This window comes from Peromyscus maniculatus, chromosome 20 (assembly GCF_049852395.1).
Source record: "Peromyscus maniculatus bairdii isolate BWxNUB_F1_BW_parent chromosome 20, HU_Pman_BW_mat_3.1, whole genome shotgun sequence".
NCBI lineage: Eukaryota > Metazoa > Chordata > Mammalia > Rodentia > Cricetidae > Peromyscus > Peromyscus maniculatus.
The window spans coordinates 36575811-36646897 of NC_134871.1; the positions used below are offsets into that span (position 1 = coordinate 36575811).

At 49.9% G+C, this 71087-nt stretch overlaps 1 protein-coding gene and 1 long non-coding RNA gene across 5 annotated transcripts; one reads left to right on the top strand and one right to left on the bottom strand.

Annotated features, from left to right (window-relative positions):
- Positions 1 to 2583: 2583 nt before the first annotated feature.
- Positions 2584 to 50565, bottom strand: Ndrg1 (N-myc downstream regulated 1). Its single transcript, XM_006980319.4, has 16 exons — positions 50300 to 50565; positions 39132 to 39212; positions 37716 to 37751; positions 24596 to 24701; positions 22604 to 22724; positions 19794 to 19856; positions 19021 to 19081; positions 17669 to 17755; positions 15794 to 15850; positions 13851 to 13954; positions 12448 to 12504; positions 11616 to 11667; positions 10879 to 10926; positions 9846 to 9881; positions 7434 to 7485; positions 2584 to 4400 (listed from the first exon to the last, which is right to left on the bottom strand). The coding sequence occupies exons 2-16, from the start codon at positions 39192 to 39194 to the stop codon at positions 4159 to 4161; spliced, it is 1185 nt and encodes a 394-aa protein (XP_006980381.1). The 5' UTR covers positions 39195 to 39212; positions 50300 to 50565; the 3' UTR covers positions 2584 to 4158.
- Positions 50566 to 55201: 4636 nt separating this feature from the next.
- On the top strand, positions 55202 to 61987 carry LOC121824367 (uncharacterized). Of its 4 annotated transcripts, none has more exons than XR_013046413.1 (4): positions 55202 to 55602; positions 55846 to 60304; positions 61214 to 61419; positions 61683 to 61987. It is a non-coding gene; the product is annotated as an uncharacterized LOC121824367 (long non-coding RNA). The 4 variants fall into 4 exon arrangements; XR_013046414.1 differs by having other exon boundaries at positions 55846 to 55998; positions 59875 to 60304; positions 61214 to 61987; XR_013046412.1 differs by having other exon boundaries at positions 61214 to 61987.
- The last annotated feature ends 9100 nt before the right edge of the window (positions 61988 to 71087 follow it).

Below are 71087 nucleotides of genomic sequence, written 5' to 3' on the forward strand. Positions count from 1 at the left end.
GATTGTCTCTCTGAGTATGGCTGAGCTCTGTAAACTTCTGATTTCCCAATCACTATTGAGATACAAGGTCAGGAATTAAACGGTGACCTCAATCAGCTGTATGGAAAATGGAGTCCTCAGATAGAGAGGCAGCCTCTGGCACACTGACCCTGAATAGCACCAGGCATGCAAATATCTGGTTGGTGCAGCTGTCCTGGCAGGGCTAGGCACCTCTGGGTAAGACGTTCAAGGAAAGTAAAGATGCTCCAATATAAGTAACAGTAGGAAGCCTGTCTGGGGCAAGGGCTGAATACTCAGTGACTTGCTTCCAAGAACATGAAAAGGAAAAGCAGAGGAGCTCCTTGGCAGTGGAGAACCCCAACATACATCACCCTGGCGGGGGACTAAGATATATCTCACCTTGGAGAATCCATGTTGTAGAATGTGCCCTTGATATGATGTGACAAAAGCACTTGAAGGCTTGGAAGATGACCCAGTTTTTAAACACATGCCTTGTAAGCATGAGAACCTGAATTCAGTCCCCCAGAACTCATTTTAAGAGGGAGATGGGGAGGGGGAGGGAGAGGGAGAAAGAGAGGGGAGGAGGGGGAGGGGGGAGGGGGAGGGGGAGAGAGAGCGCAAGCCAGATACCAAGTGATAGCACATTGGTTGAGAACACTGACTGTTCCTCTAGAGGACCCTGTTCCACATGAAGCACCCTCATGGTGGCCCACAACTGTCTGTAACTCCAGCTCCTGGGATCTGATGCCCTCTTCTGGCCTCCACATCCAGGCAAACACCTACACACATAAAACACTATTATAGAAAGCCAGGCATGGTGGTGCATGCTTGTAATCCCAGTGCTGGGGAGGTGGACACAGGAAGATCACCAAGGCACTCTGGCCAGTCAGCCTCGCCTACATGATGAATTCCAGGCCAGAGAGGCACCGTGTCTCAAAAAATAAGTAAAGCATAACAACGACGCAGTGACTGTCCTCTGGACTCCAAGAGCACAACTGTGCACCCGCACAACAAGGGGCATTGATTTCTGTGGCCATCCTCCAGCTGAGCAAAACCCTACACAGACCTCAAGTGAGTGACCTTCATGCAAACACTCAATGCTCAAGTAGGGAAGACCTGCAAAACGATCACAGACAAGAATGAACTAAGGCACGAAGTTCTATCAGGAGGCATAGAACTGAGATACAGAGGGGCATGGAGAGAGAATGAGTGCCAACCTGCTAATGTCAGAACGCAGGGAAACGTGAAGTCCTGGTGATTGCCTCTTAGTGACAGGGCCCCCAAGGGCCTGTGATGGGGAGTCTCTGAAGTGGTTGTGCAATGGCTTAGATATAAATTGACACTCCCCACCTCCCGGGGGGGGGGGGCAAAATTCTTCACATGCTGTAGATTTAGTGCTCAGTGCAACATTCAGAAATACAGCTGCATTATGAGGATACTGATCATGGGTGGGTCTAACCCATTAGTGGATTCAGAATTGACTGGACTATAGAGAGGTGGTCAGCCATAGAAAGCGGGGCCTGATTGGGGAAAGAATGGTTTTCAGGTATGTCCCTTCTGGGTATTTATCATCCCAACTTCTTGCTCTTGGCCTCCTGGCTGTCATTATGTGACAGCATCCTCTCCCACACTCCTGCTACCATGATTTCTGAACCATCAGGCCACTGGGATCGAGCCAGTCAACCAGACTGAACTCTAAAACTGTGGGCTTGAAATACACCCTTTGGATATTTACGTCAATTATTCTGTCAAGGCCACAGGAAACTGACAGATACCGACTATAGTTCTATAGACTTTAAGAAAACTACAAAATGCTTACTAGAATGAGGAGTTATGTTAAACCCCGTTAACAACTTTCTCTTTTAAGAAGCACCACCAGGTCCCCATCCTTACCCAGCAAGCACTTTCTCCAAGCCATCTCCCCAGCCTGATGTTGGCATGTAATGGCGAGGCAAGACAAGTGCCTGGCGGCTCTGTGGCCAATGCAGCTGAGATGGTGAGCTCTAAGGTCAATGAGAGACTCTACCTCAAACACAGTAAGATGGAGAACAACACAGGAAGACACCCAATGTCAACCTCTGGCCATCACAGCTACACATCAGTGCAACATGCATGCAACACATACACACAAAGCAAACATCTCCAGCAGGATGGCAAAACAGGAGTCATTTTTTACCCAAATGCTTCCCTCTTCTTCGAGGCTGGAAAGTGTTCTCATGACTGTGGTGACCTGCTATTGGATGCCTGGTGTGTGGCGAGGCTGAGTGCACAGTGTGTTCCTTAGCACAAAACAGATGTGTCTGGCAATTTGCATAGAAATGGTGATAGTCTAGAGACATTGGGTTAAGGGGATGCAATATTTAAATGACCTTCACCTGATTCCTCTTTCTACAGTGCTGCTACCCGAAAGTTTAGAGACCCATGTGACAGACATTTCTACTGGTCAGTACCAATCTCTGGCAAAGGACTCCAACAGTGAGGGGCACACAGCAGGGGCTCCGAGTGTCAAAGGTAAAGCTCCACCCCTTCCTGCTCCACCATGTCACACACCCCCTCACGGGGAAAGGAAAAGACACAAGCCACTGCAAAGTTACAAATTTATTGGTCTGGAAATAAATACAAACATCTCATTAAGAAACTGCCCTGGAAAGACATGTACAATGGATTCTTGTCTGCATCCAGGCACCCTGGGCTGGATCCCTGATCTTTCTACACAAGGTCGGAGGAAGCCTCCATGGTAGGAGTTGGTGGATCAACTGAGTCTTTTGCCTCTCATGCCACCTATAGGGCGTGACTACCTTCCTCTAGCAACTCCAAGGTCCTGGAACTCCCCAGGCCTTGCTGACTGCCTCCCACTGGTCAGGTGTCTCTGATCTGATCACATTTCCTATAGGAGAGTCCAAGGTTAGCCACAGTGAGAATCAAAAGGCAGTAGTAGTACAGGGCATGGGCATTAGGCTGGCATCGCTTAAAAAGGCCAGTGCTACTAACCCAGTCAGCAGGAAGGGCAGGAAGAGGGGGCAGCAGGAGACGGAAGCGAGTTCCCATGGAATGTACAGATTCCCAAACCACCTTCTCAGCCCATCCCCCACAAGAGCACATGGTTCCCTCTGAAGATCCAGCAATGGTCCAGTTGGCAGACATTTAGCTATCAAGTTTAGAGCCAACCCCAGATGTCAATACTGGGAGACAAGGTTTGACTCAATCACACAAGATTCCAGGTCACAGGCTGGTGTTCACGGGAATCACACCCACCAGATTCTAGCACTTAGACCCTTATATTAGTCGCCCAATCTCATGCCTACTACATCCCCAGCCCTCCCCAGCCTAGAGACTCATCCCAGGCAAGGACCACTGTCACCTGCTAAGTTCTCTGTCTCAAAGAATGCAACTACAAATCACAACTCTCTTCCCCAGGGACAAAGGTATCACCCACTCATTCATACTGGGGGATGGGAGCCAGGGACAGTGGGGCAGAGCTGGAGTCTTGAACCATGGTGACACCCAATATTTGCTGGATCAATTTCTTTATAAAGCTAGGAGTTTGTTACCGGTCTCCCTTGCATGTTAAAAGGGTATCAGAGAAACAGGCTGCAGGGTTTCAGCATCCAGAACTCGAAAGCCAATTCCTTCATGTAAACTGTGTGGACTTGGTTTTCTTCTGTCTGCCCTAGATCCTGCCTCTTTTTCTCCCTATCCTGTTTTTCCTTCTTAAAATAAGGCGCCCAACTTCCCTGCCTTGCTCCCCTTTCAAATTAGAAATAAGTTTGTTTCCAGGAATGAGTTTAGTGGGGAGGAAACAGGAAGCAGAGGACTGGCAAAATGCCTGTGAACCAGGATGCTGGATCAGCCTGGGCTTGGAGCCAGGCAGTGTTACAGCTATGTGTTTCTTAGTTTTGGCAGTTTGGTGTCTGAGGGTAGAGAGAGGGGCCACCAGGCCACTTGTTAGCAGAACAGAACACTGAACTGCTTCTTGCCTTTGTCCACCACCACCCACTCTGATCCCCGGTGGCAGCCTGAACAGCCTGGGTCTGCCACGGCCAGAGTTCATTCTTACAAAAGCAGCTTTAGATTAATACGCATTAGCGCAGGGTGGTAGGCAGGGGTTGGGGGCTAAGGGAGAGACCACCAGTCCAGGATGACTGATGCACAGACTGCCTAGCAGGACACCTCCATGGACTTGGGCCCGGCATTGTTCCCGGTGGCACCCGAGTTGGGGGTGATGTTGAGACGCGCATCTTCGCTGGTATGGGAGCGGCTACGGGACCCCTCGCTGGTGTGAGAGCGGCTGCGGGGGCCCTCACTGGTATGGGAACGGCTGCGGGGGCCCTCCAGGGATGTGACACTGGAGCCAGAGGCTGTGCGGGACCGCATCAGGCGGGTCATGCTGGCAGAGGGCACTGGAAACACAGAAGACAGTGTGGTTAGGATACGGGAAGCCTCTACAGGTATGGAAAAATACACCTGTCTCAGTCATGACGCCGTTCTAAGAACCCAGCTGAGCATCACGTCTCTATTGCCTTCATCCTTGGGGCCATCTACTTTCTATGCCACTCACAAAGGGGACAGGAAGGCCTAGATATGGGAAAGGCATATAATGATCACATGGCAAAAGATCTGAGCCATTATCTAGGTCTGAATTAATATGTGCTTATTAGCTAGGTAGCTGCTGGGGTGTCATTCTCAAAACTTTCCTGTTCCTGTCTGCAAAATGAAGACCTTCATATGATCAGGTAACCTCCTCTGCAATATACTATCAGTAGGCAGGAGAACATGGAGGCCAGCAAGGCTAGTCTCTGCACAGGAAGTCCCAGGAAGGACGCAAGGTCTTACCACATGGTTCCTGTGGAGATGTTAGCAGTCTGCCTGCCTTCTGAAATTCTGCTAGCTCCCAAACCCTAACAAGACCCAAACTGCCCATGCCACAGCAGGTAACTGACAGAATTGGACAGAACATAATGACCCTCACCTTATCTGGGGTTGCAGTGTTTCCCCCAAATTCATGCCCACTTGAAACCTCAGAATACGACCTTGTTTGGAACACTTAATTTAGAGATCTTTAGTTAAGATGAGGTCATTCTGGATTAGGCTGATTCCTAGTCCAAACGCTGTCCCCACAATAAGAAAACAAGAGAGGACCAGGCCCGTATGGATGGAGGAGACTGGCAGGATGCAGCCACAAGCCACAGAAGGCCTCTGGTTGATGCAGCCAGCAGAGTCCAGCAGGCAAGAAAAGGTCTTGCAAAGTGAGCCCAGCCCAGGCCACATCTTGACCTCAGACCTGCAGCCTCCGAATTTGTGGGGAAAATTTAAGTGTCCTATCTGGAGGAATCTCTAGGGGCACTCATTGGGGTGACTAGTGTCACACCCTAATGAAACAGTGCCCTAGAGCAGACACCCAAAATTGGATTAGTCCTCTATCAGTGGAATTCCCTCCTTAAAGAATCAGCGTTGTTATTACTTCTGGTTCTCTCTCTCTCTCTCTGTCTCTCTGTCTCTCTCTGTCTCTCTCTGTCTCTGTCTCTCTCTCTCTCTCTCTGTCTCTGTCTCTCTCTCTCTCTCTCTCTCTCTCTCTCTCTCTCCTTTTTTTGCTTTGTTTTGTTTTTGAGTAAGGTTCTGTTTAGCCCAGGCTGGCCTCCAACTCTCTATGTGGCTGAGTTGACCTTGAACTCACTCGTGATCCTTCTGCATCCCAAATGCTGAGATTACAGGGGTGTGCCACCACATAACAAACAGCCTATTTTTAATTCAGAAAGAATCGGGGTCAGTGCACATCTGTGGCTCATATGTTTTTCACCCCGAGTCTCTATTTCTCCACCCAAATCCGTGAGTCCTGATGACCTCACCAGGAAATGACAACTTCCCAGGACACCAGACACACAATGGACTAGTCCTGTGAGCCCAGCATCACAGGCAGGAACCTCCTCCTTTGACAAAGCCTTTGGGCCTGTGGCTCTTCCCATTGTCTCTCCAAGGGAAGAGATTCCTATTATCTTCCATGGGAAGCTTTGTCAGACTGAACTGGGGGACAGAGGTGAGACAAATTTGGAGAACAACCAAGGCCTAGCTTTCGATTCTTTTCCTCCCAGAATACACAGCAAACAGGCTGTGATCCACACCCTGCAAGGGAAACCAGACTGCCCAGCTCTTCTCCCCCCTTTCTACCAGGGAAAGCATGATGGATGGAGGGGTGTCCACAAGCAAATGTGTTCCATTGGTGAGGGACAGCTAGAGATGCGGACCTTGTCGGAGGCACTCACATCAGAGGCTGCCTCACTCCATCTTGCTGGGAAGCAAGTGTGGGTGAAGGCCCATGGGGAAACTGTAGGGCTTCACCAAATAGGCCCATCCATTTCTAAATGAGTGGGTAGTGCGGGGAAGAAAGCGTGAGCTTCGACTTTTCCAGCTAAGAAGGATGCATGGATGGGTAACTCTGAGCGGTAGGCAGGAAGAGTGGACCGCTTTGACACATAACTAATGTGTCAGTCAACCAATGCCAACCAAGGCTGCTGCCCAGCCGAGCCTGGGAGTCCCGGTCACAGCTTGGCATTTCTGAAGAAAAGAGGCTGCATGAGTGACCAACTCCCTCTAAGCTTGAGGCAGGAAGAAAGAAGTCCCTGAAGCCGGCTGCTCTGCCCTTCAGTTCCCTGATCTAGCAAAGAAGCATTATGCCTTTGGTCTCAGGCACTCTGGTCTCCCTCTTACATGGAGCTGTAGCTTCATCAGCCTTCCACAAAAAACCTCTCGGTGGCCTGCTTACCCCCTCCCTTGTAGTATTATTGTGATGGCGCAAAAGGAGAGAAAAAAGAAAGACTTACTAATCTTTCCTACCCACCTTTGCTACAACTCTGGTCTCTTGAGCAAGCGTGTAATCAAAATTAGGGGCATTCCTTGTTCAGCTCTTGGTCACTATTTCTTTTTTCCGGGGGCGAGGGCGGTGCTTAAAGGGATAGTTCTAGCCTAGTATAGTGGTTCCTGCCCTATAATCCTAGCACTTGGGAAACTGAAGCAGGAAGATTATTACGAATTCAAGACCAGCCTGACCAATACGGATATTCTGTCTTACTCCTGCCCCAAATAATCTTTAAATGTTTCTCACGTAAAGCTAAATAAATGTCAGCTCTTCTGTTCACGCGGACATAATGACATCTCATTTAACAGACTGGATACACGATGAGGTCTCCTGAGACCACACTGCCCAGACGCCATCACCGTCTTAGTTTGTGTCACCAGGCTGTGTGATGTGTGCCGCATGATAACCAAACCGTTACTGGCTCATTCCTCATTTAGCCATGCATGCTTGTGAGGACTCCTTTCTCAGACTTGCCCCGCACTTAAGAACTAAAGGCAACCAAGATGACAGATTCCCCTCCCTCACTGGCTGTGACATTACCACCCCCACACCTGCCTAGTGCCCAAGGTGTCATACTCACTGTAGCCCATGCCCTGCACAAAGTACTTGAAGGCTTCAGCAAGCTTGGCAGGCTGTAGGAGAGAGAGAGAATATGAGGTCAATGGCTGGAGGTCCAGACCACCATGGGCCACCTGTAGCTGAAAGCCAGAGCTCTGCCCAAGAGGAAGCCTCCACACGTAGACAGGAAGAACATAGAAGCCAAGGAAAAACCAAAGGGATGGCTACGAGGACCAGAATCAGGAACAAACATCTCTAATCTGCCTCGTGGCTAAAAAAAAAAAACATCATCGATAAGTTACAGGACTTTCTGCGTCAATATCCTCAGCTGCATATAGAGTCAAATCATTCTCTGTGCTCAAAGCCCAGTGTCATGAACCTGCTAGGGACTCTGCAGAACTCCAGGAAACCCAACATCAGTCTGACAAGGCCAGTGTTCCTAGGTGCACACGACATAGATGAGCAGATTGGGTGGCAACGGCCTACCCAAAGACCAGAGCTAGTAAGTGAGGGTCATATGGATGAACCAGTTCCTCCACGCCAGGAACTCTGTGCTTGAGATGCTTCACAGTGGGTTGATGGTGAGATGGTTGGGTGAGTCGAAAGGACAGTGATGGGGAAATATCAATGGAAAGAAGGAAGGGTAGAAAGAATGGAGGGAGGAGGGAGGATGGAGAAATGAAGGGGAGGATGGAGGGGTAGAGAGACGGAGGGAAGGGCAAAGAGATAGAGATGGAGGGAGGGGGGGAGGGAGGGAGGGAGGGAGGGAGGGAGGGAGGGAAGGGAGTATGAAAGGAGGAAGGGAGGGAGAAATGGAGGGAAGGATGGATGAGGTGATGGAGGAAGGGAGAGGTGGAAGAGAGAGATGAGGAGATGGCAGGAAGGAGGGGAGAGAAGATATGAAGGAAAGAAGGATGCAGAGGCGGAGGAAAGGACAGAGGGAGTCCGGAAGGAACATGGAGAAGGAAGCAGAGAAGAACAGGTTGGAAGAAAGGAAGAGGCACAAAAGGTCAGAAAGTTCATTGATGGATGGATGAAAATGGGATTGATGGGTAGAGAAAGGAAGGGGAGAAAGATGGATGTGAGAAGAAAAGGAAGGAAGGAAGGGAGGAAGGAAGGAAGGATAGAAGAAAGATCAAGGGAATGGATGGCTAGAAAGGTGGATGGCTATTATCACTAGCTGGGTTAACTAGGCTGTCTTTGGATAAATAAACAGGCAGTGCCAGGGCCACCTCCAGAGCCACTGTTTCCTCTGCAGGACCCATTCAACCTAACTGGAGCCAAGGAGATGTCACCAAGGACACATCTGTTGTCATCCCTTGATCTGAGCTCAGGAAACCACTGCCCAGTGGCTCACTCTCCTCCCAGACAGAGACCATGATTCCTCACCCTGCACCTTCGCCAACTCCTGCCACTCCTCAGCAAGGAGGCAAAGAGCCTGGGTGACATTTAGCTATGCAAAAGCTGCCCCCTGGAATCTTGGAAGACTCCAAACAATGGCAAAGCAAGGTCTGACTGTCCTGTAGAGAGAAAGGACTTCCGTTCAGGATGGACCAATTCCAAATGAGAAGAGAGGGCCAACTGAGCACCCCTGGCCACTGTTACCATAGGCAACATTTCCTTTTCTCCAGCCTCGGTTTCCTCTTAGGCTGCTGAGCTGAAATGCCAGCTCCTCCAGCCTCTGAGAACTACAGCAAAGGTGTAATCTCAACAGCCTTGAGAAAGTCTTTTGCAGACACCCTGCCCTGGAAGGGACAGTGGGCGGGGTTACAGGGGAATCAGGCTTGAGGCTCAGTTCCCACCAGTGTTTAAATAGTTTCAGTCTAGACCCAGGCTAGATCTGCCCTGGCTGCAAACAGATAAAGAGAACAGGGAGCAGGCCAAGGACTGGAGGAAGATGAGCAAACAAGGTACACAGATGGAGGGATACAGGTTCCCACACACGTGAACACATGTGCACATAGGCATGTGAATTTACATGTGCACATACAGGCACACATATGCAACTCTCATGTGCAACATGCATGCATACATGCATGCATATATATTATATATATGATGTACACACATACATATGCATGTAAAACACATTTATATGTTTTGGTTGTTCCTCTATTCTGGACTTGAGCTCCCAGTGGGCCCTGGCTAAGGCAGGACAACCAAGATTCTGACCCCATGGCCAAACCAGGTCCATCTGGCAAATCTCTTAAGCCTACTGACCTCAGGGTCACCCAATCCCCAAAAGCTGCTAGATGGGGATCTAGTGAATCCACAATATTTATAAAGCACATTTTTATGAAGAATATATGCAGAAACTGCCACAGGATGCCACACAGAGGGGGGAGGAAAAGGGAGCTCTCGGGCCACGAAGGCACACGTACCCCACCAGTGGGAGATGACAGGTGTTGAGTGAGAAAGCCACAGTTTCACCCACCTGAGAGATCTGTGGGAGGCCGCCACAGTCTGCCATCTAGAAAGGAAGGAGGCTGGTTAGCACCAAACACCTAGGGCATAACTGCAGTGATCTGTGCTCTGTGAGACTGATCCCGGGATCACCCACCCGACACGGCTCTGGGTGGGTTGATTGTGGTTGGGTGATGCTGTTGACTGTAGCCCCTTATCCTCCTTGGCAACTACTCCTTGAAGCTTACACACAGGCCCCATAGACCACTCCATTTAACCCCTGAAAGCATACAGGGCTCAACTGTGCCGTTTTGGAAGCCAGGGTGGCTTATGGAACTTCAAGATCCCAGCCTCCAGAGTACACCCAGTGGGGAGATCCTCAGGATGAGCCTGAGCCTGTGACACAACCCAGACACAGATGCCACACACAGGTGCCTTTGGGTGTGCAAACAGCCCTGACTGCAGGCTGTGGGGTTTCTGCAGACCCCTAACCCAGCACCAGGGAGCAATCACACTGAGCTCAGGAGACGTTGCTGGAGGAGGCTTCTCTGGCCTCCCAGCTTCTCACTGCACAGGGGTGTGGTACAGCCCACTGGTACAGATAGCCTCGCCCCATCCTAGGAAAAGGAGACTCTTGTCCTGTGCTCCCAGTCTATCTTCCCCCAGCTGCATGGACAGAAGTGTGTAGAGCCCTGCAGTCTAGTCCCCAGGATGGACCACTTCGCTTTGCAGCCTCAGATCGGCTCCAAGCTTGCTTGCTTCCTTAACTAACACCCTATCTCCATGTTTCCCTTCCTTCCTCCCTTTCAGAGACAGGGTCTCAAAGTATGGTCTGGGCTAGCCTAGAACAGGCTGTGTAGCCTAAGAGAGCCTCAAACTTGAGATTCTCCTGCCTCTGCCTCTGGAGTGCTGGGATTACAGGGTTATTATGCAGGACACCCAACTCCATATCCTTATTTTTATGACTCTAACATCAGTTCTATGTGTCAACAAGCTTAGCTCAGTTCCAAATACATGTGGGGGCTCTAAGCCATGCCAGCTGCAGCCTCCACTGTTGCTCATACCTTGAGCAGGGTGGTCTTCGTGGGGTCCAACTTGGAGTTGCATTCCACCTGAACAAGGGCAAAGACTAGGTAAGTATTTGACTCACAGCCAAAGTCGAGAGTGTTCTGTTCTCCCCTCTACTCTGCCCCACCATCTTGAAACACCAGCGTTCCTTCAGCCATGAAGAAAGAAGGTGGGCTTTGGGTTGTTAAACACTTGGGGGTTTGCAGCCTGGCCCTGCCATGACTAGCGCTGTGACCTGGAGACAAGTCAGGGTACATCCAGCTCTGTGGCACACTGTAGAGGCAGAGCGAGGCAGTCTGGTCTCTGAGTAACAGTTTCATGTCACACATCTCCCCAGGTGTGGGATTGTCAGAAAGCAGGCATCCTCTCCATGCCTCCCTAGTACTGCAGGTGAGAATTAGAGGGTAAACTGAGGGAGAAAGCTCTGCCTGACCAGGCTGCCAGCCTCGATCTTCTGCTAAGTGGAAAGGCCCAGCTGCTGCTGAGACTGAGGGAGAATGCTTAGCCATGACACCTAGCCTTAAGCCTGCCATGGAGATGAGGCACCCACGGACAGCAGGTGGGCGGGGTAGGCAGATGGCCAGGCAGTCGGGACTGGTGGCCACACTGAGAAGCTGGCCTGAGCTCTGCCCCAAGGCTGGCATGGCATTTAAACAGTGTCCTTGCATTGGGAGGGGAAAGCAGGGGGGACTCATACAGGTGAGCACCTGGGGCCTGCTGAACTGATACATACCACAGCATCCACGGCAGGAGAGTTGTCCCCAACCACCAGCAGAGCAGGGCACCTGCACAGGACAGGGAAAGAAGAGTCATCCCAGGATCCTTTTCCGGGGTCTTACACAGACTCTGGGCTGCAGCAGGAGTCTAAAAGGCTGCTTAGGTTTCCTAGCACCCTTCGCACCTCTATGGCCCTTTGCTAGCTAGCATCCTCTGCTTTGAACTTTGAATAGGATGGGCTAGCGGTTACTTATACCTCCGTATAAAATTTCAGCCCAGTGATTCCTGTATCTTAATGCTTTCATTCCAAAGCACCCTCTGCCTGGGGAAAAAGGAACAGGGATTTTTCAGAAGTTAAGATGGACAAAAAAAAAATGTCTGGCATAAACGACTAAGAAAATGACATATGCCACGTTCACAAGCATCCAATAGCATGGCACACACGGAGGACCACAGCAAGACACCATCACTGCCGGTGGAAGGTGTTAGTCACAACGATTGACTGCTAGATATACAGGACTCTCTCATGTCAGGTCCTGTGTCTTTCATCTCTAGGCTTTGGGAAGCACAGCCTAACTTGGCCATGGGTGTTGAACATGCTTAACAAAGGTGGTGGCCAGCCTCCTGATTCGAAAGTTCCAATTATGACCACACACTCCCTGACCCAGTGGTGACTCCAGCTACACAAGGAGAAGTTCAAGTCAGATCCCTTGGGTAAGACGTAGACAGCCGTCTCTACCAAAGTGTCCGGCCCTAAGGTGGCATTTCTCACACCCAGCAGAAGCCTGCACCAGCAGCCCTGCATGAAGCATGGCAGCCTGGCAACACAGGGGAAGGAAGCTACTCACTGCAGGGTGACGGTGTGGGTTCCAGGCATTGGCCGCTCAATCTCCAGGTCCCGTCGGCTGCAGACAACATGCATATGGTTAGCACTGGCAGACCTGCCCCAGAAGCCACTCCCACCATAGCCCATTCTAGATGAACACCCATAACATAAGTTATCTTTATGAGGTCACATAGCTCTCAAGACCCCATGGCCATGTAGTGTCCATAGAAGTGATTAAGAACCCACAGGTCTCATCTGTTTCTAGCAAAACCTTCCTATCTTGCCTGAAATTTATTATCAGTATTAATATTATTCTACAGGAAAACAAATCAGGTCCTCACTAGAGATCCCTGCGCCCCCCCCCCCCGCTAGAGCCCCCACCTATCATTGCAAAAACTTCAGATTGGCCTCCCAGCACCCCTCCACTCCTAACTTAAAGCTGCCCCCAGCAGCACTGAAGCCTCAACACAAGAGACCATCTCTAAAACTCGAACCTGCTCTCCATGTGTTCCCAAGCCTGCACTGGTGTCCCGCTCTGCTAGCAGAGGTCCAGTGTGGACCCGGTCCCTGCCTCTCTGCCCTCTGAAACTCTGAGACCTTCAGACCAAAGCTAGCACTGCAGGATTCAAATCACACTGTGCCACTTCCTAGCTGTGTGACCTTGGGAAAAGAGACTAAACCTTTCTGTGCTTTTGTCTCAGTAACAGCCCCTTTCCATCGGCTGCTGTGCGGGGACCAGTTCACTCCTGGGATTCCCACTGTCCAGCCAGGAGCCCATCTCCCTCTTCTTGGTACCCAATTGCATCTTCAGACAGCTGTGAGAATGCCACAGGTCCCCTCCAGATGCTGACAGGATTGTGGAAAGGGCACCAAAGTCCATCAGAGATGCTAAGTTCATTACAAATGCAGACTCACTTCCAGGAGGTTAAGTTAAGGCACTGTCCTAGGTTACAAGTATGCAAGGCTCACTCCTGGTCCCTGTGCTGGGAGCGTAGCAGTGGTACCTCTGCAGGATGAGGGAGTGCATGTTCCAGAGCCTTGACTGATGCTAGTGACCCTGTGTAGTCCCCTCCCCAGGAAAACTCCAAACAAGCACCTCATCCATTATCCTCAGCTGGACAGACTCTCTCTTCCCAGCAGCCTCCAGGGTTCTGCATTCCCACAGCGTTTTGCTCCGTTGCCCAGGTCTACTCCACAGCAGCTTTTACTCTGAGTCAGCCTCGGGCACATGCCTCAACTCTCCACCCCGATGGCTCAGCTGCATCCCTCTCAGGCAGATCCTGGCAGAGCTCACTCAGTGCCATTGTCCTCTAACCTACTAAGCTGCACAGCCCTGACCTTCGCTTCCACCGCGGACCTGCTGCAGGAGGCGGATGAGGACCCCAGGCTGACATGGCCGAGCCCATTCCTGCGCAGGGCCCTTACCTGTTGTAGGCACTGATGAATAGGTGCAGGTTGCTGGGGTTCATGTCGTTGAGGATGTGCTGGCGGTAGGTGTGCACCACCTCCACGTTGTTATGCATCTCCTCCTGTGGAGACAGAGGGGAGAGTGAGGAAGGCTTGTTGCCGCTCGCTCGGACCATGGGGATAGGGAGAGAGAACACAACTGAGGCAGAGACACTGTGATTGTGATTGGTGGTGACCAGTGCAGACCGCTGAGTGACGGCCCCTGGCAGCCAGAAGGAGCCCACCAGGGAGGTCTAGCTTTCCTTCTGGAGCCTCAGCTAAACTCAGGGTTCCTGCTCCATGGTAGCCCTCAGAGCCAACTGCCCCTGTCACTTAGGAGGATCAGAAGGTCATTTTGTCAGCAAGCAGGCCAAGCCATGAGAAAAAGACATCCTGGGGGAAAATGAGCTGAGGAATCTGATCAAAATAACAGCTCAACTTGGGGGCATCAGCCAGCCTCAAGGGACCTGAGGACACTCTGAACTACGTGATGATAATCTCGGGCTGGCCTAAGCCATCTCAGTGACAAGCCTAGGGTGACACCAAAGCAAACTAGGGTGTTTCCTGCTACCCTGAATCTCAGGAGGGCATCAAAGTGCCATCACATTCATTAGCTCAGAGCAGAGAATGCTCCGTCAGTAAGCAGAGCACTCCCGAGTCTGGGCAACCAAGGGGTTTTCCAGACATTGAACTTGAATGTGAGCCAAAAGTACAACCTCTCTCAGGGCTGGTGGCTCTGGCTGAGGTCAGATATGTGACAGCAGACAGAGGCAGAGGCCAGGCCTGCCACCAAAACACTACAAGGATGCCTTCTCTGCCTTCAGCCCATGTAAGAACCAGGCAAGGGCAGAGGCTTAGGGGAATGGATGCTGTAGCCAAACTCACAAGTTCAAATCCCAGTCACACTTCTGGGTTGGGAGATCTTACAGGAGTCATTCAGCCTCTGGTCTAAATTATCCCACCTCAAACTGGAATGAATGTCTGGTCACAGAGCTCCTAAGCCAATTCTATGAGCTAATCCCTGGCAAATACTGGGGACAGAGCCCCACATAGACATGGAGCTAATCTCAGAGACATGAACACTACAGACCCCATTCATAATGACCCCAAACGATTACAAATTAAGGCCCAACAAAGGTCAACAGAAAAGCTATGGTATGTTCACTGAGTGAAATATTACCAAGTACCAAATGGATGATGGCGTCCAGAAACATAAGTAGATTCTAAAATAATCATGCGAAGGGGGAGAGGCCCCAGCAAGTAGAGTAGTACGGGATTCACAGACAAATCTAGAGTGACAGAGAGCAGCCCAGAGGGTGCCTGGGAGGAGTGTAAAAAGGTTTGAGGACATGGGTGTGTGTGTGAAGGATGCTTCCACTATCTCAGCTGCTCTGATGGCTGACAGATTTGTGCAAATGCATGCTGCACATTGTGCTTCAACAGGAACAGGTTATCAGGAAGCCCCGCCCCTGGCTGAGGAGCTATTGGCTCTTGATGGCTGCTGGAGGGAAGGAGGAAATCTGTTTTCTTCAGCAATGGTGCCCCAGGTAAGCTGTCCATGCCAGCGGATAACCCTATACTATGGCTCATACCAGCAGCACCAGAAAGATTCAGTGATTTTTAAAACACACATTTAGTCAGGAGGGAAAATCTGGGAGGAGCTGGAGGGGAAGGACTCGGGGTATACATTTGATCAAAAGACATCATACACATGCATGAAATTCTCAGAAGGGGGTGGGTAGAAAAACGGTATGAATGGCTTGCTGGCTGGGCATCAATATTTCATGATCATTCCCAGACCTCAGACTGGGTCACCCCTTGATTGATTGTGTCTTGGATGTACCACCTGCCCATGTCGCCCTGTGCTGAGAGCCATATGGTTAACTGCTCGGCGGGGACATCAGGAAGCCCACAGCACTCACCTTGCCGAAGAGGTGGGACACCACCATGTCTGGCAGGGCTTGGGTCCATCCTGAGATCTGTGGAGGGTAAACAAAGAAAAATTGGCAACTAGGACTCAACAGCAGAGACAGAAAGTCAGCCAGCCTGGGGCCCTGAGGGCAGAGTGACATCTGGCTCCCTGAGCCTGATGCAGGTCTCCATGACATCCTGGCCAGAGCTTGACTCTGGGATGTGTGCCATAGACCCATTTAGTAAAGGCTTGCTCACTAGCTTAGTACTATTGGGGTAAGGGGGACCCTTTAAGATGTTGAGGTCCACAGTAGGCCACCTGGAGTAGTTTTGTTTATTTTTGCCCCCAGCCACTGCGATGGCATACTGTCTCGCCATAGGGACCAAATCCTCCAAACTGGTGAGCCCACACAAGCCCGTTCTCAGCAGAAGTCGGTTACCTCATACATCTTGGATATCACACATCTGTTTGTGTGGCAGTGCGGCTCCTGTCTCTGGTCCCCTCCTGAACTTACCAGGCCAGGCCTGACTTTCCATCCAGTTCCTTCCTCTTACAGCCCACATCAAGGACACACAGCAAGTGGGATGTGACCACAGCCCAGCTAGGCCAAGTTTTCCCTGCTCCCACAGCTCATCAGGTGCTCAGCACAGAGGCCCCACCCCAACACAGTGATCTCCTTATCCACAGCGCAGGGTCCACTCAGCCCCAACTACTCCTTCACCATCTCCTAGTTTCTCCTCTCCATCCCAGTTTCTCGTCTATGAAGTCTTTGAATTCATTAATTACTTCCCACACCACCTCCCAAACGACTGTATACAGCAGGATCTGAAAACATAGCAGTATGCAGATGGTGCTCAATAAATGTTCAGATCATGACATAAAATCCAAACCACTAGTTTACACAACAGGAACTGTATAAATGCTATACGTACACTGTAGGTGCTCTACAGATACGGCAAATACCACAGGTAGCCCTGATTGGGTAGAGATGGTTAAGGAATTTGAGCATTTGACCTGCGGTCCTGGACTGGCCTAATGGCTACCTGCAGCTGCTGAGCACTGGGCTGGCTGAAGGCGTCTCTCATCTATAACTGGAGGTGTTAAAACCCATGTCATCAGGATATAAGAGGACTCCCACAGTAAGGATCCGATAAGGCAGCCAGGTATCCCAGGCTCTGACATTCACGTCTGGCATACCAAAGGATACGCAGGTTGCCCTTCAAGGCCAGAGGGACAGACATGGGGAATTCATTAAAACCAAAGCATATCTCGGCCGGAGGCCAGTGCCCCAGCCCTCCCTGCTGGGCTCAGAACAGCTGAGCAGCATCCAAGTGGACCTAAATGGAATGTCCCTTTCTCAGCTGGAAAATAAAATAAAAACCAGGGAGGATGCTTTGCTCCTGACTGCCTTACAGGCAGGGACAGGCCTATCCATGCTTCAGGAAGAATCCCAGCATCTTGCAGACAGGAAGGGGGTGGGTAAGGGTCGTGCCCTCTTCCCCAGCAGCTGCCCAAACTAACAAAACCACCATTCCAAATGAGAGAGCAATCACTCCAGCCTGAGCAGCTTTGTCCCACCCTGATCAGACATTTCTCCCTATCCTTGGCAGATGCTGGGGACTTTACAGAAAAAAAAGGAAAGCAATCATCACTTAAAAACAAAAATCAACAGGATCAAGCAGCCAGGGCAGAGTGACTTAGACCTTCTGAGCAGCAAATGGTTGCTAGCCTAAACAAAGCTGAGGAAGGTTGCTCTCTGTGCAGTTAAACAGAGCTAAGGAAGGTTGTTCTCTTGGGCAGTAGGGAAATAGAAAAGTGGGGCCCAGAAGGTGCTCTCCTGGTGGGGGAGGCTGTGACCCCATCTGCCTGCCCTGCCCAGTCTCACCTTGGAGGCTGCCCAGTCCATCCAGCCTTCAGCACAGGGGTTCACATTCATGAGCACGAGGCCCTCCACCATCTCAGGGTTGTTGAGCTGTAATTGGAGACACAATGTGAGATACAACCAAGAGATAAAACTATTGAGGCCTTGAAGCCAATCATAGGAGAACCTTGCAGCCGCTGTTAATGGCTCCCTGACACAGTCAGAGCAGAACTGAGGCTTGGTCAAAAGTGGATGAGGTCCTCAGAAGAGCAGGAGGAAGAAGCCATAGAAGAAGAAAGAACACACTCACACTTGGAGGACCTGCTGATCAAGTCCCTTCACCTCACAGAGCCTCCGCTTCCCCAGATGCCCAACGGTGCAATGGCCAAGCCACGCTAAGTGAGAAGGTCCCAGAAATGCCCTGTGACTCTGTTATCTGGAATGCCTATGTATTTAGGACTCCAAGACCATCCCAGCATCTACTTGAAGCTGATGCCCAAGCTGATTTGCACTTTGACGGTATGTCTGAGCATCATCGAGGCACTGCACTTTAGCAGGCATCAAAATACCTTGGGTTGAAGGACATGAGTCACTTTAAGGTAATTGGCAAAGGCATGAAAGGATACCCACAGTGCTGGCAATGGGCACTGCCACATTCTCATGTGGCTGACTCTTATTTAGACTCCATTAGGATCCCAGGGGACCTGGGTCACGAAATTCTGAGATAAAACATTGCAGGATCAGAGGATGCTGTGAGTGCGAAGCCATCCACATTTCCTGCTCAGTGAATAAGACCGGTGACCAAACGCCCTGTCTACTGTGGCATTTCAGCTCCAGAAAAACCAAAGCTGTTAGTATGAATGCATGAGAACACAAGAACAGGTACCCATGTAGCACATGCCACAAGAGGCCCTAGTGCCTCTTGCTGGGGAAATGGAAGTGGGTTTTTTGATGCTTCTCAAATTTCATTTATTTATTTATGTGTGTGTCTGTGTGAGTGCCACATACATGAGTGTGCAAGTATACACACCCAGCATAATCATGCAGAAGCCAGGGCAAGGCACAGGTGTTTATCTCTGTTGCTCTCCACTGTGTTCCTTTGAGACAGGGTCTCTCATCAAATAGGAAGCTCGTCTTTTAGGCTAGGCTTGCTGGCCAGACACCTCTCCAGAGTCTCCACCTATCTCTACCCCATACCCATGCTGAGGTTACAGGCACCTACAGCCACGCCTATCTTTCACATGGGTTCTGGGGATTCGAACTCCAGTCCTCAAGTCTCCATGCCTGCATAGCAACATTCTTTCCTACTAAGCTAGCTCCCTAGCCCCTAAGTAATTTTTTTTAAATGCAATTTTACAAATTGTAGAGGAACTTACTGCAAAGCGGGTCAGGATGTAGGCACCAGCTCCTGTCCCCATGCCAATGACACTCTTGAGCCTAGAAACAAAGGAACATTCAGGTCACCAAAGGGAGATGTGATGGAGCCCCTGCCTACCCCAATAAACTGCCCTCACCTACTCCTAAGAGCTCCGCCCCTTAGATATCTTTGCTGAGAATGCCAACAAGTTCGCCCATGCCATGAGAGGCAGGTTGCACTGATGTGCCCTCCAAGTCCAGAGCTGTGACCTTGGGAGCCTCATCCCTCTTGTTCCTTTTCCCCTTGCTGCAGCTGGCCAAGGCTCTGAGATGCCTAGCGTTTACAGGAAGGTCCATTAAGATGATGGTTACCTCACCCCACTCACAAGCTTTAGTCTGGATGCTAAAACTCGGAATGAGAACAAATTGGGCCAGAACCATGGGGTTTAACCCTAGGCGAGGCTGCAGTGAGAAAAAAAAGGGAGCTTGCCAGGGCAGCAGGAGAGTCTGGAGAGAGAAGCCAAGCTCCCACCATTCCAGAATGTTCCATGGGATCAGAGGGCAAGGACAGAGTGGGCATTGGGGCCACTCAAGAAGCAAGACTACAGTCAAGGGACACAGAGCGGGGGCCAAGCTGGGGGAAACAGTGGGTACAAGCTGCAGCAAGCTCCTTTCTGGACTCATCTGAGAACTCTGACCTGCATTTTAGTGGTCAGTCCAAGGAAGAGAAGGAGGCCGGCAGCTGCCCTGCTGACCAAGCTGACAACCTTAGAAGAGACTCCCTCGCTCTTACCCAAACTGGTGAAGGACTCCAGGAAGCATTTCAGCCAGCTGATCCATTGAGGGGTACATGTACCTGTGGGAGACATGGCAAGGCAGATCTTGAGAACCCAGACCCCTCGAAGAAACAAGTTATCCATACCAGGATATTCTGAAAGCCCAGACACCAGCTGTCCCCTCCACAGAGCAACACAAACATGACATATCACACCTCGGCATCCACTGTCTGAGGACACCGCACCCTAATCCTGCAGCTTCCTCTGTCCTGATCCTACACGACTCTTCTCAGCTACTTGGGAGCTCCTTGGCCATCTAGACTCACAAAGTGGCTAAGCAGAAGATCTATCCTATCTCTGATGAGCTGGGAACCGATATGACACAGATCACATGGCATTTCACAACTGTGACCTCAGGAAGAAGGATCTAGAACAAGTGTGAAGAATCTGAACCCATGAAGTAGTTCATGGGTTGGGTACAGAGGTCAGGTTCTCTGTGAGGAAAGGAGCCTATGGCAGCCTAGCAGATAGACAGTAAGAGACTCATGAGTCAGCAGAAAAGAGTGTCATGGGTGACGTGAGCTAGGAAAGGACACCAGGGAGGACATGGGTGCTGGGAGGACATGCCAGCAAAGGGATCCACTCTGTTCAAGTGGTCAGGAAGTGCTTCCTAGAGGAAATGATGCTGAGACAGTGCCAGAGCCCAATGGGGGATGGATCCTAGACAGGGAACGTATATGGAGGACCCTAAAAGAGCTGGAAGGAGCCTAGATGGTGTGGCTTTACTTAACTGGAAACAGTTTTAGGAGAAGGAGAGGGGGGAGCAAAAATATGGGACTGCTTTTGGAGTGGTCGTACCTCAGCATGGAGCCTGAGTCTCTCAAGTACAAAATGGAAAAGCCACCTAACTATAAAGGATTCTGTTTCCTGTCATCTTCCTGGGGCTAGGTATACTAGAAAAGAGTGGCAGATTCCCAAGCAGGAAGTAGATTCCAAAAAGAAGGAGACAGCCATTGATCCCCAATCTTGTTTTGATGGCCCCAAGAAAAGGAGTATCGCCTAGTCCCAACTCTAGAGAGCGGGAGGAAGCCACATCCTATCCCAACAGTGTTCTACATTGAAGTTGCCTGGTAAACTTGGGGGGCACACACCCCACATCTTACTGCAGGTAAACTTCATATATTACTCTGGGGAAGTCAGGTCTAGAAGCATCATGAGACTTCACTTGGGGAGTAAGAGCCTATGTATGACACCCTCATTTCTCAGACAGTTGTCCAAGCTGACGTAGTGGAGAGAGTCCTGATTTTGTCAGCTGTTTAACAACAGTTAACTGTACCCCATTGTTGAACAAGTACTTTATGCCTGTGCCTGTCCCTGAAGGAAAAAATTATTAATTAGGTTATTAAATAATTGATAATGAAAGTCATTAGTTAAGAACTGGGACCAGTGATAAACAGGATATGTGTCTGTCAATGCTAAGAGGGCACCCTGGGAAGCCTGTAAACTCAGGGAAAAGGCTGCTCCTGCATGTTCCATACAGCATCCATGTTGGAGGAGACCTCTCAGGTGGGCCTCCTGGATGACATATTGTTGAGAATAGGCAAGTCCAACCTCTATATCTGCTTTGGAAAACCAAAAGACTACGAGAGATGCACAGCTGGGTGAGAACCCTGGGCAAGGGACCCTGATTCCCCCTGACAGAGCCTCCCATAGGCAGACCAGAGTGGAAGCCCAGCCCTCCATCCCCATCCTGTGGCCTTTCATAAGCTCTGAAGCGCCCTCTGTGCCTCGGTGTCTTCACGAAGAATAAGCTAATAACTCCAGCCACAGGTAAGGATTAAGTGAAAATTTGTCATTGGGGAAGCGTGGCAGCAGTCAGGTCCCTCCCTCCCTTTTTCTTTTTTCTGTTCTAGGTTTTCTCTGCTGCCTAGTTGGTCGTGGCGGGGCTATTTCCAGCCTTGCCCTGAACAGGTGAAATACACTGTCTCAAGTTAGCCTAGTTGGAATGTGGAGTCAGGGTTTACTGGACACAGTATCTATCAGCTTGAGATAGGAAGAAGTCCTCAGAAAGATGGCAGCCACACACTAACAATGTTGCAATGTACTCTTAAAGACACTGCTATTTAACTATTTAAATAGCTATTTAAGGCTAGGAAGACGGCTCAGCAGTTTAAGCTCTTCCCACCCAAGCATGAGGAGCAGGGTTTGGATTCTGAGAGCCTATGGAAATGCTCAGCAGGTGCGGTGGCCTGACTGTTATTCCAGCTACAGAAGATGGAGATCGGGCATCCCTAAAGCAAAGAAGCTAGTAAGGCTAACCATTATCAGTGAACTCTGGGTTTGATTGAGAGACCCTGCCTCAATGAGTAAAGCAGACAGTGATTCGGGGTGATTCCCCACATCATCTTTGCGTATCTACACATCAATGCAGATTCACCCACACCCATATAAACATGTCTACACACATGAAAGCTCAACACACATACACAATGGAAAAGGAAACAAGTTAAAGGGTAACTGTTATTTTATACACATATGTAGCCATAAAAAAAAAAACACTGAAATAAAATATGTTCTCTTGGGTTTTCTTCTTTCGGTTTTAAAAACTTATTTGGAGATGGTTTTGCAATGAGCCCAAGCTGACCTCAAACTAGCGATCCTCCTGCCTCAGCTTCCCAAGTGCTGGGATTCCCGGTATGCACCACCAGGCCCATCTTAGAAATAGTAGATCTAGTATTACCGTGGCTAATTTTTATTTTATGATGATTGACATCCCCCACCCCACCTGCACCCCACCAGCTCCTGGGGTGAAGGTCTCTGATCTTACCCCACTGGGAAGGAAGGGGCACCATCCTGTTGACCAGGGGCATCCACATGGCAGACAGCAAAATGTTGTGTGATCTCCTGCATGTCCTCTGAGTTGAAGAGGGGGTTATAGCAGGTCTTGTCTGCAGGAAGACATGAGAAAGAGGTTAGGAGGGGGGGCTGGCAGTAAAGTACACTCATTATTCCTTCACCCAGCAGCAGCTGGGAGGAGCTCCCTAGTGGGTGCATCTCTGTGAGTTCGAGGCTAACCTGGTCTACACACAGAGTGTTCTAGACCAGTTACACTAGACAGGTTCACATAGGGAAACCCTATCTCAAAAGAAAGAGTACAAGTCTGCCCACCCCACCCCCAGGACTCCCTCTGGAGACAGAAGCAGGTAGAAGTCGGAGGTAAGATCTGGTACAGGGTAGAACTGATCCCTAAGCTCCTTGATTCCTCCTCTCTGGCAAGATGGCCATGGGGACAGTACAAGGCATATCCATTTCTCTGGGACTTTCAGGCTGTAAAATCTGGGACACCTTTCAAGGCACACATAGTTTTCAAACAAGAAGTGTCCACCTGTGTCTCCTAGAATGAGCTTCTCACTTGCTAGGCGGCTGAGGCAAAACCAGTCACCTGTGTAGTTGAGGCTGTCCTTGAACTCCTGATTTTCTGCCTCCTCTCACAAGTGCTAGGACCAGAGACGGGTGGACCAAATACCACCACACCTGGCTTTTCTTGTTTTCTGTAGCTCAGGCTGACCTGTAATTTACTATGTAGTCTAGGTTGGTCTCCAACTCAGAGCAATTCCCCGGCCTCAGCTTCCCAAATGCTAGGATGACAAGCATAAGTCATCAAGTCTGGTTTACTTCCTGTCATCTTAAAAACCCAATGTGTCAGCATTCACTACAACACTGTGTATAAAACACTTAAGTCCAAAAAGCCCAAGTATCCATCCCCTAGAGTGGTGGTTTGAACAAAAATGACCTCATAGGCTCATGTATTTGAGCGCTTAGTCATCAGAAGCTGGCACTGTTTAAAAAGATTTAGAAGAATTGGGAGTAGCCTTGTTGGAGTTGGGTAGCCTTGTTGGAAGGAGTGTGTCACTGGAGGTGTGGGCTTGGAGGTTTCAGAAGCCCATGCCATGCAGCCATGTAGTCTCCCCCTCTTCCCACTTGCAGATCAGGATGTAGCTCTGAGCTACTTCCCCAGCACCACACCTGCCTGCCTCCATGCTCTCTGCCATGACCATGCACCAAACCTCTAAAACTGTAAGCAAGCCCCTCATTAAATGCTTTCTTTTACAAGCATTGCCTTGGTCGTGGTGTCTCTTCACAGCCATAGAACAATGCCTAGGAAGGAAGTTGGTACTGGGAGTGGGGTATTGCTGTGACAGGCCTGACCACAATGTTTGTTGGAGAAATATGTATGAATAAGTGTGGTTTCCATTCAGTAGGATCCTATTCACCATCAAAGAAGTGAAATAGTGCCAAAGGCTACAACAAATACAAATCTTGAAAACATAGACAAAGCCAGTCATGAGCCAATCAGGAAGGACCACACACGGAAAGGGTGCGCTTATATGACAGGCTAGAGACATACAGAAGGAAAGAGAGTGTCCTCGGCAGGGCTGGGGAGTGTGGAAGATCAGGGCAGCAGAGGAAGGGATCAAGGCTTCTTTTCAGAGTGACTATAATGTCCTAAAGCTGTTGGTGCTGCTGGCTGCTCATCTCTGGAGTGATAGGAAAGGCTGTTGCATGTATTCATGTTTAAGTCCCTCTAACAAGTTGTTAGGCGGCAGAGGCACTTGCTTCCTGTCCCCAGAGCATCTGGTACTAATAGCACTGAACCACACACAGTGTGATTCAGGTTTTTTCCAGGCTGAGGCAGGAGTTCCCTCTGGAATATCTCTAAGATGTCCCCCAAACAGAAAGAGCTGCTGACTTCCTTTAGCCCTCCCTAGCTGGCATTTCCCCTGACCCCCACCCAAGTGACTGGACTCTCCAAACTTACGGTTCATGCCGATGTCGTGATAGGTGAGGATGACTGGACGGTTGCCCTTGGGGGTCCCACACAGTGTGACATGCAGGGAGCCATGTAGGGTCTCAATGTCCTGCTCCTGAGGAGAGATCACAGACAGAAGCCCGTCACATGGGGTTCACAGCAGCAGTGTGACTGATTCACGGACTGTGGACAGCTGCCATGTCCCGAACTGTGCTCTAGGGATGCCTCAAGCCCACACTGCCTTTGGTCCCCAGAGCTCTGCCCTGGCGACAACAGATGTCTGGGGCCAAAGGAGGAAGGGAAGGGAGAGGAAAGCTGTGTCAGGAGGCAGAAGACAGGGCCCTGGCCTGTTGTGCCCTACACTGTCCCTACACTCCAGGGACAGGTGGACGCAGCCACACTCCCTGAAAAATACTTTGTTTTCTGTATCTGGTATGAGCTTCCTCGATTTCCTGCTCCTGTGCCTCACCTATCCTATGGGCAATAAATATTTGCTTATTTGAGGCTTCCTAGAAGTCACTCCCCATTTCAAAGGACAACCTCCATTTCCTGTGGGAACACACAATGCGGTATTTTGAGTAAGAATGCCCCCCTTCCCCCCCCCACCTGCCTCGTAGGCTCTTATATTTGAATGCTTAATCAGCAGGGAATGGAACTCTTCAATAGGATTAGAATTCAAAAATTAGGAGCAAAGGCCTTGTTGGGAAAGTGTGTCACTGGGGGTGGGCTTTGAGGTTTCCAATGCCCACACCTGGCCCAGTGTTCCTCTTTCTTCTCCCCCACTCCCTGTCCTGATTCCTTGGCCTGTGGATAAGGATATAGCTCTCAGCTACTGCTCCAGCACCATATGTGCTGCCATGCTGCTTGCATGATGATAATAGACACACACAGACACACACACAGACACACACACACACACACACACAGAGAGAGAGAGAGAGAGAGAGAGAGAGAGAGAGAGAGAGAGAGAGAGAGAGAGAGAGAGGCTCCCTTGACTCCAGTATCTGTTGACATTCACCTCTCCTGTTTCACAGGCTGAGGTCAATTCCCCCATTGCAATTCTCAAATGTCATGTAATATTAGGTGATACCAACCAATATTAGAGCCAGCCTCCATCACTGCAGAAGTGGACTGGGCTTGACCTAGCAAAGCTTACCTAGCAGCCATCATATTACCACAAGGCAAAGGTCTGCCTGCATCAAACCATCATCCCAGGGCTGATAAAGGCAGAAAGAAGGTAGAAGCCTCAGCATGTCATCCACCTCCTGGGGCTGTCAGTGTGGTGGGCTAACTACTTCCCATTCTGGACTGACCAGGGAACCTGCAATGATCCACCTAAATCCTTTCTCTCTCCTGCTCCACTCTGAGGCCACTTTTTAGTAATCCACAGTCCTCCTCATACACCCTCATAAAAGCAAGGAGCATGTCCATCTTTCTTCTACCCTTAGAAAGACAGGCTCCACCTTAGCTCCGCGTCCTCAGCTCCCTGTGGGCTGATCTTCCCACTGTTTCACAGGCTGAGGTCAATTCCTCCACTGCACTTCTCAAATGTCATGTAATATTAGGTGATACCAACCACAGCCAGACTCCATCACTGTGGGAGTGGATTGGGCTTGACCTAGCAAAGCTTACCTAGCAGCCATCGTATTACCACAAGGCTTATTACTTCCTGGTCATTGTCATCTGAACCTCCCATGTAGATAGTTGTGAGCCTCTATGACCTTCTGTGACCCTGCCTTTGTCCCATGCTGCCTGTCCTCTTTGCTGTCAATCAAGGCTTCTGAGGACCCCAAGACACACATCTCCCAGGAGCCAATTTCCTCATCTGAGAGCAACAGCATCCTCCTCTGATATGGTTGACTCTTGGCTGCCCTCCCCAGGTCAGCTGGAGACACTGAGGCCTTTCTTGTAGCTGGACCATTTCTCTCCAGATCATCTCTGGCAAGAGCCCTGTGCTATGTGGCACCTCCATCCACCACTGGTGGTCAGAGTCAGGCAGGGGACGCAGAGGCAGGTGCACCAATCCACCAGCTGTGCTTTCCTGAACCTGTCACTCCACTCACAGAGGTTGGAAATACCAGAGCCCGCTTGCACCTCAGAAGGCCACTGTGGATCAGCTTGCCACAGACGTGAGATTAAAGTAGGACACTGAAAATTCCAGGTGCCACCAATCTTCTCCCAGAATCTGGGACCCATACAAGTCTCCTGAGGTGGGAGACAAGAGACAAGAGTGGCACCTATGGTCGAATGTGAGAGGATAAGGGATGAGGGAGCCACTCACTCAGGAGCTATGGTCTGGGAAGTCACCCTAAACTGCCTTGGGAGCAGCCTCCTTCCTGTAAGACTTTGACCAGAATAAGGCTGTGAAGCCCATAGGGACAGGGATTCCCTGACTGGGGCACTAATGGAGCACAGATGTTCATGCATGTACAACAGAGAACGTGAGTGTACTGAAATAGCAGCACACATGTTTGTAGCAGGGGGGTAATGCCTCTGGGTGAACTAGCACAACAGTGCACATGGATGTACAAATACAGCAGCAAGCACAGACGTGTGACTAACGTGGTGCACACGGATGTACTGGAATTGCAGTGCTCATAGATTGGTTGGTAAAGCAGCACACATAAATATCATACCATTACAACACTGCACACAGACACGGATGTGCTAGTTTTAAGTAGAGCAGTGCACACAGATGTCTCTGAACAGCAGTGCACATGAATGTACTAAGCGCATCAGCACACATGGGTGTACTAGTAAAGGAGTGTGCAAGGATTCACCAGTACAAAACAGAAAGAACGGGCCCTCATTCCAGGGTCTCACCTCCAGAGTACAGTGTCTGACTGCTGTTTTCTTTTTTTTTTTTTTTTTTTTTTTGCTAGTTGTACACACGGGAGGTGGAACCAAGGACCTCGCACCCCCTGGGCAAGTTCCCCGAGCTACATCCCCAGCGCTGCATCTCACCAAGGCCTCGCCCTAGGTGGCTGTGGTCATGCACATCTGTAACACCAACACTGAAGAGGATAAATCAGGAGGATGGAGAGTTTGAAGACAGCCTGGGCTACACACCGTCTCAAACACCCATGAGTACACAGACACTCAAGAGCTGGCCCTGTCCCCACCAAGGCAGAGAGGGGCAGAGGGTCCTAACCCTGAACACTTTTGCAGCAGGCAAGCCCAGAGCCCTCTCCTCTCCACTCTGCAGAATAAGAATTTTAACCTGTGGCAGTGTCTATGAGGGAATGATGAAACCGCAAGCACAGGCAAGCATTGGCACAGGCTCAGGCAGGCATTGGCGCAGGCACAGGCAGGCACAGCCAGGTACAGGCAGACACAGGCAGGCACCAGAAGATACAACCAGGGATAGGTAGGCACTGGCATGCACAGGCAGGGACACCTAGCTCCTTGAGCCCCCAGCACAGGGGCCTCCTGATCTCTATGCCTTATCGCCCCCAAAACAAGTCCCTCCCCGCCCCCGCATGGAACATCGAGTCCAGCCCTGCCTCCCTCTCCTCTTTCCCTTCAGTCTCAGCACTTCTTTCCTGCCCAGAGCAAGCTCTGGAAAAATCCATAGGACAGGAGCAACAGCGCAGCCCCACGGGACACGGGTCATCTGCTGGCCCCGCAGCCACCATGGAAACAATGGTCCATTGTGGGGCCACATTCTTCATTGTCCTCGGGGCTGACCCACATGGCTCCTTCTAAAAATAGGCCAAACCAGCCTCCCTGCGGATCCTACTCTTCAAACCCTTGTCCCATGTGACGAGCCTTTGGGGCCTCTCCTCTACGAAGGGACAGCATGCTCCCAACCCAGGAGCCTTAGCAACAGTGACGTGAGGGCAAGGGGAGTTGGGACACACCAGGCAGAGGGGACCCTTAGCCCTTAGCTACCACTGAGAGCAGCTAAGGGATGGAGATGCACATCTGGCTTTGGCTCTCCTCTTTAGAAGCCTTACAGACTGTAATTTCAACTCGAAGGGTCGCCCCTCTACCCAAGAAAGAAGTGCTGCCCGGGTGTAGCGTCCTGTTCTACAGGGACGATGTCTGTGCAAAGCAGGGCTCAGGGCTGCAGGGACATCGGAACTGCGTGCTGCTTTCCCTGTCCTGGTGCCCGACAGCAGACAATCCCCTGTGCTGGGAGTCTTCAGGCGACATCTCTGGCTGGGATGCTATGGGAACCTGTCTTTTGCTCCTCCAGCTCTACAGCCTCACACTCAATGCTACAGCAGGTCCAGAGATAAGAGAGCAAAAGACCCATCTCAGAGGTCATACAGTCAGGAAGACGGGAGACAAATCCCATCTCTCACTTGCTCTGAAAAGTCTAGAAACTACCTTTCTTAGGGGCGGGGTGGCTTATGAAGGTGTCAGCAAGGACCGCTGCAATCACTCCATCCTACTGCAGACCCCACCTGGAGCTTCTTCACATGTTCTCATGGGATCCATGGGACTCCACTACCTAACGACTACCATCCCGCATAGATGAGGAAGCCGAGGGAGGCTCAGAGAGGTCAAGTCACGTGCCTGAAGTCACACAGCTAAGATGGTGGCACAGTGTTTGACCTAATCTTGGATTTAGACAGCCCAGGTTCAAAGCCTGGTCTCTGAAGGTCCATTCTCTACTTTGTGCAGATGAAGAAGTTTAGGAAAGCAGTAAGCAACACATCCTGTGACCCCCTGGGGACCACCTGCATACTGGGTCCCTGTTTCTCTTCCCAGCAGCTTGAACCTGTGTATGGTTACACTAGCACGTGGAACTGAGAGTAACTAATACCTGTTCTTGTCATCCTGCTAAAGTGTGCACACCTGTCCTCAACACACCGGTCCTCACTGCAGAACACACACCTGTCCCCAACACACCCGCCCTCACTGCAGGACACACACCTGTTCTCAACACACCCGTCCTCACTGCAGGACACACACCTGCCCTCACTTCAGGACACACACATACACATGTGCCTTTGTGCACAGGGCATCGGACACAGAAAGGTCTCAACATAAGCCCCATCTGCCTAGAGAGGCCTTTCCTACCACACCATGCCCACAACACACACAAACACACACCCTTGTTCTCTCAGCTGTACATGCTACCATCAGGGCTACCCATTCACAGCATAGCTACATAACCAGACCAGCCTGGGACTTCCAGAGAGAAGTCCTGGCCCTGAGACAGAGAGGGTCCAGCCCAGACTGGATACTTAAGAGTTCAATGAATGACCCATATGGCCAATAAGCCAGCAAACAGACATGCTCTTGCCCCTAGTTCATACTTCCTGCAAGTAAGGAATGACACTTGGGGACACCTCCAAAGAAACATACCTCTGTCTGAGAGGTTGAACACTGCAACAGACTCTCTTCTGGACCCTGAGATGGGGAGCGTCTGATTTACGTGGGAATCCCCATTGTGCACCAACGTGACTATGTCTAGCCAATCTCTCCTTTGTCCTGTGTGTCTTCTGTGTCCACGGATGGTCAGGAAAGACTACTCCAGCAAAAGAAATGCCAGTAGAATTCTTTCACATTCCTGGAGACTTTTAAAGCTAACAGGTCAATATTGGGACTTTTTTTGTATATATCTTTCCCTCTTGCCCTTTCACCTGTTTCCTATCTGGACCATGTACGGGATGCTCGGGGATTCCGCAGCTACGTTATTAAACACGAGGACAAAAGCTACACATTTGGAATGATGGAGTGGGAAGATGGAGGAAATCTGGGGCTGAGTGGCATTCATCTCCTGCTAATTATAAACAGGAACCATGCTTGTTTAGGGAACTGTGGTGTGAGGGCTATTCATCTACGTGCACGTCCGTTAGGTGTCGTTGTTACACGTTATCAGCCATAGCTGAGAATCCCTGCCCTTAACCGTAAGCCTGGGTCTGCTCTGGTTTCATTTGCGCTGTGATAAATACCCTGACCAAAAGCAGCTTAGGAAGGAGAGGGTTGACTTCAGTTTACAACTCCACATTACAGTCCGTCATTGAGGGAAGTCAAGACAGAAACTTGAAGGCAGGCCTGTTTGCACTTCCACACACCGCTACTGCCAAGAAACTTAGGCCACAGCCACAGAAGTACGGTGGGAAACACAGAAGATACGACTTGCCAGCTGGCAGGTCGGTTTGCACTTAGCTAGCTTTCTTTTTTTTTTTTTTTTGTTTTTTTGTTTTTTTTTTTTTGTTTTTGTTTTTTTTTTTTCGAGACAGGGTTTCTCTGCATAGCTTTGTGCCTTTCCTGGAGCTCACTTGGTAGCCCAGGCTGGCCTCGAACTCACAGAGATCCACCTGGCTCTGCCTCCCGAGTGCTGGGATTAAAGGCGTGCGCCACCACTGCCCGGCTTAGCTAGCTTTCTTATATAGCTCAGAACTACCTGCCTAGGGAATGGTGCCACCCACTATGCACTGGACTCTTCTACATCAATTAGCAATGGAGACAATCCGCCGCAGACATGCTCATAGAATAGCATGAGATTCTCTTCCCAGATAATTCCAAGATGACAGCTAAAGCTAATCATAACAGGGGTCATGGCAAGCCTGCTTCTCCCCAGGCTGCCACCCACAACTAAGACCCAGAAGTGCTTTTCACATTGCTACCTCTCTCCATGTTGGTTGTTTAACTGCTGGAGAGGTGATTACTGGGGAGACAGATGGCTTAAGTCACTGTCGGGATAATCTAGGACTCTAGACACCAGCAACTGCAACCGCCATAATCTCACTCTTCCCTGAAGGGCCTGGGCAGACACCAGAGGATGGCACTCTCCCAGATTCCAAGGCAGCTAGTGGTATGGACCGCCCCTCCCCCAGGCCAGCAAGCCTGGAGTCAAGCCACACCACAGTGGGGACACTGGGGGATGAGACTATAAGGACCCAAGGCTCCACCACCCTTTGTATCACCATCCTACAGGGACGGAGAAGAGAAGCTATAGGTCACAGTTGTTTGGACATTGGGTCAGCCCAGGTCACAGAAAACACCTAAGGTCACAGTGGAAAGCCAGAGTCCCCAAGGAGGGCAGACAGGGGAAGAATGTTCTTGGGACAGGGAAAAGAAAAAGGAGTGATCAGTGGCTACCCACAAGATGGTAGAGAAGCACAGTGGTCTGAGCATAGGATCAAGATACATGGATGAAAGGCTGGCCATACCCTCTGTGGTAGTGACCCATCCCCTTGTTTCATGATTAGAACTAAGCGTTGGTGAAGAGAAGCAGGGAACCAAAGACAGGGGCCTTCTGTCCATGGCTCTCCAGTCCCCAGAGGAAGGTCTACCTGGGTCAGCCTGACAGATCCTGGCCTGGGGCAGACATGTCCGCACAGCTCTAAGCCTCAGCCTAGACAGCTTGCCTTTACTGTTCCAGGGGGATATTTCTAGGAAACCCCAGAGCAGGCAGGTGGCATGCCACATCCATCCACATGTGTGGGGTTTCTGAATACCAGAAGCTTCTCTGGGAAGTAAGACCAGGAAAAGGAAAAGGACAGGAAATGGGAGATTATGAACTCTCAGCCTTCTGTGGGAGTTCTGCCCCCTCTAGCCATGAGGAATGAAAACAAGAAACAAGGGTGTAGAGAGAAAGAACTTAGCCCAAGATGGCTGCTTGTTGGATGTTCCCATAAGCTAATGGGCTTGCAACAGAAGGGCAGAGACACAGCCTCCAGCCTGACTTGCTCCCTTGAAACAAGGAAGTAGGAACCGGACTCAGGATTCCCCAAGGCCAGCCACCCTGTCTGGCCCTCTACCCTCCAGGACGCCCTGAAGGGAACAGCTGTTCATTTTCCAGAGTGCTCTGTGTGCACTAACATATTCCCATGGCAACCAAACTAGATGAAGCCATTTTCACAAGCGCAGGGCCTAGGTAGAAGACATTAGCCAACTGAGGACTTAACAGCAAAAGCCGGCCAACCAGCCTGGAGCCAGAAGTGACAGGGTAGAGACAGAGTGGACCTGAGCTCCCCCACCCCCCCAACCCCCCAAACTACTTGGAAAGGAGACCCTGGCTCAGGATGCAGGAACTGAGTCAGCTTAAGCACCCATCTCATCATCGCGTGACTTCCCTGGAGTTGTATCTTAGATGTTAACACAAAGTGGGCCGATGCATTGCCCTTAGCAGTGTCGTGAGACTCACATATGGCTGTTTGGGGAAAGCACAGAGCGGTTTCCAGAAGACACTCTGTGTTCAGAAGTCAGCCCTTTCAACTCTACAACCTTCCTGGACTATTGTGTTTTCAGGATTCAGCCTAGACTTAACCTTAGGACTATCCCAATAGCACCCCTGGGCATCTTCACACAGATCTCCCTGCAAAGACAGATAACACTGTGTGTGACCTAGTACGGAAGCCCTGGTACATCCACTGGCCTAGACAGATTCATCTAGAGCAGTAGGGCAGGGCCGGGCCATCTCAAAGGCACCTGCCAATTTTGATCATCTTGAATTCCAGAATTGTAGTCAAAGGAAATAAGTTCAAATCCCACACAGTGCCCCAAGCCCCACTCATCAAACTTATAGACAGAGCCGTCATCCTCTGAGGACAGCTGTCCCAGCAGGACCAGATCCAACTGTATCCTTCCTGAAGCACTGTAGGCTAGCAGCCTCCAGCTGGCACACTAAAGGATCCAGAGAGCATTTAGCAAAGGGACATGCATCAATATGAGCTAGAACAGTGCCCAGCTCAGACAAGCAGATCGCCCTAAGGTGACATTGGCAAGGAGACACAATACCCACACCACTTGGTCAGGCAGTCAAGCCATCTCCAGAGAAGAGCTATCCCTCTTCTTGGTGACAGAGTGTCTTCTGGTTAGCCCTGAGCTAGGGAGCACACATTTCTATTCACTAAAAAGACTTCAACTCTTAAGACCATGGAAAAGGGAGAGTCAGCTAGGTTCACTGAAAATGACAAAATGGGAATTGTTCTCCGTGTGGCAATCCAGACTGCCTTCAGATGGGCATGGCAGGCAGCTGGGTTCCTCAAGCCAACTCCCATGATGTGGGAGGAATAGGTAGTGAATGAAGATGCTGAATGGCTGCCAAGAAGGCACATAAATTCTAAGCTTCACACCGCCTCCCCACAAAGACTTAAGTAATCAGTAGAATAGTACAAGCCATGTGGCTGGCCAGACAGATGGAAGAGGTATGGCAGAGGCAAGACATAGTGTAGTCTTAATGACAAGGGATCCCCAAGTCTGAAACTAGTGGAAAGTTCTGCATGGGAGAGTTCCAGCCAAGCTTGGACTCATGGGACCACCTTCTAGATGCTGTCATAGGATAATGAAATGATAACACAGGTGACTGCATTTTCACCAAGAGCACAGGGCACCTGCCTGGCTTGTCCATGGGCCTCATGGCAGATAAGTGGCATTGTTTTATTACAACATATTGTGCTTTGGGGTTACAAAGATATGTAAAATTAGCGAGTCACCAAAATACAGCTGTTACATGGTCTCACTTACATAAAGTGCTTGGAAACAACAAACTCATTCACAGAAGGTAAAATGGTGGTGGGAGCGTCTAGGAGAGGGAAAGATGGACTTTCAAAATCTACGCATTTACTGCCCCCAAACCACACACTTAAAGTGGTAAACATGTCACCTGCTCTGTGTATTTTACCACGATGAAAATCAGAGGAAACCCACAACATATGATGGGGTGTGTTCTGCTTGACCCAGCACTGATGTTATAGCCCCAACTTTACCCTCTCTATAATACAAAGTCACTTTTAAGAGTCTATAGACTTTTCCATATCACAAAGGAGGAAACTGAGGCTGGAGGGACTGGGTTGATAACCAGAAAAGGGCAACTGATATTCGCATCCCACACTCTCCGAGTCCACACACAGCCTTCACTCTGAGAACAGATAATTACTATATCAATCATGCACTGAGCAGGAAGGCCCACACAGCAAAGGAAGCAAGTCACCAGGCTCTTATCAGGGAGAGGCTTGTGTGGCGCAGCCCTGACTGCACAGGTGGGCCCCCTGGGACCATCAGTTACAGCTCTGCTCAGCCCACACAGCCACTTAAGTAACCACAGTCTCAGGGGACAGTTTCATGGCTCTTACTACCCTGGGACAAGAGGACACAGTGATTAGAAACAGGATTGTGTGTCACAACCTTAGCCACCACTGACAGATAACTTCAGCTCCTACTCTGTCCTTCCATGTCTCCAGTAGGACAGAGCAGGGCTGGACAAGATAAACCAAAGTCCTCAGGATACTCCATTGACCTCCAGCGTACCACGGTACCTGCACATCCCTGAGTCCTAGAAAGGGAGATGGATGGTGCGGAGTTCTGGACATTGTACACAAAGCAAGGAGACCAAACATACCAGCTCAAACGGTGAGCCAAAAATGTACATTTTCCCCAGTGCAGCCAAACCTGGACCTGGGGTGACACCCACTTTGACCTCCATTTCTCCATCTGAGCTACATGGACATGACTGCTGAGGAGTTAAATGACGCACTGGCTGGGAAGGCCTTGGTATGGTACCTGGCATATGGGGAGAGGCAGTGACTTTATCAGTCCCACCCAGACATCCGTGGGTCTGAGACAGGAACGTACAGGCCGTGACACTGCCTCCCACAGCAACCTCAGGGTGGCCTCTGGCAAGCCACTCTCCGGAACTGTCTCTCCCCTTCTTCACAAGAATGTGGGTGGAAATGCAGGCACTGGGAACTCTGCTCTCCTTGGAGACCAAGGAGAGCTCTGGGTGCTCTGGGTGCTGGGCACAGCCAATGAAATGATTTCCCCCGCATCCTCAACCTTCGGGCGGGCAATGGACCAGATCACAAGGAGTCAAACAGAACGTATACAGTCAGGCAGTGATAGGGGTGCAATGAGAAGCAGTCCTCAGCGGGCCTTCAGTACTCCAAACCCCTTCCTGATCCTTCCCACCCAAGGAGCTGCCCCCACCCATGCATAGTCTCTCTCCTGCTTCCACAGACAAGGCTGGCGGACCCATCTACCTGTTCGTCTTCTGTCGCTGATGGGATGCACACTGAATGCATACCGCCTTACTAATTTTGGGGAGAGGGGCTTCTCCTGACTTTCCCACCCATGACTCCTTAGAAGCATGTTTCTGGCCTGACCTCATGTCTTGCCACCCACCAGGAACATGGAGGTAAAGAAGCTGGTGGCGAAAATGTCAAGCTGGATTTTAAAGGCCACTTCTTCCCACTTGCGCCTCTGCCATATTTCCTCGCAGACCACAGCCCTTTCTTTGAGCCACTGCTGGGAATTCTCTTGGTATCTGAGCTGTCACAGGGTGGGAGACACAGCCAGGGTAGAGGGAGAGCTCTACAATCGCCCCAGGTGTGTGTCCCAGCAACACCAGTTACCATCCAAGCAACATGGAGGCTCTGATCAAGAGACAACACGGAGCCCATCACTTCTTGGGTCTTCTTCTGACTGAGATTAAGTGGGAATGAGAAGCTTGTGCGTGGGACTTTTGTGGCGACTGGATGAGTGCTTCTCACAGTGAAAGCATTAAATTAAGACTCAGAGTGCTTGTAACCGTGCCTAGTGCCTAGTTAAGTACTAGAACTGTCTTACGTTGGCTGGACAAAGCTTATTCAGGAAGGTGAAGTGACTTGCCCAGGGCACAGAGTTTGGACATGTAAGCTAAAGCTAACAGCATTGCAGACTCTTAAAAAGGTCAGCTTCTTCAGGATGCTGAGGTTGAGCTGTGATCTAACCTTGGGCAAGTTTCTGTTTGGGTGGCTCCGTTTCCCCATAGAATGCAGAGATGCCAGCCCTACTGGAAATATCAACTGCAGAGAGAAGCCGGGACAGCCAGGGCACTGGGAACTGGAGCTGTGTGTCCAGGAGACTCCTCTGAAGGGGAGAAGGCTAAGCTTCTTCCAAACAGGAACCCTGGGATGGAAACCACAACCTGATCCTCCACGTATCCTCATTGTACCAAGGGTGCAGGCTTATGAGGCCTCATGATGCCAGGGGCATCACCCTAAAATGGAAGAGAGTATCATCTCTGTATAGCCTTCTGATGGTCACTGTCCTTGGCCCAGGGCTCCCTCTCAAGGGCCAAGATGAGTGTATGCTTGTCTGATTAAACACCCACAGGGTTTCCTGCTGGCTGCACAAGCGTGGGCTAGACCATTTACCTCTGATTTGGACACAGACATGTCCCTCGCTTTACAGCATTATCAGGATTTGGAGGAATATCTCTGCACTGTGAAGGTGCTACTTTCTTCGTGGACTCCAAGGCTTGGATACAGCAGTAGCTTAATACCTCATTCCTGTTGCCAGCTGTGTGGGATGGATTGTCCTCAGAGGAGAACAGACAGAAATCATGGTCTCAGAGCCACACTGGGTGTCCCTGGAGCCCCACGGTCCGAGTAGCCTGCAATCAGACTGTCACTGGGCCCTCAGAGGCCTGCCTCATAGCTTTATATAATTTATGAGGACCTGTGATGGAACTGAGCAAGCTTCTGACCCTTGTTCTAATTCTTCCTTTTCCTTCTAGAGTCAAGGCCAGAATCCCCACCTCTATGTGGGAGGTTGGGTGTGCACCAAAGCGGGAGACCCTGGGAGATGTTACCGATGGTTCCTCTGCAGGAATGGGCTAAAGTCAAGAAGCATGGGTGGGAACTGCTGGAGATCTAGGTGAGCATGTCTGCAGACAACCCTGTAGGTGCCTATCACACCCTCCGGGGTCCTCATGCTTGGGGATGATGGCATAGGGCACTGGACAGACCAGGGTTTCTCCACTCTCTACAGACGGCTCTTGACAAAGCTGGAAAGACACCCATGACTGGCCCTCCCGCTGGCTCTGAGTGGGCTAGATACTCCAGTCATGGGCAAAGGACCCCAGTTTCAGATTTCCTAACACAGCCAAGATTGGTACTTCTCCACCTCACAGAGTCCCAAGTTTGCTGGACTTCTGTTAGCTCTCCAGGGCCACATGGCAGTATGTCTGTCTGCCCTCCTGGGGGCTGGTCAGCTCCTGCCTCCCTGGCTGGAACTCAGACTAGCATCTTCCAGGGGAAGCTACAAAGTGTGGGGATAGGCTGAGCCCATTCCCTGCCCTCTGCTGACTCCACATTCAAACAGCAATCCACTTCACGATGAAGGAAGAAAGAAAGGAAGGGGATAGGTGGACCAGTGGATAAAAAAGGAGACCACGCCCTCTACTTACCTGAACATCGAACTCTTGCAGGAGGCCAGTGATGGTCTGTGGAGAGATGATAAAGTCACAGTTAGTTTCCTTGGTTAGAGATAAACCTCGGTACTCAGGGTCCTCTCCATTGCCTGAATCTGAACTCTGCTCAGTGGGCTTCCCTGAGTCCTCACAAAGAGAGCCTGTTTCACCTCAGGACACAGCAGCCCCATAGAAAACCGGCCCATCTGCTAGATTCTTTTCTGAGGACAGTTGGCCCGGAGAGGTCTGAAGGGAGAAGCAGGGCACAAGCCTGAGTGACAGAACACTGTAAGTGGCCACACAGTTCATGCACACACCGGAGTGCTGGTCTCCTGAAATTCAAATGGGACCCTGTCACCTCTGCTCCTGCAGTTCCTGTGTGGCTGTCAATGTCTGCATTCTGTGTTTAAACCCAGTCTTGTGTGGGGAGACGAGGATGATGGGACCCTCGAAGCCTCTTCCTCAGTCTACACATAATGAATTTTAAGCCAAACAGCTTTCATCCTCTAACAGCTTTCCAGGGCAGGAAGGGCCCAGGAGGGTAGGAGAAGGCCTAGACTCTCCTGAAGCCAGGATGGTGTGGTTCAGGGAGGGCCTGGAGCCTCACTGGTCCAGCCAGCATCTGTTAAGGATGGCTACTGGCTTGTTTTCTGCCCGACTTAGAGACTGAATCCAGTTGTGGACCACCAGGCACCACCCGGAGCCACGAGCCTCCAGTACAGAAGACGGCTCAGCAGTGCCAAATGCCCAAGAGGCCAGGGAAACAAAGCAGGGTATGGAGGAACACAGGGGCCGGAGAACTGTAAATCACGGTAACAGATGCCCTGCTGCAGGGGCTGGGACTGGGCGATAGGTAAGAACATCAGGAGTCACTAAATGCAGATAGAAACAGAGGGGACCAATGCCTGTGCTGTGTGTGTGTGTGTGTGTGTGTGTGTGTGTGTGTGTGTGTGTGTGTGTGTGTGTAGTGGGTAGCTGTCCCAGCTTTGACCTGGAAGTACTACCCCTGGTGAGGCTTCTGGTATCTGCCACGCCTACCTGTGACCTACCCCTGGGGCAGGGCTGAGATCCGGATATGCTGGCCTCTTGGTTCCTCGTAATCCTGGATGCTGGATGGCAGACCAAGTCAGAGTTCTCCAGAGAACCCCACTAGACTGCACCTCACCTCTTCCGGATCCTTTACTGGCTGTAAGTTGCCCCAAAATAAAACTCCTTTTGAACTGCACAGAATTGCCTTGTTAAATCCCCACATTATGTGTGTATGTGTGTGTGTTCCATCCATTTGCTTATATGCTATGCTTTTGTTCACATGTGTGCATGTTGTATACAAATGAATGTGTACTCATAACCACGAGTGTGCGTGTGTGCCCACTATGAGCACGTGATGGGGTAGCCTGAGGTAGCTCCACTCACCTCCCCTTTTTCCACCAGAGGCTTCACCTCGGCGAGGTCCACGTCCTGTAGCTCGCGGGACATGTCCCTGCTGTCACAGACCTACCAGGGGACAAAGGGCCAGGAGGTCAGCACTTCTCCGTGAGGTAACTTTCTTGGAAGAAGCTAATACATGAGTGGAACAAACAGGAAGACCAGTCCTCCCCGCTGCTCCCCAGTTCCTCCCACCCACATCCATGCCCGTGCTGTGGGCTACAAGGAAGCCGTCATCCCTCTCAGCCTTTCCCAAGCTTCCTGGCAGAACTGGGTAGTAGATTTCTGAAAGAGGAACCAGGTTCACTGTCAGAACTGCAACAAAGCAGGTGAATGGAGAACCGAAAGCGGGTGCCACATCTAACCCAGACCCACCAAGCACACTCCAATGCTGTTGATACATTCTAGAAGGAGAGCCTTCTACTGATCCCAAAGCCAGACATCTTCAGATTGACCATCGAGGGACCCAAAAGCCCCTGGGTGGCACCATGTACAGGTGCTATATACACCTCTGGACAGGATTTCGGGTCACCTGACCACAGTGGAAGAACAGGACACAAGGACAAGCCCAGGCCAAGGGACTGGCAGGTACTGAGCACTCAGTGGGGTGTGGGAAAAAAGAACCTAACATGAATGGTACTTCCTGAGCCAGACCCCCAAAGGGCAAGCAGGAGTGGCAACAGGAATCTCCTTGGCTGGCACTGGGACACATATTCCCACAGGCCAAGAAATAAGGGCTACAGAAACAGACAGGTGCAGAGCTCAGAGGAGCTGGGAATCCCAGCCTAAATGGGCTCATGGGGAGAGGAGAGGGCACAAGGTGATACCCACAGACCTGGGAGATAAACACACGTACTTCTAGATCCATAGTCAAGTTGGAAAAGTAAATGCCCACAAAGAGCAGGCATGGAGGAGGCTCAAGGGATGCTGAAAAACAACAGAAGTGTCACAGGTGGTGCACAGAGGCCTGAGGTGGAGGAAAAAGCCACGACATAGGCCCAGGAGAGGGCCTTCTATCTACCAATAGATGGAGTATGAGTTAGAATCCCAGCTGTTCAAGGCCCTGTAGATATTGCAGCAAAGGGAACTTAAGTCTCAAAAATTCCTGCGAACCAGCTGCCCGAGCTCACAGGAACCCTGTGACCCTCATCTACAGGTCAGCCTGCAAGAGCAGGCCACTCTAATACATACCCAAGCCAAAACATGGCATGCTGTGGGTGGACGGGGTGTGCTGGTCTGGGGCCCCAATGTGACTTTCCCCCAGTAGATAACCACCTCACAAGAATGTCTTTATGCAGCCTTTGGGGTCTGGGATCCAGAACATTTCAAAAACAAAGTCAGTTTTATATCTGTGAACATTCCTGGGCCTCTGCCAGCTCGGAGGCAGCAGGCATGAAAAGCTATGGTCTGAGAGCCTTGCTAATTCAGCATGTTCAGAGTCCCGAGACCTTAGCCGTGGGACACCTCGCCTACACAGCCTAGAGAGACCTTCCAAAAACCCTGGGCTCTGGCAACACCACCTCTCATGCTGAGAGTGGAGGACTTCAGATTTCACAGGGACCCTGAACATCACTCTGCTCAGCAGAGAGCTCAGGGTGAAGCAGAGGTCTTCTGCTTTCCCACAGGCTGGGTTCCGACAAGACCTCTTTGGCCCTTGACTGTGAGCCCCGCCCATCAGACAGTGCGCCTGTCTTGTGCCTCTCCCTCTAGCAGTTATTTCGATTCTCCTTGGTTGGTCCCTAACCCACAGAGAAAACTGCCCTGCAAACTTCCTCCAAAGACTCATCACACACTGTAGTCTAGCTCAGTTTGGTCATTTCTCCTTAGCTTCTAGAACATAATGCCAGCCTCCACCAGCTCTTTCCTCCTTCAGAAACTAAAGGAGATCAAGGGTAGCCTCTGGTCCCCTCACTGGACTTCCTGATTCACCCACCTTACACCCTTTCTCCTTTCCCTAGACCACAGGATGAGAAGGGATGAAAGATGGAATAGTCTTCTGACACCTCAAGCACTTGCCAATCTGCTCTTTGGAGGCTTAGAGCCTTCTTCTGACAGGCCTTCCATCAACTCAAGGCCTGATGGAAGTCCACAGGTGAAGGACACTGAGCATAATCTCCACTGGGGTTGATTTGTCTCCAAGAGGCCCTCTTGCAGTATTTCAAGACCTTTTTGATGGTCAAGAATGGGGTGCTACTGGGATTCATCTGGATGAACAGGGGCCAGGGACACTGCTAAAGATCCTATAATGGACAGGACAGAACCACAGCAACGACCACCTGCCCCGTGATGCTAACAGTGCAGAGGGTGAGACATCCTCCTCCGGGTGAAGACTCAGAAGCTGGTGGGGACAGACTACATCTCTCAGAAGACCGTGGGGCATGCTCGGGGACAGAACTTTCTGAGTGTGAAACACTTGCTCTATCCAGGTCACTGTTTCTCAGTAACCAAAGCTGTGCAGTAACCAGGACTACAGACGCCTGGGCTACTACAGGCCACCTTTGTCCCATATCTTCATCAGCGGCTGGGGCCCAGGGTATCACCCTTCTACATTCACTCTCTTGACGGGACCAATGGAGAGCCAGTCCCTAACTGGGTTTGGCAGCCCAAGAAAAGTGTCTCCCATATGTTTATTTTTTCCATACGCTTCTGTACAAAGATAGTCCTTTTAGGACATACAGTACAGAAAAATAGATTTAAAACCCAAACAGGAAACTTGGATACAGCCAGGGCTACAGGTATGGCCATTCTGTGGGCTCTTGTCCTCCTCCTCCCCAACCCCACCCATTCTGCTTTGCACCTCCAAAGCTGCTTTTGGCCAGCAGCAGAATGCCATGGGCAGTTTACAAGGTCCATGATAGAGTCTCAGTGTCTTTCTGAAGGACATTATTAAGCACCCCTCACAGGATCAGGAACAAAAGCAACTGCTGTATTGAGGGGAATTTGCCATGTGATAGGTCTGGGGATACAGCCATGACTGCTCCCAGGAACTCAGTGTCAAGGATCGTGTGTGGCCCTCAGGCCCCCTCTGTAGCCAAATGGCACTTCTGTCTGTCCCTACAGGACCTGACTCTCCAGGATCATGAAAAACAATGGATGCACCAATGTGTTTTAGCACTATGACATTCAGACCCTTGAGCATCTTATGATGTCTAGAAATATCCCCCGGCGCTGGCTAACCACCCCCTCAAGCTGTGACAACGACAAATGCCTGCTGACACTACCAAATGTCCCCTGGATGCAAAAAAAAAAAACCTGTCTGGGATTGGTTGAGCTTGGTGATTCCTGGTATGAATCGGGCATCCAGAAAACATCAGCTAGACATGATTCTTTAATCCAGTACACATTCGTAACCACACACTCTTGCCCCCAAGTCTAATGACTTCCGCTCACACAGTCAGATGCAGGGATTAGAGGAGGGACAATCTCCTCCCAGTGAAAGTCTCCTACAGAGGTGGGGCCCCAGCTCCTACGATCAGCTGGCAGCCTGGCTGGCACTGCTTCTTCCTGTCCTATCTGCCTACTCCAGGAATTCAGAAAAATAAAATAAAATAAAAAATAAATTAAATAAATAAATAAATAAGAGAAGCGAAGGCCACCTGGTGCTAAGTAGCAGGCGGTGGAGCAGACTCTAGTATTACCACCAGCCTCCAAACCCAAGTTGTCTGAAGCTCCACCTCTGTGTGCTCACTGATGTGTGTATGATGCCGGGGACATTGTAAGCCCTGCTCCCAGCAAGCAGCAGGGCTTAAATTGAACAACGACACAAAGGATCTGCAAACAGCTGTTTAATGAACCAGTGTCTCTTCCTTCCCGAGTTGCTTGGGAGTCCCTGGGGCCCTGTGAGGACACGGCCTGTGCTTTGCACATTGTTAGTCCCGGGGTGGCCCAGCAGGGAGGAGAACATGTGAAGAATGTTCAGCAAATGCCAAGCAGGTCTCAGCGCAGCACTATGAGGTCCCTCTAATATCAGCGATGTTAGACCATGAGTGACAAGGCCCAAGAAGGCTGGACAAACACATCTTGGTCAGTAGTGAACAAGAATTCAAGGGCTCCTGGCCAAGCCAAGCTAACATGTGCTGGGAGCAGGGAGAAATGTAACCCTGGGCCTCGAGGGGCAATGGCTGGAGTCCCTCTACCACCAGCAGCAACCCAAGGCCACTTGAGAAATCAGTAAGCAGTCTCTGAGGGCAGTGGGGGACAGAGTCTGGGATTCTCAAGAAGCCTCAGAGAAGTGGCAGGATACGCTTAGGAATTCTCAGTATGGGAATCAGGTGACCTTCTTGCCTCATGACTCCAAGTCATCATTCTTAGGAGCCTTACTTGCAAAGGATGTATATCTCTGTCCATGGGCAGTGTCTGATTCCCAACAAACCCGGTACACATGGGGACCCAGGCAGGAAGGCACAGCCTCGAAGACCAGAGTGCCACATGCATTGTGCAGGGCTCTGGCTAAATGGCCCTGCCTCGTCCTCCTCTTCATCAGGTCTCGGACCCTTCTATTCTGACACTGGGTTTTCTACTTAGCTCTATCCCTCCTGAGAGCTGAAGCTGCTGTGTGGAACCCAGTCCTCTGCTCACCCTTTTGGGCAAGCTCTCCTGGACCCATGGGATGAAACAAGAGACCCATTCATAAACTGCTCCGGGACTTCCAGGACCCAGACTCCCAGGAAGAGCATCCATCCGGGCTGGACAGCATGAAACCCCACATGGCCACACCATAGTAAGTGCCACAGGTCACTTCCACTTCCATGGTGACACACTCATTTCTGTGCTCAAGGAAGTCCTAGGCAGGGGCATCCCCAGCTTCATAGAAAGGTATCAGTAGCTCTGTAAATGTCCCTCATGTGACTTCCCAAAAGGTCCATGTCTCCATCCTCCAGCCTAGAGAAGGATGGCCACCTCTCGCTCCTTTGTTGGAGGCAGACAACAGACACCCAGAGTCCTGTAGTGAAGCAGAGAAAGGAAAACCAGAGGGGACCTATGGCTGGCTCAGCACTGACTGTGTTACATCAGCAGCTGGCCCAGATTCTGCCCTTCAGGTAGCAGTCACAGGAGCATGGCTGTTCCTCCCAGCTTGTCCTTTACAGAGCCTGGACTAGGGATCAGTGTGTGATACCAACAGCAGCATAGCAACCCCAGAAAGGCCTGGAGGACAGTCTCACTTCAGTGCTAACCCAGGGAAAACTACCTTGGGACATCCCCAGGTTTTCCCACATGTCAGTTGGGACGTTCCTATGTCAGTTCAAAGTCACTCTGAAGTATTCGCCCAGCTCTCTAGATGTTTTCTGGACTTTTGGAAGCGAAGGCTCTGGGAAGGGTGAGGCTGTGGAGACCTGAACTGATTTTCTTACACAATACAGTTCAGAAGAATGCGTGGACAGTGCAGTAGATGGGCTGGAGTTCTGAGAGAGGTCTCCAGTTAGGGGAAGTGTAGAATGGGATGTAAGGTCTCAGAGAGATCCAAACACTAAATGACAGTACGAACATCCTTCTCAGAAACTTCCAGACCAGGGTTCCTCCAGGGCCTCAGGGCTCTGCAGAATACTGAGCATCACTGCCTGGGTCCGTATTGGAAAAATGGGACAAGGGTCATAAGGAGAAATCACCTGTTGCCAGGCAACCAAAGCCGCTCCATCCCCTGTGCATCTGTACGGACTGAAGCTTTTGTTTTTTAGACTGAATCTAGTATGTGACCAAGGACTCTACCACTGAACTATGTTCCCCACCTCTTTCTATACTTTTTCTTCTGAGACAGTCTCAAGTTGCTCAGGCTGGCCTTGAACTCACAATCCTTCGGCCTCTGCATCCCAAGCAGCTGGATTACAGAGCTGCACTACCTGCTGAAAGTGGGGGGGGGGAGGGGAGGGAGGGGAGGGTGTTTTCTGTTCAATCAGAGCCCTAGAGCAACCAGCAGTGAGGTAGGCAGAGTAGAGGGCTGGCTAGAACAGAATATCAGGAAGAAGGAGTACCTGGAACCTGCCCGCCCTGATCGTCCCAAAGTGCTGCGTGGTGTCTTGGCACTGGAGTTCTGGCAGTTAGTGGTTTGGCAGATGACTGTTTGAGTTATAATCCAGTAACTGGAAGTCTGAAGACGGACATTGGTCACACTAGAGGACTTTTCTGTGAATCCGTGGGATGGGTAGAAGCTGTGCTCACGAGGCTAAGACAGTTTATTGGCATCACAGAGTCAGTGTTAGCCAAGAACAGAAATGGATCTTCATACAGAGCCCTTTGTCCCCAAGATCAGACGGCATGCTGGCCCCCCAATGAGATCCTTCCCCATAATGGCCCTGTCACTTTCACCCTCCAGAACAGCCCCTGCCGTCCTTCCTGTCCAGATGGGCTGGTTTATTGCCCTCATCAATGGAGATTTCCTTCGGGCAGACGTGGATAGAGTACTCGCTGAGCTCCAGGCTCTTGGGCCCTGGGAGGGGGCATGGGAGACAGATGACAGGACAGTGTGATCCCTCAGGACAAATGAGAACAGGGCGGACACCCAGCCCAACTGCCAGCCATGGAGGGGCCATGGGAGAATCTGGAAGGAAGGGCAGAGGCAGGCTGGCTGGCTGAGGAAGGCTCACAGAGTCACCTGTCCCTTAAGAAACCCCATCATATCTGTGTTTGGAGAGGACTCCTCAAGACCCATTTCACTAGCAAGTGGGAGGAGCTGGGGATGGAAACCAGGGGAGATGGGGACCTGCCTGCACTCTGTGTCTCTCAGCAGAAGACTACAAAGTGAAGATTGAAAGGTTGCTTCAGACTTAAGGAAAGGGTGAACCTGTAAAATATGAACTGCTTTGGGCCGTGGTGGCGCACTCTAATGCCAGCGCCCAGAGGAGGCAGAGGTAGGCAGATCTCTGAGTTTGAGGCCAGCATGATCAACAAAGCAAGTTCCAGAACAGCCAGAGCTGTTTGTGTACACAGAGAAACCCTCTCTCTCAAAACAAAAACAAAACAAAAACAAAAACAAAACAAAAATGAACAAGAAAAGATGAACCGCAAGTCCCCAGGTTCATGAGTCTTTCATTTTACTTTTCTGGGGAAGGAAGGGCTAGCTAGACTGATGGTCCTAGAGAGAAAGCAGGGGTAGGCAGTGGGCATACAGGTCTACTAAAAAGATAGGAAAATAAATAAGAAATTCTTGGTTCAAAGAGGTTGTTTGTAGGTCAGATTTTGTTAAGCATCTTCTTATTCTGAGAGGCCAAGGCAGACTTTCTCATATTCTCCTTAAGGGCTTGAGCCCTTCACAACACCCACCCTAAAGAATTTAGTTCCATGCCAACATCTAACCCAAAATGTGGTCCTCCACCTCTAAAGTCAACCTCCTGTTGGACCACAGTGCTCCCATTCTGCATCCATACAAACGCCCTTATGATAAAAGAACTAGAGGCCATGTTCAGCAGCTCCATCTCCCAAGAAGAGAAAGAGCAAGTGAGAAGGGCGAGCCTAGAATAAGATGTGATCAAGAGTGGTGGTGGCAGCTGGTGGCGGCGGGCGGCGGGCGGCGGGCGGCGGGCGGCGGCACACGCCTTTAATCCCAGCACTCGGGAGGCAGAGCCAGGTGGATCTCTGTGAGTTCGAGGCCAGCCTGGACTACCAAGTGAGTTCCAGGAAAAGGCGCAAAGCTACACAGAGAAACCCTGTCTCGAAAAACCAAAAAAAAAAAAAAAAAGATGTGATCAAGAAGGCCCTGGGGCCTGCAGTGTATTCAACCAGGTCCAGCACCCACCCCAAGGCTGGGCCCAGAAGCTCTATGTGGCCTGAAGGGGCAAGGTGAGGGTTTGGAGGTGACTAGGGGTAAATACTTTTGACCCAGATCCACTCACCAGATTCCGAACAAGTGCCCAACCTGTTTTTAACCTGAGAAGTAAGACTTGTCTCCTACCTCAATTGTGTGAGCTAAGATCCTAGACCCCCAAGGCAATCTAGGTAGGTAAATGCTATGTATTGAGCACTGTGAATTTCCAGACCCAGGGAGCCAAGAGGGTATGGCAGGAATGGCCTCCTCCCATCTGCTTTCCCCCAGCCTCCGGGAGCAAAAATTCCCCAGCGCCTACCTTCAACCTAATCCTACTGTTTAGCGCTTTGAAGAATCTCGAAAAGAAAAGTCTTGGGAGTGAATACTCCATTGGGAGTATTCACAGACCTGGCTAGGGTTATAAGAAATGGTGGCTTCGGACCGACTGTCAATGAGCTGGCTCTATAGTGTCCTTTGCAACTGTTATGGGAAACGAGCACACAGTGCCCCGGCCATGTGCTGACCATTAGCCTCACTTCACACAGGTTAGCTTAACCAAGTTCCACACCCCCAGATGAGATTGTTTGTGTTGTTCTTTCTTCATAGAAGGGGAAACCTGAGGCATAAAGCCCCTGAATGGTTCATTCTGCCCTGCTTTCTCCAGGCGTCTGGATATATATTGCGGTGCTAGAACACAAAGGTCTTGAGGGCTGACTCAAAGGGTTCGGTCTGGTTCTCCCACTTTTAACCACATAGCTTCACACAAGCCTTTGCTTTCCTAATCCACTCAAAAGAGAGAATACAGCCCAGGCAGTGTCTCTGTGGATACCAAAGGGATGATAAGGGCACCAGGATGCTCGGTCCGCCCCATCCCAAAATTCCTTCCTGTATTCTGCCCACTCTGGCTAGACCCTCAGATGCTAGGTATCATGGCGGCTTGCCTCCGAAGCCACAGGACCTTTGAGGCACACCTTAGATGGCTCCTCTGGAACTAGGTCTTAAGGGAAGTCCCACAGCCTCAGGGACATCAGAAAAACACATTGCCTTCTTTCTGTCCCCTGCTGGGACTAGCTCAGGCCACCAGGGGTCAATGCGCCCAGGGGCCCCAGCACTTGTTCCCAGGGGCAGCTAACGCAGAAAGCCACCAGGTGGAAGGACGGTGACCCTTGTCTCTTTCTCACTAAACTGACTTTGCTTCTACCTCAGCAGCTGATTTAAATACTTTTAAAGAAAAAAACAAAACACTTACACTCTGCCTTTCCCGCCAGGGTGGCTTCGCCTGAAACTTGCTTTTAAAAAGACAAATTTCTATTCATAACTTGTAGCATACAGGCAAAAAAAAAAAAAAAAAATCAAGTTCAGTGCCAACCAAGAGACTTCTGGAGGGGACCCTGGCTCTCGCTGACCTCTGTCTCTTATCTCAGTTCTCATAGCTAAAGAGGCAAGAGATGGGACAGGAATGCATGTGCTTGGACTTCTTTTTCAAGTAGCCCAACCAGTGGTTGGCAACCTCTGGTTTGCCTTCACGGGGAGAAAACTAGCCAGGGCAGGAGACCCTACAATGGACCCAGGAACCAAGCACTACCTCCAGCCAGAGGATTGCATCAGATGCCTACCTGGGATCAAAGGGGGTCAGAGCAGAAGGCACAGCTGTCCCAGTCATTTTTAATGTATGTGTGAACCCTTCCTGTGAGCCAGGCTACTGTCCTAGGTGTGGCAGGCAAAGTCCTCCTTACCGAGGTACCTGGTACTGTGGCTACTGGAAGACAAAATCTCACCAAGCTAAGAAGAGACAGATGGGGTTAGGTCTCTGACACCATCAACCACAGAGCTTGGAGCTTTTTTGGCCCCTCCTGAAAAGCTTCCCTCACACCCTTATTAGCCCCCACTCGGTACCATCCTGGCCTGGAGCTGGTTGAGCCACCCTACATAGCAATAGTGGCCTGTCCCTTCCCTGCGACTGCTCCAGAACTTGGCACGGCCTTTGAAGACAGGCTGGGAGGTTTTCCTCTGCACCTGGCTTTCTCTTCACTCACACACGTGAAACAAACAAAAATGCTAAGATTTCTAACAGGAAGAAACAACCTGGAAGATTTGCCATGAAACTCCTTTCACCCATCATTTCACTTGGGGCAGGTAGTGTAGGGGAACATGGGCAGAGGGGTGCGTGGCGACCTGAACGTCCCATCTCCTACAGGAGCTTAAAGGACTCAAATAGGCTGGCGTGCCCGGGAGACTTGTGAGGAAAAGCTGAAGGCTGTTCTAGAACACGGACCACCGGACTTCCCTCCCCAACTTGCGGTCCGAGGGGTGGTGCTTTGGGGATCCGTGACGACGGCCAGCAGGGGCGACAGACAGGGAAGATGGAAGGTGGCAGAGTAAGGAAGCGATCCTCAAGTCCCAGCTCCAGCTACTCATTTGACAGAGGCGGTGACAGCGTGTCCCCCGCCCCCTCCCGAGCCTGCAGCATTCCGACCGCCCCTCCCGAACCTCCTCGACAGGGTGAATCAGAGACCGCGACGGGTCTCTCGGGAACGGACGAGCAGTTCCAGCTGCTCTCGCGGCTAGAACAGCAGGGAGGACCGCCTGAGAGAAAGAAAGGGGCGGGGGGTAGGGTGGGGGGACGATAGGCGGAGGCGAAAATGACGACACCCGGAGCTCCAGCCAACTCGGGGGCTGCCAGGTGCCCGAGCGACCCTGGCGGCACAAGCCCCCTCTCCCCGCGCAGCCACAGCGCCAACCCCGGACTACCTAAAGGGCCGCACCCTGCCCATGCTGCGCTCGCCGCCAACACTCGCTCTGGCGCGTGCAGCACGCGCCGGGACACACCCCGGACTCTCCCCCGGCACACACATGTTCTTTCACACGCACAGCTTGGAAAGCACCAGACTGTTGGACCGAAGGGGAACCTGGGCTCAGGTCACACTGGTTCGGGACCAGTCTCCGAAGCAGATAGACCCTTGTCCCCTTCTGCAGAATTCCCTCCAAGACTGCCGGATCTTGGAGTACTCACCCCGCGGGTACACGCTGTGCAGTCGTTCTTTCCCTAGTCATCCCAACACCCATCCATACCCCTTCACACCTCTGTGTACACACAAGCCCACTGGACAGAAGAATCAGCTATGACTCGGGGGTGACGCCAGGAAGAAGGACCCAGGTGTTCCTAGGCTCTCCGCCCCAACTTCGACCCCCTTCCCCAGTTTGAAAGGAAGAGAGAACTGGACATGTCTTTTTCTCCCTTTCAGTAATCGAAACCCCCTCCAGTGATGCCAGAGCCCCTCTCCCACGCCGACGCCACCAGGTCCTCGCAAGGGCCACAGAGGCGGACGGGGAGTCTTGCAACACCTCGAAGACAAGCCTCCTGAGGGTTCTTGTCGTGCCCCGGAGGAAAAAGGCGTCGGGGGTGGCGGGGGCTTACCTAACGAGCGAGCACGGAAAGAAGACAACAACAAGGTTGGCGGCGCGGCGCCCAGCGGGAGGTGAAGAGAGAGGCGAGGATGGGTGAGCAATCAGCCGCACAACAGGGTGGCCTGGCAAGGTTTGTTTATGTCCGGGCGTAGGGCGATTTTATAGGCACCGGGGCCCCGCCCCCAGGGCCTCGCCCCTCCCCGACCCTCGGCTCCCAGCGCAGCAGGGGACACACCCCTTTCCCCGGTTCCCTCGCCGCTGCACCCTGCCTGAGCTGGGCGGGGCGGGCTGGAGCCGCCGCCTGTTGCGCAAGCCTTTGCAGGGGCGCGGCGGGAGGGACTGCCAGGCCCCGGCTGCCGCTCCTCCCTTCGACCCCCCCCCTCCCCCGTCCCCGCGGCGAGCGCAGTGGACGTGTGTGCACCCAGTGGTTGTGTGTGTTCCCGTGAGCGCTCGTACGTGTGCATGCAGACTTCCTGTGTCTCTGCGCGGCCGCGTGGCCCCCATCGTCTTCTCAGCGTTTCCTAAGCGTATCGGCGCCACGCCCTTCTGGGCGGCACCCCCACTTCCTTCGGGTCTCCACGTAGTCACTCCGGAGCCCCATTACAGCTAAGGCTCTAGACTTTTCTCTCCAGGTTCCTTCCCACGTAACCACAGCTCCCTTCATTCTCTCGGATCCTGTGGCCTCATAACTCCCTTCCAGCCCTTTTCAGTTCTACAGGCAGCCACCAGTCCCGAGCTGCAGTCTCCCGGCCGCTCCTACCTGCCTAGTCAGCAGTGAGGACTCTACAGGCTGCCTTCGTGGTCCCCAGAGCTTGCAGAGTTCCAACCTTGCAGAGTTCCAACCTTTCCAGCCGTGGTCAGGCCTGCTATCGGCGCTGTTCTAAAAATCTTGACCTGCTTGGCCTTGTTAGCAGGTTCTCAGCCCTAGCCTCCCTCTGAGACTCTCCAGGGAGGCCTTTCTTAAGCAGGTGGATATCCTGGCTACACCTCAAAGTGGCTTAGTCAGAATCTTGGGGAGTGTGTGTGCAACACCGGGGCTTTGGAAAAAGCTCCCCCATGGGTGCAGCACTGATGGCTTAAATGGTAAAGACTTTTGCCTGCCAAGCCTGAGAACCTAAATTCCATGCCCAGACACCAAAACGTAAAAGGAGAGAGCCCACTACCGTGTAAGTTTTCCTCAGATTCCACATTGCCCAATCCCCACTAAATAATACTAACCCAGGTCGGCTCTAATATGAAGCCACATTGGGGACCTCAGCACCCAGCACCGAGAAAACATTGTAAATAGAGAGACTGAGTCACAGCAAGGCCCAGTCCAGTCATTGTCTGGAAGCCCCCTGTTCAGCCTCTCTGCCTCCAGTGATCTTCCCCTCCCCCTCCTACTAAACCATGACCTCAAGGCTCAGTACCCACACTCCTCTTTGCTTTCCAGTATGCTCTAGATACCCTGACCCTCATTCTGTTGGTCTATGAATATCTAGGAAGCTGCTTTATGGGCCTGGCCTGTGCTAAGGCACTGGGAAAGAACTAAAAAAGGAAAGCCCTTTGTTTTGAGAGTACAGCAAAATCGAGGCCCAAGATTTCAGTTTCCCAGGACATCCGTTGAAGATGGTTAAGCTGAGCTTATTCAGTATGTAGTTGTACTAAGTACCTACTATGCCCAAGAACTGCCCAGACTCTAGGACCATGAGAGTGAACACTAGCATCCTTGGGAGCCATCCTGTTGGTTAACAAAGCTTCAGTCTGTTACCCCACTAATAACCACTTCCCCAGAATCTTCTCTGTTTTGTTTTTCAACAAACATTTTTTGAGTACCTACAGTCTGCTCCCTGCCAAAGAGTGTCCAATTTGAAATGCTGACAGAGTTGCCAATTTTCCCAGCAATGGGAAATGTGGCCTCAGTGTGGGCTGGAGGAGGGCACTTTTCCATTAGAAGCCATTTCCTGTCCTTTTGAGGAAAACATGTAGAAAGAATGACCCAGACCTGCCTCTGAAGCCTTGAGTATGTTGCTGGTGGGACCTAGGTCTGTCTTGAAGAAGCCAGACCTTCTAGGTAACCTGCAGCACTGGATTCACAGCTGGACAAGCTGGGCCCTGGTGGCTCCACCTGGAATTCCAGGCCTCAGGAGGCTACAGCAGAAGGATTGCTAAGAACAGCAAGGGCTGTGGAGGAAACCTTTGTCTCAAAACAGCAACAGAAGAGAAACAGTATCAGGAGAGCAGAAGACAGAAGGGCAGAGAGAGGAAGAGGTGTTGTTGGTTGACATTTTTACTCTTAGCTCTTTGGGGGCCCACCACCCAGCTCCCAAATAAATTACACAGAGGCTTATTCTTAATTACAAATGCCTGGCCTTAGCTTGGCTTGTTTCTTGTCAGCTTTTCTTAACTTAAATTAACCCATTTACCTTTTATCTGTAGGGTTTTTTTTTTATCATTTTCTATTTTTGTATACCTTTTTTTTTTTTACTTCTTACTCTATATATTCTATAACAAGGAAGACCTTGACCCTTAGAACTTTCAGAGCAGTGGCCTTCTAACCCCACATTCAAATCACCTTAGGAAAGTTCTGAGTAAGGTGCATTTGAAACTCCACACACGTCAAGTCTCTATAAGCCAAAACAGCCACATTTCCCTTCCTGGTAGAATTGACCCGTTGAGTATTGGGTGAATCATGTGTGTGGCTACAAGACCTATGCATAGGTAAGACACTGACCCAATGCAGTTGTGAATGCACACCCAGGTCAGAGATGCTTGCTCTCAACAGAGGTCACCCACTCAGGAGCTGAGCCCTGCCTGGACACCCACCTCCCCAGCCCAGGCCAGCTGAGGCAGCAGAGTCTGTTGAGCTGAATGTGGCTGTCACTGCTGGAATGAGTCCTCTTTCTCGCTGGTCAGCAATAGAATTGGATTTGCTTAGCAAATACACACAAGCTGCCAACCCCGCACAGGGTGAGATTAGATTTTCTAGATTAATGTGCACTGGAAATTTCTATTCGGCAACACCTTTGATTTCTAAATGACTACAGGACTCACCTATTTCTGGCCTTCTTTCTTGTAGTCTGTTGAGTACTGGGACTGGGAGAGACCCCAGGGCTGGCTGGTCTCCTGGGGAAGAATGTGGAGAACTGTGGTGTCTTGTACACCTGCCTTTCTATCTTGGGTTCTATGGAAATGACCCCGTTCTCTGTGACAAACGGCTGTGAGCCACTATGAAACGTGTGAAAGAAAACTGGCTTCAAACTGGGCAAAACAGAGGCTGTGCTCCAGGTATGGAATGAATACTTCAAGCATAAGTGAAGAAATGACATTTGGTCCTTTGGAAGGTAGTGTCTCCTAGCTTCTGAATTACAGGAACTTGCTAAAGCAGCCATAACCAAGCCTCACAGGTTGGAGGAAATAAAGCCGTGAAGTTTATTCTTCCTCAGCTCCAGAGAACAGAAGCCAGGGTCAAGACACAAAATGGGGTCTACTTCTTGGGAAGCCTTGTCTGGGGTCTGGGGTCACTGATGGTTCTTGGTCTCCCTTGGCTTGTCCCTGGGCATTGCCAGGTGTCCTTCCCTCTGGCTTTGGGTCTCCTCTTCTTTAGTGTTCTTCCAGAAAAACCTCAATGATTCTTGCATGTATGTGTATGTACATGCATGTGATGTGTGGGGGCACATCTACCACAGTGATGGTATGGTAGTCAAAGGACAACTTGTTTTCATATGTGTGATTCTGTGTGTGTGTGTGTGTGTGTGTGTGTGTGTGTGTGTGTGTGTGTGTGTGCACGCACGTGCACGCACGCCTCATGTGTACCAGTGCCTGAGGGAGGCTAGAAAAGGGTATCAGATCCCTTGGAACTTCAGTTACAAGTAGTTGTGACCTGCCTGACGTGGATCTCTCTGGCCACAGAGGACAACTTTGTGGAGTCACTTGTCTCCGTCCATCTTTTTATAGGTTCTGGAGACGGAACTCAGGTTGCCAAGCTTGCATCATCGAGTGACATCGGCCTTTACCTGTTGAGGCAGCTTGCTGTCCCTATCTACAATGGTTCATTTTGATTGTTCACTCACTTGGGTCTGGAGTCAACTAGGCAATAACCTCTGATTCCATCTGTGGTGTATTTCCAAGAATTGTCTGACAGGAAGAAGACTCTCCCAGAAGAGTCTTGCTTACTTCTTGCTGGCCGATGACTTTGTCCCACTGTGTCTGTTTTGGCCACCTTTCACTGACACTAGAAGCCAGCTTCTTAGGCCTTCTGGTGTAGACTGAAGAGCTCTCCAGGAGTCCTGCGCACCTTCATCAGCAGATTAGGACTGCTGAGGCATCCAGCTGTGGAGACTGGGCACCTAATTGGGTTCTCAGCCTCCCTAGCAAGCAGCCAGCCATTCTGTAATGCTTATTCAACGAGTACTGTCCCTCTAGAGAACCCTGACTAATGCCACCTCATTTAAACTAATCATCAGAAAACACAAAACCAAACCACACCAACTGTTCCCCAAATGCAATACAGTTTGCAAAGTCTGGGAAAGCATACTTTTGGAGGTTACTATTCAATCCAGCATGTGGTTCACATGGATTTAGAAAGTGTGCACAGAAGATTCCTGGGAGACCTGCTCGGTAGCCTGCTCAGGAAACCATGAGGTTGTAACAGATCTTGGTGGCCTCAATCTTGGTGGCAGTAAGGAGAAAGGAAGAGTGTAATTCCAGCACTCGGAGGCTGGCTATGACCTTTCCTACCTGGAAGTTGGGTCATTTCCACTCACCTTTCACCCACCATGTCATGCTCTTATGCCTCACTTCAAGGAGGGAGGAGCAGGAAGTAGGGAACTGTTAGCTTCAGGTGTGGATAGGGGAGTGGACAGGAGAAGTAAGTGTCCCTGGAGGAAGGATGTGGGTGGAGCAACAGTGTGGGGGGGGATGGGGAGTGAGGAAGACATTCACAGAGATACCACTAGCTGGAGAAGTATGTAGATAGGGAGAGAAAAGCTTGGGCTTCTGGGGGTGGTCCCATTGCCCCAAAACGGGAGAGGGTGGCAGTCTTGATAGCAGAAACAAAAACCAGGAAATGTGTCTGAGGCAGTACCTATTATTTAAGTGACAGCTGTGCATGGATGTTGTCCTGAGAAATCCACCTGGAGGGCAGAAACTCAGAGCAGAGCCCCAGCCCACACAAAACAGACATGCGGGGCGGTGTCTTCTTCCAGGGACTCACACAAAGACAGGGACGAGAGAATCCTCACCTGGACATGGTGGTTCAGAACTGGAATTCCAGCACTGAGAAGACCGAGGTAGGAGGACTGTCATGAGCTTGAGGCTAGCCTGGTCTACATGGTAAGATTCTAAGGGGGCTATTCCTAATAGCCTGAGTCAGCCCTGTCTGGCCTATTAATCTTCCTCCAGAGCCCATGCAAAAGGAGGGTTCCCCCAGCAAACCTCCCCGCCCCCATCTCTGCCAAGCAGACTTTTAATTAAGTCCCACACCTGTCCGGTGACAATTTACAACTTACCAGGCACAGTATGGGGGGGCTGAGAATAACAGGATTAACAAAAACACTTATTTCTTGCCCTATTGAGAGCCTTTATGGCATGACTATCAGGAAAGCAACTACTGTGAATCTTCTGAGGTGAGACCCCAGCACCACAGACAAAAGACCCAAGAATCCATCCTACTGTGGAGACGGAGGGAAAGGCCTCTGGAAAACATCACCTGAAGCAGAAGCTGCCAGGGTAAGAGCAGGTGGCTGTGACCTTGTGACTTCTCATCCCCTAAGCCAGTGGCTCTCAACCTTCCTAGTGCTGCGATCCTTTAATACAGTTCCTCGTGTTGTGGTGACCCCCAACCACAAAATTATTTCATTGCTACTTCGTAACTATAATTTCGCTACTGTTATGAATTGTAATGTAAATATCTGAAATGCAGGATATCTGATATGTGAACCCCCACAGGTTGATAAATGCTGCCCTGAGTGCTTAGCATCACTGTGTCTTATTAGTTAGAATTCCTTAGTACTGCACACCTGACATCAATGTAATTTCCAATGTCCCGAGGAATAAAGGGGGTGTTTTGTTGTTGGTTGTCTTACTTGTAGTGATAAAGTCAGGGTCAGATCTTTCTAGGCCGTTGTCTCTGTAGGACTCAGTTTTGCTTGGTGTGGCTTTGTTCTCAGGCACATCCTTACCGATTAAATTACACTTCCATTAGGTGATTTAGTTAGTTAGAGACTTCCTGATCTGATGAAGGCAGAGCCCCAGGCTTTGTGAGCTTGACATCCACCTATCCAGAGCTTCCTGACTTCATGCTCTCCTTACCTACCTGGCCTCGCCTGACTGGATGTTCCACCTCCAACAACAACTGTCTCTTCTAGCCGAACATGGCCCTGCCACAGCCAGTCATGGGAATATCTTTTTACACCTCTGCTTTATGCCTCTATAGGGTGGAGCTTACTTACTCCTGAACACCGTGGTTCCCCACCCAGGAAATGCGTTGGCATGTGTAAGGTGAGCCTTCAGTGATGTTGGTTAAGGGAGAGAAGAGAGAAAAGGAAGAGGGGAAGAAGTAAGGAATAAAAGAAAGGCAGGAAAGGAGAGAGGAATGGGAAAGAAGGAGGAGAGGTGTGGTCGGCATAGAAGGAAGAGGGAAAGAAAGGAGGGGGAGAAAAGAGAAGGAATGAGGGAGGAAAGAAGAAAGGATGAAAAGAGGGGGAAAGGAAAAGAGAGAGTGAGAGAGAAAGAAAGAGATAGAAAGGAAAGGGGCGGGAGGGGTAGGAAAAGAAAGAAGGGATGCTCTTGAGTCTCATAATACCTGCAATGGGCTTAGCACTACCCCATCATCCAGGTTCCTAAGATGTCAGGGCTCCTCGGCATTTCCCAAGTTTTAGCCTGTTCTTTGCCTCCAAGGTTGGCTTTATTGTATCCATGGAGATGCTCACTGAGTCGCATGAGCAAAGGAGTGTCTTTGTAAGCAGAGACGTTCACTCCAGCCTGACTGATCTCCCACCTGGCTCCAGAGGCAAGGTCACTGGCACATTCTCATCTGGGGCTGGGCCCAGGAAACACAAAAGGGTTTTCACAGCAAACCATGAAAGGAACTCCCCAACAGGATCACATGGCAAACGTCACCTGCCGACATGTCATGTGATGACTTACATGTCAGGTAGCCCTGCCCCTTGCTAGACCCAGTAGTAAATGCCACCTTGGTCAAGAAGGCCTCCTGTTGGATGTTCTTAGAACTGAGGAGTCTGGTGTCTTCCCACTTCTCTTTTCCTTACCATGCTCTTTCCATTTTATTTTATCTCATTCTGTGTGTGTGTGTGTGTGTGTGTGTGTGTGTGTGTGTGTGTGTGTTCCCGAGTATGTGGCCTGTAATCACCAGTGATCTGCCAGTCTTTGCTTCCCCAGCACTGGCCAGGATTATAAGCACATGACACCACACCCAGCTTTTTTTTTTTTTTAAACCGGGCTTCTGGGGATTAAACTCAGGTCCTCATGCTTGCAAGGCAAAAGGCTTCTGGGACTGAGCCATCCCCGCAGGACACCTTGCCATGCTTTCTGAAGCTAAGTATGAATGGCTGCTGGAGTCACCATTGCCAGGAGCCTTCAGCTCAGCATCTTCCCTGGACAGGCATGGTGAGTCCCACCTCACCAGGGACTCAGGCAGTGTATGCTTTTGACTCCCACTAGGGTCAAAGACAAGAGAAGGGGGTTCTGTGCAAATTGTCCATACTGAGCAACAGGAGCAGGATGGGATGCTTACTCAGCCAGCCACAAGAAGTGAAACAGTAAACATCTATGTGTACGGTGTGGTGCTGGAGTCCTTGACCACCCTGAATCTAGGCAAAACATAGGAATGACCAGAGGAGGAAAGCATCAAACCTTTATCTCAAAATCCAGCAGAGATTTAACCGAGTGGGTAGAGAGGTAGAGTTCGGTTGTCTCCCTTGTAAGCGCAGTATGGCCTCTGCCAGCAGCCCATTGCAAAGACATGGAAACTGAGGACCACTTCTCTAAGATGACCAGGTAGTATAATTCTCTGCCAGGGAAGGTGATACAGAGGACCCGGAGGCAGCAAGGTTGCTAAGCAGCCATCTGGGGATGTGATCAGGTGACTGGGCCAAATAGCAAATCCAACCAACAACCCTGTTGATGGCAGAGGGAGCCAAGCCAGGGGCCAATGAGAAGAAGAAACATGGCTAACAGGCACTGCCTTCCCATGTCCTACCAGGGCCATGCCCAAGGAAGGAGTGGCCCCATCCACCTAGAACACATGACTGTCCTACTTTATCGCAGGTCCAAGCTCTTATTTGTATAGGCAGACAGTGACTTTGCCTTGAGCACACAAACTATCAATAGCGCTTGGCTTAATCCAAAGCATCCCATAAACCAGGAAGTGCTGTAAAAAATGATGGGTAAGTTCATCTTAGCAAGTTTAAAGGTTTTAGAAGGAAATGCTTTGTGTATAATTATCAGCAAATGCTACATACTTACACACATACACACATATTTAAGCATAGATACATACACAAATAAATACAGCACATACATACACATACATCTGAAAAACAAATCACAACAAAATATAAAGTATAAGACACACAGTGAAGCATAAAACAATGCCTCATGTAAAAATAATCTTTATTATATTTCTGAGTTTCTCCTCCTGGAAATTTTTCTGTAGTTTTGCATGTGTGTTTGTGTGTAAACTTATCACGCTTTTCTAATATTTTAATTAATTCTTAGAGAATTTCATGCAATGTATCTTGATCATCTTCACCTCCCACTTCTCCAGGCAAACAACTGATTGTGAATTTTTCTTTTTTTCAAGACAGGGTCTCATGTAGCTGAGGGTGGCCCTGAACTTTGAATCCTCTTGGGTGTACCTGCTGCTCTGTGCCGAGATTACAGGTGTATACCACCACACCCAGTTTATGCAGTGCTGGGGATCAAACCCACAGCTTTGTATGTAATGGAAAAGGTCTCTCTAGACTAAGCTGCACCCTCAACCCAAGTATATCTACTTTTTTTGTAACTCCCTTTTTTTCTTATAACCACACATCAGAAGCACCTTTATATTTAACAAATCTACCCACACATCCTTTTCACTCGTTATAAAATAGTCTGTGCATAAAATAACAACAACAAAAAAAAGCATCACACTTGGGTATGTGGTATAATCAAAGATTTAGGTGAGGAACATCAGGATACAGCAGCCCCCTGGGAGAGACAGAGAGTCAAGCAACTGCTCACCATGATGTCTGCAGACACGTTCTCTTGCTGGCAGACTTTGGCTGCTTCTGCTTCTGTGCTGGCTTACCTAGCCCCATGTACTTGCACACAGAGTTTAAAAGAGTAACTAGTAACCTCTTCAGGTAGAGTCGTCAAGGGGAAATCTCTGGGTCAAGGGGTCTATATGACTTTTGAGACACTGTTGCGCTCAGCCTTCCAAAAGCAACCAGAGAGCTGTGTCTGCAGGCTGCTCCATCCCTGTCTCCGCCCAGATGCCTCCTTGCTTGAGAAGGGGAGAGCCAGAATCCTGCTTTTGACTCCGTGCTCTTAATTGTCTTCTTTGCTGAAGTTAAAGTTGTTATTTATTTCATGTATTTATAGTTGACCCTCATGCATCACAAATGAGAGGCCCTGCTACCAAGACATATCATCTCAAGATCCCTGTGAATCAAAGCCCCCATCCCACCCCTCTTCTCCATTCCACACTTGGAAGCCATTGCTCAGCTCCCAGATAGGAAGCCAGACTGAACTTGGGTATCAAGCCACTGATTCTGCCCAGCAGGAGCTGTGAAAGCGAGGCCATATTACTCCCTTCTCTGAACCAACAAGGAACTAGCCAAGGAGAAAATTCATGAAAGTAGGAAATAATTATGGCCCTAGCTGTAAATAACCCAGGCCTTGTGTCACATCTGGTAGCTGCTGGATGTAGCACTCGAGAGCCAGAGTGTCTTGCTGCTGCCTTCTCTTCATCCGCCCTGTGAAGCAAGAATTCCAATCCTCAGACACAAGGAAACAGGCTGAGAGAGCATAGGTAAGTGACTCACAGGAGGCCCTCACAGCTAATTTCTAGGACCTGCTATCTGGGAAAACAGATACCATCGGCACCTCTAGTTGTTGAATGGAATGACTGTGACCAAATAGTGCCCAGAATGTTTTCGCAGAGGGTTCTCAGATCATCCTGCTCTAATCCTTCCCCCTCCCCCTGTCAGAGCTACCACCACTTGTCACACATCTAGAATGTTCCTCATTAGAAGGCCTGACCCAGGCCCAGGCCCCCTTCAGCCAGCTCCCCAAGATGGAATGTTGCTCACCCCTCCTTTGGTAACTCGGTGTTCACTAAGCCTTCTAGGCTCACCACAGCACCTACTCTTAGCCTGACTTTGCTCAGCACGGTTCCCTCTCTCACAGGAACTCAAAAGGCCTGAGCTGAAGGGATCTCAGGAACAAAGGATGCGCGGGCCTGCCGTAACTAAATGTCTGCCAGGAACTCCAAACACTCAACACACACAGGAAGCAGCCTGACCACCAAGGAAGGGTTGCAACATCACCCTTACTTAGGCAGGGAAGCTGAGCAGCAGACATTGCAGGTCTTGAACCACCAAAAGTTCTCTGGTTTGAATAAAAACAGCTTAATAACAGAGTACCAAGGAAACTGTAAGCCCTTTGCATGACGTCATCATTATCCTTACAACTTTCTAAGAAGTGAGTGTTCGATTTGTTTTGTTTTTAATCATCCCCACTTTATGACTGGAAATACCAAAGCTGGAAACAAGCAAAAAAAAAAAAAAAAAAAGTCATTTGCTCAGAAAGTCCCAGGTAGCAAAGTAAAGCTGGAACTGAAAGTCAGGCAGTCTGCAAACTACCTTGTCTTATGATCCCTAAACTCACACTCCGTCCTCAAATCCTCAGCTCCTGTGTGACTCTAAGCACGTTCTTACAGGCAGTGTCGGTGGGAACATGCTTGAAGCCAGTACTCTCTCTGCCACCGGAGGAACCTGACACCCACAGAGAGTACACCTGGCCCCAGGTACCGGGTCTTATGACTAAATCCGGTCCTACAAGATTTCAGGCTGCTCCTACCTCCTCCCTGGCCCCTGGGCAGCCATGGGCCTGGACTCCAAAGAATGATACAGGCTTAATCACCAGGTGAGTAACCCTGGCCGGCTTCTTCAAGCTGCTTATTAATAGAATGGAGGTGTGCGTGCCCAAAGATAGTCTGGCTGTTTGGGAAGCAAGGCTGGCTGGCTGATCAAATGTATGATGTCATCTGGATGAATCAGGCTTTGGGCCACCCCCCTCGATCCTTTTCTGGTGGAAGGCTTGGCTTGTCACCTCCGGAACACCTCATTTCCAGAGCAAATCAGTGCTGTACCTGCCCCTTCCTGATAAATGACGTCATCTGTCTCCAGGCTGGCTGCAGCACCTGAAGCTTCTCGAGGAAGACGTGCATGAATCCTAGGAAACCCTGACCATATTGTCTAACATCTTTAGACTTCTGTTTTCTTGTCTTTGTAATGGATATACCAAAAAGGAATTGCATTTAGACACAAAGTAAGTTACCAGTCACCACTGTGATGGGTATGACAAGGTGGCTGTCAGGTTGAAACTCCTGCCACAGGCCCCAGAGGACCTTATCCTTTTATTTATTTTATTTTAATTGTTATTGCTACTTTTATTTTTTGAGATTATAATATGATGATATCATTTTTCCTTTCTTCTTTCTTCATTAATTGTTGTTACATGCATATATATATATACATGCATGTACATACATATTCCTAAATATAACCTCAATCTGCATAATATTACTTAAATATGTCTGTTTTCAGGGCTGACCATTTGGTATTAGATAACAACTGGGGTGCTCTTCCCTAGGGAGGACTATTTCTCCCTCTCGGGGCATTCCTTAGTTGCCGGTTGTTCTTTGTGTAGGGTTGAGGCCTCATGGGTTTTCTCCCATCTCCTTTAGCAAGTCTACTGTGTTTAGGCAGTCAGGTGGGTGAGACTTTATGGCTGTAGCTTCTGACTCTATAAGGAGGCACAATCCCACAGCAAATTCCCTGATCCTCTGGCTCTTACAGTCTTTCTTCTCCTCATCTTTTTCATGAATGCCTCCCCACCCACCCCCTCCGCCCCACATCCCCTATAGTCCTCAACCAATGACAGACCTCTGAGAAATGACAAAATATTGCAGTATTCAACATGGAGTTCATCTTATTTGTAGTAGAGTGTTTGAGAAGAGACCTCCACCCAAAGATTAGAGTTACCAAGCCCCAACTGAGACACAGCCCTTGCTGGTTTTTGTTTTGGCAAAACCGGAGGCATGAAAGATTTGGGCCAAGAATACCAGAATGGAGGGAAGGAAAAGTAAAATAGAGAGAGTACCACGCTGTTCTGGGACAGGGCAAGTCCCCAGGTGCTGTAAACAGCTAGGTCATTTCTTTTCCCTTCCATAGCGAGCTGGAGGAGGGATGCTGTGTCCCCAGCCCCCTCTCCTTGTCTCGGGAGACCCTTCAAGAAGTAGCCCTGCCCTGAGGACCCTTGAATACTGTCTAGTCCCTGTTGCATAGTCTTGAGCTCTTAGCATTAGTGGGAGAGCTGGAATGCTTTACTTGTAACTCCGACTGAACTTGCCACTGAGTCAGCAAAACATGGACACACTGACTTCAAGAAAACAAAGAAATGGAGGTTATCTAACTATGTTTTTGTTGGTGATGGTGGTGGTAGTATAATGAAATTATGGAGACTTTTTTTAAAAAAATAAAGAAATAAGTTTATCTTGGCTCAGGATTCCAGGGGATATGGGGCATCCAAGAACAGGGCCTGCATCTGGGGAGGGATCGGTGCTGCCTCAGTGTGTGGTGAACACAGGCATGGAAGAGTGTACCCTGCTCTTGAACAACCTGCTCTGCAGCTGGGTCCAGGGGTTCACATCAGTAATTCCACCATGAAAGATGGGAGGCAGAGGGATTAACAACAGTTTCCATCCAGCCTTATATATGGAGACCCTGTTTCAACCTCACCACCTCCAAAATAACCCAACCTGACCCAGAGGTAATGGGTCCAGTCCCAAAGAGCTAGAACTTACTCCTTCCTACAAAATGCCAATGATCCATTCCTGAGGTTCTGTTCTGAGATGGGGCAGGTCTTTGGGTGCTATAAGCAGCTAGGAGGCTTCTCACTTTCATGAAGCAGGACTTGAGGGTAATTCTAGGTCCTTGGGAGGGAATAAGCGACCATGACCAACCATCTCCCACTAGGCTCCTCTTCTGACATTGCATTCTAGACTGAAGCCTTGGCATAGGTTTGTATGGATATGAGCCATAGTCACACCACAGCAGACGTTTCTTGAACATCAGACTTGGAGGCCCAAACCCCCCATTCCCCACACCTGCAACAGGGTCCTGCACCTCTGCATAAGACAACTACCACTGAAGACCACACAGAAAGGGGAGGCTTGAGGATGTATGTACTATAAGAATAGTGCCTGGGGGCCAGGAAGAAGTATGGCTCTCCATGGCTAGACATGGGCTGCTTCATTCAACAGCCAGTTTCCACATGCTTAAGTCAGATAGAAGAAAAAGACATGCCACTTTAGCACCATTTCCAGGCATTAATAAACAATTGGCTGCTGGACTAGTCAAAACACATTTCAATCATCAAAGAAAGTTGTACTAGTTTACTGGTTCAAGAGCCTAGGAAATTCTATCTAGACTGGCACAGAGCAATCCTTTAGTAAGTTCTGCATGAGGTGCTCTGCATGGGGATCAAAACAAGATGTTTTATTTCATTAGACAAAGGCAAAGTTTCCCATTTTTAGGAGCAGTTTTATTTCCAGCAGTAGGTTAAAGAAGAAGCCTTAAAAAAAGATGAGGGTGGGTAAAGGTTACATGATGAAAGAAAGTGTGTGTAAATCATTTCCTGGAGTAGGAGGTCTGGGCCTCTATGTTCTCAAAGACACTTCCTTCCACAGGTCCCTTCTTTGGAGGCCTTTGGGGACATTTATCATGGGTGGAGTCTCTGCTGCCCAGGTATCTCTGAAGGCTTTCTGGGACAACATCATACAGTCATTTCATTTTCTGTTCGGAGGTCTACTTGGCCTCAAGGGTGCTGGCTCTTGGAGGGAAGCCACTTGGTCAGGAGAGCGGCCCTACCCTCCTTAGCCAGTGTGCCTGTCAGCCTAGAGTCACCTGGGGAAAGTCTCAGGGAGGGATTATCTACATTGTGTTGACTTGTGGGCATGTCTGGGAGGAAGTATCTTAACTAAGTTAATTGATGTGATGAAGGAAAACCCAGACCACTATGGGAGGCCTCATTCCCTAGGTAGAAGGTTCTGGACTTATATAAACTTAGAGAAATTGAGCTGAGAATAAACAAGCAAGCAAGCAACATATGTGCATTCATTTCTCTCTGCTCGTGACTGTAGATGTTATGACCTGCTGCCCCCTGCTTCTGCAGCTGTGACTTCCCTGCAGCGATGAACTGTAATCAGAAACAGAGAGCTAAAGTAACACCCCATACAGAGCAAGGAAAACCCATGTTGGGATCTGAAGTGAACAGACCCTTCTGTCCTAAGGTTTTTCTCATCAGTGGCTGGAAATTGTGTGGAGATGACATTGGAATAATCCACATGGGCCTTTTATCAGGATACTGAGAATCCCATAACAGATAAGTGCAGGGGAAGCCCTTTGGAAAGCACTCCTATAGGACAGCCTGAAGAAGAGCTCTGCTTAGAGCCCAGGCCCTGAAGTAAACTGGATTCTGGAAGGTAGGCTGGCTCTGAAAGGTCAGAGGTCACCCGGTCTGGGGGTAGAGCTCTGGCTGACCACCCAGTCCTGGGTGTTTTCAGCCTCCGTGTGCTGTGGCCCCAACTTGAGAGACCTCTCATCTGCCTCTGGGGATGCAGGCTCGGCCTGCCCTGGCAGCTTAGCTCCAGAGGTAGCTGCCAGCTCCTTGGGCAGGGCCGGTGCCGTGCACTGGCTTGCCCGTGTGCTCCCTCACGTCCCCCTCGTCTGCCTCGTTCCTCACAGTCTGCACAGCCTCCTGACATGCATATAACCTCTGGCCTGAAGCCAGGTGTGTCTGGTCTGGCTGCCTGCTGGGCTGGTGGTGGCTGTTAGCGTCCCTGCCCCCACTCTCTAAAGAAACCTGTCATTTCCACACACACAGGCATTCGCTAACAATTTAGCTCTGGTTTCAAACATTCAAGGGCCTGGGTAGCTAGCTCAGTCAGTAAAGTGCTTGTAGGAGCATGGTTGCCCATGCTTGTCATCCCAGCACTGAGAAGAAGGTGGGCACAAAATGATTTCTTGGGACTTACTCCCACCCACCCTAGCTTATGTGATGAGCCCCCAGGACAAGGAAAGAGAGACTTTGCCTCAACAAACAAGGTACATGATATCTGAGGAAGAACACCTGATGCTGCCCTCTGGCCTCTACATGCACACACACACACACATGCACGCACGCACGCATGCACACGCACACGCACACGTACACACACAAGTACTCTCCAGCACACACATGTGCATCCATGCATCCATGAATACACATAAGCACGCACTTACAGCTCACTAGCTATGCTGGGATTTTAGCCCCCGTCTCTTCCATGGAACACTGAAGCAGCGTTCGTCCTCTCGTCGTTCATTCAGTCAGGCATCTGTCCAGTGGGGTCCACTACTGTGATCAAAGTAGTCTGTCCTCCTGAACCCCAGAGAAAGGGAATAGAGGATGAGCCTTGACTAGGTCAGGAGGCCACGCTGGGTGGCATCAGTTGGCATAATTATAATGTGCACCCACATAGGCCAGACCCTGCACCAAGAGCCTTTTATCCCTGAAGTCTCAGAACATTCGGAGAAGGGTGATGTTATGATTCTGATTATACACAGGGAACGTGAGAAAGTGTCATACCGCTAATCGCCTCCTAGGACCATGGTGACTAAGTTTCTACAGGGATGGTGTAAGCCTCGGAATATATTTCGTGCAGTATATTGACACCAAGGCCAAGGTGTCAGCAGCGCTGGTACCTCCTGAAGCTTAAGGATGCTCCTTGCTTCTTGGCTCTTCAGTCTTTGCCCTGTATCTGACATTATCCAAATGTCATCCTTTATAAACCCCTCAATCCTATTGGGTTAGCTCACCCCACTAACCTCATTTTAATTGGGTTTCCTTTTTTTTTTTTTTTTTTTTTTTTTTTTGGTTTTTCGAGATAGGGTTCCTCTGCGTAGCTTTGCGCCTTTCCTGGAGCTCACTTGGTAGCCCAGGCTGGCCTCGAACTCACAGAGATCCGCCTGGCTCTGCCTCCCGAGTGCTGGGATTAAAGGTGTGCGCCACCACCGCCCAGCTATGGGTTTACTTTTGAAAGACCCCAGAACAGTCACATTCTGAGGTCCTGGGAATTAAACTTCACTGTATGAATTTAAGGGACACAGTTCAGCTCCTGTCACAGCTAGCAGGAGGTAGAGCCCAAATTTGACTCCAGGATGGAACCCCCAAAGTCCATGCACTACCTGTCACAGAGAGTTCCTCCACAGGCTGACAGAGTCACAGAGGTCTGAGACCCTGGACCTGGACCTGGAGAAGGATGCCTGTGCTGGCTAGTTTTTATGTCGACTTGACACAAGCCAGAGTAATTTTGGAAGGAACTTCAACTGAGAAAAATGCCGCCACCTGTGGGAAAGCCTATGGTGCATTTTCTTGATTGATGATTGATGTGGGAGGTCCCAGCACACTGTGGATGGTGCCACATCTGAACTGGTGGTCCTGGGTGACAAAAGGAAGCAAGCTGAGCAAGCCATGGAGAGCAAGCCAGGAAGCAGCATCCTTCACAGTCTCTGAATCAGCTCCTGACTCCAGGAACCCCTGCCTTGAGTTCCTGCCCTGACATCCATGGATGATGGACTATAAGCTATAAGATGCAATAAACCCTTTCCTCCTCGAGTTGATTTTGGTCCTGATATTTCACTACAGCGATAGAAACCCTAACTAAGACGGCACTCAAAATGAAGGCTTTCAGGAGGTGTAGGCTTCTATGAATATTGAGGTCCTGCAGATTCCCCCAACAGTCCCCATGTCAGAGTATCCCAAACTCCCCACAGGTTCTGATGCTCAAATCGGCATCTTCTTCCATGATCAAGGAGGTCAGCGCCCTTCCCCTTTGCTCCCCTGCAGCAGGAAGGCAGACAGGGATGCTGAAAAAGACAAGGTCACTTTTCACTCAAGCCTGAGTGGAAAAAGTAGCCACTTCCAAGGGGACTCATCCAGGGTGCAGAACAACTATGGTCAGTGACTGTTATCTCTAAGAGGGAAGACAAGGCAGGTCCTCCCCCTTCCCACAGGCCTCAGAGACATCTGGATAGAGTCTAGCTGAGAGTCCTACTGGTCAACATGGGTGGGACAAAGTCTCAAAGCTGTGATGGTCAGCCCTAGGCTTCCAGAAAAATTGGGGGCCATCAAAGCTACAAAGCCAAAGTCGGTTCAGGACAGAATCTGGTCACCCTGGATTCCAGGATGGGGACTCGGAGGAGCGCAGGTAAGCCCTTTGTGTGCATTCAAGAAAAACGAATATATTAATGGGAAATAAATGAATGAATTCCTAGCACAAACCCTTGGTTTTGGATCCGGATCACTTAGGAAAAAGTCACTAACCTTCATTCATCCTCCTGCCCCTGGAGACACTTGATCTCTAAGTTCATTTCCATCTAAAATAAATATGCTTCTGAGAGCCCTTACATGTAAATATGTTTTGACTAATAATTACTTAGAAAGGGTTGAAGACTTCTAGGAAACAGATTTAAAAGAAAGGAATGCACCAATTAATCTGCTTCCTGCTGGAGCCCTCATAGTCATGATGGGCCATGAAGTGACTAGTTAGCAAGGCAACAGAAAACAAAAGAGAAGGAATCTCGTTTCTCAATACTATGAGGCACCACAACTACCATGAGCAGCTCCTCTTGGCATTTGGAAGACGGGAAAGAAGTCACTTCTACATCGTTTAAACTACTATTATTTTGGAATTGTTTCTTTAAAGTATTCCAATTTGATCATCTGAAATCCTCTGGGTGACTCTCAAGTGGCAGGGGAGTCACACAGTCATGGGCTCCGGCTAGCTGCCTGCAAGCTCTTGCTGTGGTGTGGCCTCTTTTCTCTGCTCTTGCTGAGCTAGCCAGGCAGTCTCCCTGGATTCCTGACTGTGGCTCTGAGACAGGCTTTGGCTTTTAACACAGATGGGTGGGTGGTTCCTGCTAAGGTTAGCGAAGCCTGTGTTTTACAGCAGACAGGTCATCCCAGGCCAGGAGCACGTTCATCACGGCCTCACCTTTGCAAGCCATTTCTGCATGCAGGGGCAGGGCTGGTGCTGACTCAGGCTTCCTGGCCTCTGGGTTGCTTACTGTAGGAGTGCAGGGCTGTTAAGATCTGCGTCTGTCCACTAGCCCCAGACAAGAGGACGGAAAATCTGAGGGCCTCGGCAGGCGCATGTCAGAGCAGAGGACCCAGTTTTCCCTGTGGCTTGCACTGTACTCTTCCCACTGCCCATGCACTAAAACTACCAACAGTCCCACATTCATTTGGATCGGGAATATTTTAATAGCTTATCAAACAGACACTGTGAAATGGTATGCAGGAAGGCAGAGGGAGTGGTGCAAGCCTGTGATCCCAGCACGTAGGAGACTGAGACAGGAGGATCAGAGTTCTAGGCCAGCCTGGGCTGCATAGCAAGTTCCAGTTCATCCTGAGGGAGATCTTGTCTCAAAGTGATAATGGTGATAGTAACATAATACTGAAAATAAGGATACATACACAGAGAAAAGTGTTATTGTTATAGTCTTACTGTTCTTATTCTTTGAGTTCCTCCAGCCTCTGAGCTCCCTGTTCCCACCATCATTGGTTTTGTGCATTTCCTCTCCCAAGTGTCCCATAGAAAACAAACTCATGAATATACATTGTCTGCTTCCCTTAAGTAGAAGTTAGCATACGGTTGCACAGACCTGCAGACCTCACACCACATAGGCAACATCCCAGAGCTCTCCCAGTCCACGCTGAGAATGGCTTCAGTGTTTGGGGGTATTTCAGTATGTTCCCCTGAATGAATGTGCTAGAGTCATTTCATCTCCTCTCAACAGACATCATGTATGTCTCCAGCTTGCACACAGTGCGGTAACTAAGCAAGGTGGATGGGTAGCTCTGTGGGTTCAAAGGGTATGCACACAGTTGCAACTTTGCCAGTGCAGATGGTCCTGAGTCACGACGCTCTAATTTGTTTTGTTTGTTTTTCAGGAAATGTGGTCGTTTTCCGGGTTAGCAATGCGTGGTAAGATCTGCTCTTGCAATGTCGGGCGGCCCAGAGCCAGCTGTCAGATGTCTTCCTCTATCACTGTCGAATTGCCTTGAGATGGGATCTCGCACTGAACTGGAAACACACACTTCTGGCTAGGGTAGCTGCTCAGGGCGCTCTTGGGATCTGTTGTCTTGTCTGTCAATGCTGGGGTTCTAGGTGGGCACAGCCATGCCTGGCTTCTTAACTTGAGTGCTGGGAGTTTGAATTCAGACCCTCAAGCCTTTACCCATTGAGCCGTTCTTGCAGCCTCTTCCTTAGTGTTTAATGAATGTATTAATTACACCCTCACAGGTTAGGAAGTATCTGTTTGGCTCAGTGCTTTCCAAAGGGCTTATCCTAATTTACACTTTCACCAGCACCTGACTAATATCTATCCAACCTTAACATGAAAATCCATCATTAGTATATTTTTAATTAGTCTTCTGGGTGAAAATAGCATCTCAGTCTAGTGTTGGTTATTTTACATCTTGTGTCAAGCTGTAGATACTTTTTACATTTAAAAAAAATCATTTGATTTTTACATCTTTCTTCAACTTTGTAGCCCAGGCTAGCCTTGAACCTCTGAACCTCCTGCAGTGGCCTTCCAAGTGCTAGGATTATCAGTCAGTACTACCATGCCCAGCTTTACTTTGCACACTTTCAACTCATGTTTTCAACCACTCTTCTTTTGAGCTACAAGTCCTTTTCTTATTTATTACCTTAAGCTCTTTGCATATTCAGAATATTAAAATATTAGTGTACGACATGAATTGTAAATATTTCCTCCAGTGTGTTTATCTATGATTTACTAAGCGCTTTTGGTTTGCTACTAGATTTTGTTCAGTTGTGTAAAATGTTAAGGGATTTATTTTTTGTATAGTAAAGTTTATCAAGTGAATGTTTTATGAGCATTGGATTGGAAGCTACTATGGGTTGAAAATGATTTACATGTTTCCTCTTAAAAGTCCATTTTGCAACAATGTGAGTGGAGCATTATGGGAAGTCCTTAGGCCACTGGGGGTGTGCTATGGGAAGGGAATGGTCTCTTGTCTCAAAAAATTGACCTTTCACTCTGGTATATGCTTTCCCATTTACTATGTGACTTCATCACATCATCTTTACACTGTGCTTGAAACTTCCCAAACTCTGAGCTAAGCAAGCTTCTTGGCTGTATAGTTAGCCTGTCTCAGGTACTTCACTAGAGCCATGGGAAACAGACCAACACATCTTCAGCAGGACTGCACGCCCCACGTTTCCTTTGACATCTTTTTGGTTCCGATTTTTATTGTTTTATCTGCTTGTACAGAGTTAGCCTCTTATCACTTTCACCCATTGTCTTTGTTCTAAAATTCACTTGTCTTTATTTTATGTTTAGGAGTGTTTGCCCACATGCATATTTATGCACTGCATGTGTGTCTACAGAAACGAGAAGAGTATGTGATACTCTTTGGAACTAGAATGATAGATGATTGTGAGCTGCCATGTGAGTGCTAGGAAT

What these genes read in the sequence shown, in the direction of transcription:
- Ndrg1 (XM_006980319.4), bottom strand. Translation starts at nt 39,194, where the DNA reads ATGTCCCGCGAGCTACAGGACGTGGACCTCGCCGAGGTGAAGCCTCTG. An exon ending in TTCATCAGTGCCTACAACAG is followed by an intron (nt 12,505 to 13,850) that starts GTAAGGGCCCTG and finishes TGTTGTCTGCAG; the next exon opens with CCGACGGGACCTGGAGATTG. An exon ending in GCCTCCCACAGATCTCTCAG is followed by an intron (nt 7,486 to 9,845) that starts GTGGGTGAAACT and finishes TCTCTCCTACAG; the next exon opens with CCTGCCAAGCTTGCTGAAGC.